Below are 72,089 nucleotides of genomic sequence, written 5' to 3'. Positions count from 1 at the left end.
GGGGGGGGGGGGGGGAGGAGGCTGGTGAAAAAAAAGGAAAAGGAAAAGGAAAAGGAAAAGGAAAAGGAAAAGGAAAAGGAAAAGGAAAAGGAAAAGGAAAAGGAAAAGGAAAAGGAAAAGGAAAAGGAAAAGGAAAAGGAAAAATAATAATAATTAAAAAAAAAAAAACACGAAAGCCTCAGCCTCGTGCTTACTCAGCCTACTCGAAACAGAGACCACAAAGCCCTGGGGAAATACAACCTTCAAATGGATTTTTCCCCTCCCCTCTCCCCCGTTCATCTTCTGCTACACTGCAAATTTTAATATCTCATCAAGTATATAGCAGCCATAAAGTACCGTCCCTTTTTATGTAGTTTCAGATGCAAGAAGAAGCACATTCTTTATAATGACCTAAACCTATTAAATGAAATAACGCTTTGGGATGATGAACTCTAAATTATGAGTGATTATTTCTAAATTCATTACAACTTTGTTTGACATTTTTATTGCCTTCTTAATTTCTTCCAGCCAAGCCACAGAAGTTATTACTCATGATTTAAATGGTGCACCAATTAGGAAAAAGGGTTTTCCAAAGGTTTACACTCTTCCTCTTTGGCTTCCAAAGTAAGATGACTGAACCAGTTCTGGGGATGTCATTGAAGCAAACATCAACATCAAAAGCATAAAAATAAAATGAAGTTTGTCATGTGTTTTGCACTCCAGAACTTAATGCATTTCTCAGACATTAAGCAATTAAAATGCACAACAAGCTGTTGATGGAGGTATTATTAGCTCCATTTTACAGATGGAAGCAAAATGTCAGGAACTGAGTCATGTCACAGAACAGACAGACCTTTCATACATTAGCAAGACATCAGTCTGTAGTGATAGCAAAGGTAGAGGTATTCAACAATGAGCAGCCAAGAGATTTGGGGGTGTTTTTATGAGATATAATTGGTTTGTATAATTGTGTACTATTCTGCAAAAATAAATAATGATTTATGTGAGGAGCTAAAGGGAAGAATGTTGTCTCACCTTGACTGAGGGCACAGTCAAAATGACAGACCGATCTCCATGCCTTGGTGGCATGCTTGGCTCAGTAACGAAAGCAGAGCATATCTGTCTTCATTTGCTGAATGAGAAATCTTGATCTTCTGCTCTGACATTTGCATCAGGTCCTAAGGTAGGATGATGTCTGAGCTTCACACTTCCCACTCATCTACACAGAAAAGAATATGTTTTACTGGTGGGAAAAGGATGACAGGAGAGTGCAGGGGTGTAGAATTGTACTCAAGTAAGCTAGGCTTCAAGGCATCAGTCTGTTGGGATCTCCTACATGACTGACTAAATGTTTTGAGGCTTTTTGGCCTCTCTGACAAATCAGGTATTGGACATTCCCTGAGGCAGGACATTCATCACATTTGGCTAATCCTGTGTTCCTCTGATCTCTCCCTCTGGTGGAGTTCGCAATTAAGAACCTACAAACAACTTTCAACCTGAAGCCAAGAAAAATTCAAGAATGTGATGAATGTTGAAAGGGACCAGTTTTGCTGAGAAAAGCATTACTGTAAATAGAGTCACAATAGCTAGTAGAGCTTATATAACACAAATGACCAGCATATATGAACTATTTGGCAGAGATTTCCCTTTCATCTAGTATATTCAATAAAGTGAGATCTGAGTTTTATTTTTTATTAAAAATGAGAATTTGGCAGACTAAATAATTAACAAGTATAGCATCACTAACTGCAGAAGTTTTTCTTTAAGAAATATATGTATATATATATTGGTCTTTCGTGGACTTGGTGGCAATATCAGCACTGAATAGTGTAGCTTCATCTTGTTTATTCAATATATTTCTGCCCAAAGCCTCCTGATTGCCTGGCTAAGAGAATGCTTCACAGGAACACAATATCCTGCCCTTGCTATAAAGTACAGAAAGGGCAGCCTTGGCTATGCCAGGCACACATTTACTCACTCATGCTGGTAGGGGCAGATGGTGCAACACCTTCCTATCTGAGTCAGTGTGACCCTTATGAGGCTTTTTTTTTGTTTGTTTGCATGAAAGCACTTCTAACAATAGCTTTGCCTGGGCGCTCTGTCTGGAAAGTTCAAGACATTGCTTGACAGCCTTACATGGTTACACATCTTGTCTCATGTGCCAGAGAAGAATATGGACAAGGAACTTCCCTACAGTACTCTCCAGGATCTGATTGGCAGTCCCATATCACTCATCCAGAAACACGAGGGTGGCAGAATAGGTGAGAGGCTGCATAACAAAAAGATAAAATGATGCTTGCAGCCCCTCTGCTCCGCAACGATATCTAACACTTTGAGAATAGGTAATGCCCAGCAGTATTACTGAGGGGTACTTGTGCACTGAAACTCACCTTCTGTCCTTTGGTATGAACTCACAATGTTTAGGAGAATGAGCACAAAGAAATTTTGTCTCCTGATTCTGAATTTCTGCGGGGAAAATGCTAATATGTGAGGTAACTCTCTTGTTGATTAAGTTCACCTTATGAAGTATCTGAGCGCCTGTGCATTTTTAGCATTTCATTTCATTACTTCCTAAATGTTTCCTAAAGAAACATTAAAGATTTTATGTGCACCAGCCAGCAGGTAAGGAATTAGCTGGACGGTTGCACTCAAGGTGTTGCAGTCCAAAACTTTAATTTCCAAGTGAAGATCAATGACGAGTGGTGTTCCTCAGGGGTCAGTATTGAGACCAGCACTGTTTAACATCTTTGTTGGTGATGTGGACAATGAGACTGAGTGTACCCTCAGCAAGTCTGTTGATGACACCAAGCTGTATGGTGTTGTCAATGTGCTGGAGGGAAGAGTTGCCATCCAGAGGCACATGGACAGGTTGGAGAGGTGGGTCCGGGTGAACCTGATGAGGTTTAACAAGGAGAACTGCAAGGGCCTGCATCAGGGCTGGGACAATCCCAAGCACAAATACAGGATGGGTGGAGAATGAATTGAAAGCAGCCATGATGAGAAGGACCTGGGGGTGTTGGTTGATGAGCCAGCCATGTGCGTTTGCGTCCCAGAAAGCCTACCATATTCTAGGTTGCAACAATAGAAGTGTGACCAACAGGTCGAGGGAGGTGATTCTACCCCTCTACTCTCCTCTCATAAGACCCCACCTGCAGTACTGTGTTCAAATCTGGGGCCCACAACTCAAGAAGGATATAGATGTATTAAAACAAGTCCAGAGGAGGGCCATGAAAATGATCAAAGGGCTGGAGAATCTCTCTTATGAAGACAGACTGAGGGAGTTGGGGTTGTTCAGCCTGGAGAAGAAAAGGCTCCAGGGAGACCTCGTAGCAACTTTCCAATACCTAAAGTGAGCCTATAGGAAAGTTGGAAAGAGACTCTTTGTCAGGGAGTGTGGGGATAAGACACGAGGGAATGGCTTTAAAATAAAAATTGAGGAGATTTAAATTAAATATTAGGAAGAAATATTTTACTATATGGGTGATAAGACACTGGGCACCCCATCTCTTAAAGTGTTTAAGATTATGTTGGAAAGAACTTTGAACAACCTGGTCTAGTGGTAGGTGTTCCTGCCCATAGAAGGGTGGTTGGAATTAGGCGATCTTTAAAGTCCCTTCCAAGCCAAACCATTCTACATTTCTATGATTCTATCCCAAAGAAACAATAGACTTCAAAAATGAAACACTTTCCAGGGTATGCTGTTGTTAATATTATTCTTTTCTGCAAATGTGAGCACCATAAGTTGGTCTCTTTTTGTTCACCTAAGGTAAAGCTAGACCCTATGATTAGGCAGAACACTTTTACCTGTAAAGAGACATGGTTTAAGAAAGGAGAGGAGAGAAAATCTTCTATCAAAAGACCTATACTTGGCCTTAAAAGCGGCCAGGAGCTCAATACTCTTGAAAAACTATTCAGAAATATATTCATGTCTCTAAATATTTATTTAGAAAAATTTTAAAAACATTTGGCAGTGACATTTCTATTAAACAACTGTTCTGTATCATTATTTTAGCTCTTAACATTTTTTTTTTTTTGTCCCACCTTAAGCAACAACTTTTTGTATTCAGATTACATTTTATCCTTTCCCTGGACACTGTACTTGTGGTGGGAATTCACTGTTATTAATATTGTATTACCAATTTCCTTAATCAAATGCAGTTTTTTTTATTCCCTGCTCAGGATGAGATTAACTGTAATGAAGTAGTGACCGTAACTGAGTTCCAAGTGTCTTTGAGTCTTTCAGGAAGAGGAAAGAAGTCATTCATAGGGCTATAAATATCTAGACAGGGAGTATTAGGAAATATTAAATCTCTTTTCAGTTACTTGAGGCAGACATTGCTTGATTTGATACATCACTGCTAGATTAGTTTCATCCTTAATGCTAAGCAGCTGTGTAAAGCTTTGTATGATCCTGCCACAAAAGTTGCAGCCAGATCTTTGTCTGATGAATGTATAATGACCCATCCTTTAGGACATGGATGGGCAAAAGGCTTGTAAGACTAGGAGTGGCAACACAGTAATCAGACAGCTTTATGCCTGTCCTTCCCTGCAGGGCAATTTTTCAAGGTGGTGGTGTCAAATATGCAGTGGCTTGATGATATACAGTCTCTTGGACAACCACTGCCTCGACCTGCTTACGGAGATTCAAACATCACCAAGTGTGATGGTGAATAACCATTCATAACTTTTGGGTTTATCTCAGTGTAAATATTTTGTAATAACATTTCAGAAAACAAACAAAATTAAAAAGACTGAGAACTTCGCGGGGCCTTCCTGGTAACAAATATCTCCCAAAACCCATCCCACCAGAAAGAAAAGTTTTATGTTCATACAGCATAAACAATTGACTGGATTTAAATGTGCTGGGAAAACTAATCTGTTGTGAAAGCACTTGGATCTAAACAACGAGACCTGCAGAGCCATTTAACCACGGCTTAGATAATTTACTGACATAATCATTGTAATAATGACTACAAAAACTGTAATTATTCTTGGTCCTAAATCATTTTAGGAAAAATGATTTCAGAATTCTATTATGATATCTTTTGTTAAGTCATAAACAACTCTAATTAAATTTGGAAACTCACTGGCAAACACTTAATTTTGCTTTGATCAAATACCTGAGAAAGTGTTAAAAAAAACTAAGGAAGAATCTAGCCTTCATTTTTTTAACGTCATTTTCATGTACTTGCCAATTCACAGTCAATTCTAGAAATCTTTACTGAAGTGTTGCAAGTTTTTATCTTTTTCAGACAAAAAATACTTTAAGGAATGGAGTTTAGATAACAAGATTTGGTGCAATAATAGCTCATTTTCTACAAGTTTTCCATGCATAAATATGAATTATCAGGTTCTCAAGTTTTCAGACTGAACAAAAATATGTATACTTTGCATGTGCGTGGAGCTGCAGGTCTTAATACACCTAAACAAATTGGACACATGCAAATGTGTGCACACATCTTTCCATGAATGCTTTGCAAACTTTGTCTCTTTAATGCAGAAAATTGGAACCAGACTGCTTGATGCTTGAAAGATATGAAAGAAAGTTTGCTTATTGTGCTTGTCCTTCATTTCACAAGTACAACATAATTTCTGCAGTATTTTTAGCCTCCATATTTCAGATGTTTAATATTGTGCATCTCTTCAAACAGATATGTTCTCCTTGCAACGGAAATCTCAGCTTGTGGTATGTGAAAATTTCCAAAGCACTACGCATAATAAATACAATTTACACAGAACATTCCACTTATTTGGAGTGGAAAATATTCCAAGGTAGGAAGCAGTGGAAGAAGACAGGAGCAGAGATGACAATTCCCTAGACAAATGCTTCCTAACTTGCATGAAACTGTTATTTTATTAAATTAAACTGATTTCGCTCTGGCTTCTGTGCCCAAAACTTACACAAAATAACTGCATTGTGGATAAAAGGTAAATAACCAGCTGCTTTTCCTCCCCTCTGAGGAACGACTTTGCATTCTGCAGCAAAGATTCAGCTCTAGTAGTAGTGATTAAGCAACACTATTACGCAGGCAGTCCATGGCTGACAACAGCATGTATCAGTGCAAAAGTGGCAGTAATAACCACATCATTTCATTGAGGAGGGAAGGCTGGTGTTGGCAGATAAGTGACATAAAGCTTTACTTTTTGCTTAAATGCTTTGAGTGAAAAGTCCAAAGAGCAAGACTGCAAATATGGAGTTTTAAGACAGCATTAGTGAAATAAAAATACACAATTCATATGTGCTCATGTATTGCTGCTTGCAATGGTTGGGGAGAGATCCCACAGATCCCTTTTATTCAAACTGCAATAAATATACTATCGAGGGACACATCTAAAGGGTGAGTTTATTAATCTTTTACATACTTTTTTCTGTTGCCTCTATAGGCTTGGGGATGATCCTTGGTAATAAGCATTACATCATTTTTTACACAAGCTACCCACAGTATCTTTACTTTGGCCAAGGCTCCCATAAGTACTGGCTGGAATAAGATTTGCCTGGTTCTCTGTTTCACTGGGTGGGCATGTTGGCAGACTGACAAAACCTCTGTGCACAACTTTCTTTTCGGATGATATATCAAGGTGGCAACAATACAGTTATTTTAAAAGGGAAAATGTCATAAAACTGCCATAACAGTTTCATATGCACCTGGTAGTCACAGAATGGAAGGCCATTCTTTCTGCTGCCCTGCAAAACAGCAAAAACAATGATAACTACAACAAAAATGTTTATATCAGCATTGTAGTGGAAAAAGGGCCAAATCCAGGCTTTCAATCTAAAGGCTCTACATCGTTTGTAGAATCTGCTATCCTTTAGAAGCTGCTATTTGTCTTCTGCTATTTCATTTCACATCTCTACTTCTAGTAATTGAATGATTCCCTAGAATATGTTAGGTTATATTTGATGGAGGAAGAGGACAGAGAAAAGGGATGTGATTGTGAATAGGGAAAAATAATATATAAATACTATAAAATTTGATAAATGTATTTTCCCAAAAATGTTAGCTAATAACATAACCGACAAAGGGAAAAGGTATAAAATCTAAAAGTAGATATACACTATTAACATTGTGCAGAAGACCTAAGTCTTTATCCTTATGTTATTCATAATGTTATTTATTTAACACTTTTATTTTTTACCTCATTCAGTTTTAGTTTGATTTAAAGCAAAATAAACTTTAATTTGGTTTGAAGAAGTCAAGCAAAGGGGACAGAAGACCTACATGGATAAGCAAGGAGCTCCTGGTAAAACTCTAACAGAAGAAGGAAGTATACAGTAAGTGGAAAGAAGGACAGGCTGTTTGGGAGGAATAAAGGAACACTGCCAGAGTGTGCAGGGATGCAATGATGAAGGTTAAGACCAATTTAGAATGAAATCTGGCAAAGGATGTCAAGGACAACATGAGAGCTTATTTAAATACAACAGAAGCAATAGGAAGACTAGTGAAAATGTGGGCCCACTGCTGAATGGGATGGGTGTTCTTGTGACAAAGGATATACAGAAGGCATAATAATTGGCTTCTTCTCTTCAGTCTTTCCTAGTAAGGCCAGCCCTCAGGATTTCCATACCCCAGGGACAAGAGAGAAAGTCTGGTGAAAGGTAGACTTTCTCTTGGTTGAGGAGGGTCAGGTTAGAGATCATTTAGGCAAACTTGATAAAAACAGGTCCATGGGCCTGGATGGCATGCATACACAAATGCTGAGGGAGCAGGTGGACATTATTGCTAAGTGACTCTCCATCACCTTTGAAAGGTCATGGAAAACAGGAGAGGTGCCTGAGGACTGGAATAAAGGCAATGTCACTCCAGTCTTCAAAAAGGGCAAGAAGGAGGGCCCAGGAAACTACAGGCCAGTCAGCCTCACTTACACCCCTGGAAAGGTGATGGAACAGCCCACCTGGATGTCATCTCTCGGCATTTGCAGGAAAAGAAGGTGGTCAGGAGTAGTCAGCATGGATTCACCAAAGGGAGATCATGCTTAACCAATCTGATAGCCTTCTGTGATGGGATGACTGGCTGGCTAGATGAGGGGAGAGCAGTGGATATTGTCTACCTTGACTTCAGCAAGGCTTTTGACGCTATCTCCCAGAACATCCTCATAAGTAAGCTCAGGAATTGTGGGTTAGGTGGTGGACAGAGAGGAGGATTGAGAACAGGCTGGATGGCAGAGCTCAGAGGGTTGTGCTCTGCTGTGCCATCTAGTCGGAAACCTGTAGCTAGCAGTGTTCCCCAGGGGTTAGTACTAGATCCAGTCTTGTTCTACTTATTCACCAAGGACTTGGATGATGGGATAGAGTGCCCCCTCAGCAAGTTTATTGATGATATTCCTGAATGCTGTGCTGCCATTCAGAGAGACCTCAACAGGCTGCAGAGTAGGGCAGAGAGGAACTTTGTGAAGTTCAACAAAGGCAAATGCAGGGTCCTGCACCAGTAAGGTTGGACGTTGATCTGCTGGAAAGCATCTCTGGAGAAGGACCTGGAAGTCCTGGTGGACATCAGGTTAGCCGTCAGCTAGCAACATGCCCTCAGCATGTTGAAGGCCAACAGTATTCTGGGGTGCGTTAGGAAGAGTGTTGAGAGCAGGTCAAGGAAGGTGATCCTCCCCCTCTACTCAACCCTCATGATGCCACACTTGGAGCGTTGTGTCCAATTCTGTGCTTTCCAGTACAAGAGGGGCATGGAGCTATCGGAGGGAGTCTAGAAAAGGGATACTAAAATAATTAAGCATCTCTCACATGAGGAAAAGCTGAAGGGAGCTGGGCCTGTTTAGTTTGGAGAAGAGAAGACTGAGAGGATATCTTATCAATGTGTATAAATCTCTTAAGGGAAGTTATCAGGACTGTAGGACCAAGCTCTTTTTGGTGGTGCCCAGCAACAGGACAAGAGGCAATGGGCACAAAGTAAAACACAGGATGTTCTGTCTGAAGACAAGGAAAAAGTTCTTTACTAAGAGTGTGACAGAGCACAGAACTAGGTTGCCCAGAGAGGTGTTGGAGTCTCCTGCTCTAGAGATAATCAAAACCCTCCTGGATGTGATCCTGTGTAACATGTTCTAGGTAACCCTGGTTGAGCAGAGGTATTGGACTATATGATCTCCAGAGATCCTTTCCAACCTCAACCATTCCGTCATTCCGTGGTTTTATCATCTTTGTATATGTCCAGCACTTCCCTTTTCCAAAACATTTTTTAACTTGGTTGTATGGTAGTATTAGAACACTTGTCTACTATTGCCAGAAGGTAAATATTTGTTGTCCATGAGTAATGAAACATATTTTTTTCCGAAATGAAACATGCAAAAAATATTTTATTGGGATGTAGATAGATACAGTCTTAATGGCATTTCAATTCTGCTGCAATTGTTCTAGTCAAAAGAAAACAATTAAGTTGAAAATGAATAAAACTCAACATTTCTCAGCTATGCAATCCTGCAGATAAACTTATTTCTGTCTATATCACATTTACTGAATGGCTTGAAACAGTTCTCTTTCTATATAAAACAATATAAACATAATCTGCATGCACAATATTAATGGAGAATATTGTTAATTTATACGTATTTTCTATTTGATATAAGTGTATTACTTACATGCGCTTTCAAGTTTTTGGTTTAGTTACTTGTAAATGTGAATATATTTACAATGCAAACTACATTTTTAAAATGCAAACTACATTTTTACAATGCAAACTACATGCAAACTACACAAACACTTTTTCTTGTGCTTCAAAAATAAAACAGTTTGACTCTTGAATTTTACTTTTCCACTTGCATTTTATTCCTTCCTGGGAAAAGAAAGAAGGTGAGCCAAGTGAGGCTGAGGGTAAATAAATAATCCGTGTCTTCTGGACTATATTTATTTGAATAGAACCGTCTAAGAATGGAAAGCTTAGTCATGGATTAAGAAAGTAATATTAAGACCTTTTATTTTATAGGCTGAATACTTTGAAGTTTAGGTGTAAGACTTTCAAGAATGGTGCACAGGTTTCAAACTCTGCATTAGTCATGACTGTGAATATTGTTATATATCTAGTAACAGTCAAGAAGACATGATTCATTATCCACATACTATATTTAACATCTACCTTTACTTAGCTCATATTGAAGACATTGCAAAGTCCTGCTCAGCTTTGTGCCTCAGATGCCTAACAATTTACACATGCAAGTACATGGCAAAGGCAATTACGCTTACAGATCTGGGTCCATAAGCTGTGCGTCACTTTCAGCAAAGCTGTCTCTTTTGAACTGTTCTAAGGTACCCAAGCCTAATTCAGGTAGTCAGCAAACTGCAGCACCTGCCAGCCAAGAAATATATATCTCTGCCTAATATACCTGCATCCACCATCTTCCTTTCAGATTTGATATCAGCTGAACACAAAGTTACCAAATGTCTGAAAGAGAAAAATGAAACCCTGAAAAAAGAGAAGTGGGGGAAATGCAAAATGGGATTGTGCACATTCTGATTAACACAGGTTCTCACCAACTGTTTAGTGGTATTTCAAAAAAAACAGACCCCAATGGCTCCTCCAATATTCATGAGATATGTGGTGGAAAATATAAACTTCTGCCTCTGCAATGGGGAAATTATAATAATTTCTATCTTAAGTGAGCCAAAGATCAGGTTATGATTTAAGAACCATCAAGTATGCCCTCAGAGCAGCCAACAGCACAATTATTTTACTCTAGATTCAGAAAGGATGTTGTGAACAATTGCTCAACAAGCTGGAAAATAACCTAGTGGTTATTATAAACTGCTTTTTAAAAATTCATTGCTGGGGTAAAATCCACAGATCTGAAAGTAACGTTAGCGGGAGAGTCACAGTGAAAAGCAAGTGAAACTGGAAATGATCCATGCAAACCTGAGTGCATCCCAAACTCAGGTTCAAATAGGATACATCTGCATCTCATGTAAAAATCATGTAAAATATTTTGGCTATTAAGATCTTAAGTGCATAAGACACTATCATACAGGATTTGTTGACAAAGATTCTTCGCTCAAATAGGGGTCCTGATTCCAATAAATGCAGAAGCCCTTTACACCAACGATTGTTACAAATTACACTGTCTGGCCAGCATGGTTCTTGCAATCTGTTTTCTCTAATAAGATCATTTAAGTTACCAAACAGTTATAAAGAGGCCTTTGTATAAATGAGGACTGTATGTTTCTTTTTATATACGCAGAAACATGCAAACAATTTTTCAGAAAAGTAAAGACCAAAAGTACAGGGTGGTAGTAGGTAAGTTGCCACCTTTTCCAGCCCCAGGTATCTCTGGGAGAGCTCTCTCGGAAGTTGCACATCCTGCAGCTCCCTCATAGGGTTCCTAATGTGTGCAGTGTACCTCTCCCCATCACTCAGAATCAGACACTGAGCAGTCAAAAGAGTCTGTGCACTCCATAGATTGTTAAAAACAGTGTTCTCATAGGAAAGAGTCTGGCTTTCCCAGAACTGTTGAGACACTTCTTGTCTGCTGAGCAATTTCTTCCTTGCCTCCACAGAGTGGTCACTCAGTGGTGATGAGTGTACATCCAGAAATGGGGTCAAGGGTTTGTTCCGCTAAACCTCCCCACTCCACCAAATACTTTAAGGCAGAAGAATCATGGGGAATATCCCATTGCAACACTATCAGCAAATAGATCCTTTTTTATTATTCATCTACTTGATTGAGGACCACAGAAGCCCATGATTGTTGCCTCAAGATAGCTATACTTCCACTTCTAATTTTGTCTTGTTCTGAAGTCAGGGTACTTTTAGAGTACCGCATTGCGGCTAAGTAGATAAACTGTTTTTGCATACTTCTGAACCATTTTAAACCTTTCTCTCTAGGCTTTTTAAAGCACTTATTACTAAGAGCGGTAATAAGCATGATCATGAAAGCCATTCATGTTTCCTCTTTTTCTGAACTTCTTTTTACTTAATTAATACATAGAGTTGTGTATTTTGGAGGACACAGACTCTGAAATATATGAGTGCGGATGTCTCTCAAATGTTACTTTTACACAGAGACATTTTTCTGCTCTCATGCATCATAGTCTAAATGTATAAGTGGAACAAGAAAAACTGTAAATACCTCAGTGGAGGTAGGGACTCAAACCAGAAGACCTTTCTCATGGATTTCTGTTTGTTAGTGTTTCCTGTTGCTGGTCATTCAGTCCATGCTGTCCTAGACTTTATACGTCAAAAGAGAACTAGAGGTAGAAGGTTTATAGGTTTATATTCTTAGAGAAAGACCAATCTGAAGGTAAAAGTCATTCTGCTGTTATAATCAGTCTAGTGAGCTGATAACATCCCCACAGCCCACCCCTGCTTACCCTCTCTTAGTCCATTTCTGTGTTCCTTGTGGAGAAGCTGACAAATATATCTTTAATATAACTCCTGGTGCTGCAGTAAAACATCCTGTGGGTTAATTTCTCTAATCCATTTAAGCAGCAGGAGGCTTAACAGCTGGAGCTCATCATGTCCTCCTTTTATGCTGATTCAATGGTCAGCAGAAAAGATGATGATTCCCAGATGTTCACACTTGATAGACACAACTGGCTTGAGAGGAATACAGGAGAAATTGGTGACAGATGTTTTTTTCCTGCCACCATAATGGGCACAAAGGAAAAGGACAACATAATTTTTAAGGAAAATGGTGTTTTGGGAGCTTCCAAATTATAGCAGAAGTTTTGTTCTCTGATGCTAATATGTAGAGATATGAAAATGTGACATTGCATATATTTAACACATAGCTGACAACATTTCTCTGTGTGTATTACAGCAGTTTTTACTTTGAATTGTTAATAAAATCCAAACCACCTTTTCAGTAATACTGGCAGTACAGTATTCTGGTCATAGCAAGCAATAAATATATTCAAACTGAAGTCTGAATGATAAAATTTTTCTGTTATAGACTGGCAGATATCACAGAACTGCGCATTGAAAATTGATGATAGCCAAATGAATCAGAGGACAGGGAAAATAAGCAGATTGTCTAAATACAGATGTGGTGTTATAATTGCTTGTGTCACTGGCTCTTGAAGTCAAAAATTAAAGGATGCAGCACTTCTGTGACTAAGAAGACATGCTGAATACTTGTTCATCTCTTCACAGGGTTTCCATATTCTGTGCATAACTAATTAATTGGAGAGAAGAGTCAAGGATTTCCCGTTCCAAAGTTAAGGAATTGTTTTTATTACAAAGTGGAACAGCTGAAGCAGGAGAGATGCCATGATCCTGGTAACATTGTCCATCTGATAGGTGTTTGGCAGGGATATAGAGGACTGCTCTGAATCAGGCTTAAGTGAGGACACAGATCTGAGCCAAGCATTCTAATGACATGGAAAGAAGCTATTTGGCAGCATATCCTCTCTTCTGAAAACAGTTGTTTTCTTTCAGCTCTCTCTTGGCTGGTCAGATGGTGTACTTGACTATGATATTCTTAGTAACTTGATTAGTCTCTTGCTTAGCTAGAGCCTAGGTGGCCAAGGTCAGAATTCTCCTGAATAATACTCTGCTTCAAAAATGATTGATCCCAGAGGAAGGCTCTACATCCCAGTTATGTCTCACATGCCTGTTGGTTTGGTTATCCTTTGTAAAATATCTGAATCAGGCAAAGTGCAGGTAGAAATTATAGTCGTTCCAGTGAGCACCAGACATTTGCACCACCAACTTGGCAATGAACTTTTCAATGCAGAATAAATAAGAGCACCCAAAGCCAACAAGTGATTTAAATATACGCTACAGAAAAAAAAAAAAATGGGATAATGAATCAAACTATGATTAGCAACCCACTTCCAAGACAAGTAAGTGAACCCATAATTCTCTAGGTTATCAGCTGAACTGGAGTCATGGTTATATCCTGTTTCAGCTTTCTTGTTGTAATTTGTTTTGATTTGTGTGGGTGGGATTGGTGTTTTGTTGTTGTTCATTGGATGGTTGGTTTGGATGGTTGTGGGTTTGGTTTTGTTTGTTTGGTTTTTTTGTTTTGTTTTTGGTTTTTGGTTTATTTTTTTGGACTGCATACAGAGTACTGCCAGACCTGCAGTGCTCATCCTGCCAAAGCCACTGAACTGCGAGTGTCTTATCTCCCTGGTGTGCCCTCCGTCTCCTCCTCCACAAATTATTAGTCACATAAAGTTGTTGTCATGTTGAGTCCTTCACAGCAGAGGATGGTGTCTTGGTGTGGGTGGATGAGTCAAGCTTGGTGGGTGAGCAGATAACTGTTAGTTCACACAGAGTAGGAACTCTCTCAACAAGGAAAGTTAGAAAAGCACACTGTCTTACAACAGCATGGTGGCTAAGTTTCAAAGCATTGTTTTTTCTAATTTCAAAAACATACTTAAAGCTCATCTTTTCCCCTGTTTTCTTTCTCTCTCCTTTCAGTTTCTTTTCTTGGAGTTAACTTCCCTGTGTGAAATGAGAATAGGAATAGGTATACTTAGCCAGTATTTAGGACACTATTGCAGGAAGAGTTTCCTTTTGTCCAAGGTAAATGCTGGATCTCTGGGATCCAGTTCCTACTGAACAGAATATTTTATATGTACAGAACAAACTACCCATGCACAGTGGATAGCTGTGACATCTTAACAAATGAGAAACAGTAAGGACCAGGGAGAAAGAGTTCATGTCAAGCACTGAACTTTGTCCTCCAGTAGATTATATAGCCAAAATCCATTGACTCTAGTCATAACTTCGGTGTAACTTCCAAGATCCAGTAAGGTATGATCAGAACTACATGCACGGAGTTTCCATTAAGATCAAGTAATTGTTCTCACTGCAATCCTTTTCTTTAGCAACAAGAGCACTATACCTGTGTGCCATTTCAAATGAAGCAATCCAATGAACTAGATCAACATAAAGGGCTAACATCCTCCATTTACAGAAAAGGACCAAGGACAACATAGACAAACTATGAAACAGATTGTGGACTATCTAGCCCATCAAAAATGAACTGAAAAACATTTCATCACACATCATGACCTACCCCACTCTCACGTTCTAATAGTGGAAGAATGGCCCTTTTCTTGCCATTCTGAAGAGAAGCTTTTGTGGTTCAAATGACCTAGACTTGCCTTTGAGTTTCAAACATTTCCTATTCCAGCTTGTACTTTTTTTTTTTTTTTTTGACATTTGCCCAGGGCTAGACACTAATTCTTTCAAATGTTCTGACCTTGTTTTTATTAGAATGTTTTTGGAGAGGTAATCTTCATTTCAAATTAGGACCATTTTCAAAGCTTGTGTTTCAAATGTGTTTCATTTGGCTTCCAAATTATGCTTTTTCTATTTCTGTGTGTGTTTTACTATCAGTAATGATAACTTTTAAACAAAGTGTGTTTCTGCTCTTTATTTTGTCCTTTGAAGAGAATTACTTATATAGCTATTATACATTGCTTGGCATTCATTCATTTGAACTCTGCTATGCAGTACATCCTTTTGTGCAGCTGTCACTGTGACACTAGCTCTCTGGGCCGTCTCCAGTAACTGGTTAGCATTACCTTTTCCTTTCAAGAGCTAAGTGGATATGCTGTATTTTGCTCTGACAGCTGGGGTATTTTGTTTGAGCCTTATTGGACTTGATAGTTACCTTTAGGGAATGTCTTTTTCAATTGTTTATTTCCAAAGTCTTCTGTCAGTTCAGACTGTGAAACACAAAGAGAATGCTGAAATTGTTGGTACTGATGTATTCACATGGGATAGCAAATGGTCAGGGCATCACTGTTCTTTGGACATTGCAGAAGGTTATTAGTATACTATTAGAGTTCCAAAGAAAAGAGGACACAGAAAAGCCATTTTCAGTTGGTCTTCCAGCTACAGAACTTTTAAAATTATTTTACTTTTATTCATATTAATATAAAATTATTAGTTTTTTTTTTTTTTTTTCCTAAATGGATTTTTGTCCCAGTGATGGCAATAATACACAGCCCACAAATGTTGCACAAACGTTATGCCCCTGCAGATAAGGAAATTAGTAGCCCAGGAAACCTTAAGTCAGTCAGTCATATACTATGTCTTTTGCCAGATATCATCTTTATCATACATTCTTTGGGATGATGTGCATCTCAAGCAACATGTTATATGTCTAACTGCATAAGAAAGACCTCTACATAGGAATAGTGGCTGCCCACAAGGGCAGGATCCTTTGTATCCAACCACAAAGAGACGCATTCTTACTTGAAACATCTTGGACATCTTGGACATCCCTATATGGGCATAACAAACCTGTATAAAGTTTTAAAATTAATCTGTAAATATAAATAAAAGGATGGTAACTCTATCAGCAGATACATTGATCTGAATTAACATATATGTATTAATTTTTTTGTGTATGAGAGTATGCTCAAAAAGTTCTCAGAGTCACCAGCCAGTGAGGGATTGAAACGGTCACTTTATTCTCAGGACAATTCCTGTAATATCCATTCAAAAATGGCAGAAAAAAATGCATCTCTAGGGGGAGGCAAAAATGACTTACCTTTCTAAAATATGGCAAACAGAGAAAGCTCTTCTCAAATTAAATAACAACAAAAAAAAATCAACTTATCATGTGGTTTTCCAAGGGTTATTTACAAGTAATATACACAATACATTCCAGAAAATTAGGAACTTACAAAAACTGATTCTGTGATTTTATTGTTTGCCAATGCTATTGCTTAGAAAATGTCAAGACAAAGAAGAGTGACTTTTTTTTTTTTTTTTACCTCAAGGACTACATTATTTTAATGCAAAGTATGAAAGACTACATGAAAGACGATAATAATTTTTATGCTGAGTCCAACCGAAAAGATCAGACAAGCTAAATCTAGATCTTACTACTTTTCCATACATTCTACAGTATTCTGAGTACATACAGCTCAAACTAGAATTCTGCACAACCCATTTTTTAGGAACGTTATGGTCCTCACAGAACTTAAGTCCGTTTCCTGTGGTTCATGGAAAATCACATGCCTCTGGCAATCTAACTGAATGGAAGACAGTAACCGATATCATCTGTGGAGGCATTCTCTGAGAATCAGATATGAAATTGCTAAATGTGCTTCAAAGTAGGTTAATAAAAAGAAATGTAGAAACAATTCAGAGTAATATAGAGTAATATAGAGACAAGAAAACTATAGTCTGAAAGTATTTCACCAAAGGGAAGTCCTCTGTGATGAAATGACTGTCCCAGTAGATCAGTGGAGAGCAGTGGATATGGTCTGCCTGGACTTCAGCAAGGTCTTTGACAATGTCACCCATAAAATCCTCACAGATAAGTGGTTGGTGCATAGGATGAATGGGCAGACAGTGAGGTGGACTGAGAACTTTCTGGAAGGTCAGACAAAGAGGGTGGTGATCATAAGTCTTCACTAGTACTAGTACTAGGGATGCTAGGGGCATCCCTACTGGAAGGATGTCTGGCAGACAAGAATCTGGGGTTCTGGTGGACACCCAGTTGAACATGAACCAGTAGCGTGCCCTTGCCTCTAAGGGTTAATGATATCCAAGAATGCCTTAGGCAAAATATTGCTGGTAGGTCAAAGGAGATAATCCTTCCTCTCTCTATTCAGAATTGGTGAGGCCACACCTGGAGTTCTTTGTCCTAGAGTTCTTTGGGGAGTCCTGGACTCCCCAGGACAAAGAGAGACATGGGCATATTGGAAAGAGTCTAACAAAGGCCCACTAAGATTATGAAAGGGCTGGAGTATCTCTCCTATGAAGAAAGACTGAGAGAGCTGGAACTGTTTAGCCTGGAGAAGAGGAGGCTTAGGGGGATCTTATCAATATAAATACCTGAAGGGAGAGTGCAAAGAGGACAGAGCCAAGCTCTTTCAGTGGTACCCAGTGCCAGGACAAGAGGCAATGGGCACAACCTGAAACAGAGAAGGTTCTGTCTGAATATCAGGAAATACTTCTCCACAGTAAGGGTGACCAAGCAAAAGTTACCTAGGGAGATTTTGGAGTCCACATCTTCGGAGTATGCTCCTGGTCTACCTTCTCTAGGTGTCCCTGCTTGAGCATGGGGGTTGGACCAAATGACCTCCAGAGATACTTTCCAACCTCAACCATTCTGTGATTCTGTTAGTCTGTGATATTGTTTGACTACTATTGTATGGGCCTTGAGTACATTTATTGGCTTTATTTGCCCTGATCAGCCTCGTGGATGAGCTCAGTTGACCCAAGTGCACACACAACCTGTGACTCCAGATGTCGATTAAGCTCAGGTCAGAGCATCCAAACATTGCCTGAAGTATGCTGTAGATAATCTGCCTGCAGCCCTGTCTCCTGGATAGCCTTTCATGCCACACTGTAGCCTTGTCTGCAGCCCTGTCTCTGGCTCCATTGCCTTTGGTTGTTGCTGGTTGGCCCATGGATTTGTTTCATTTCTTGCCTGGGATTACCAAGAGACCCATCATCTCCCAATACCGCACTTACCTTGTCCTGTCCAATTGCATATATACATACATATATGCATATATACATCAGTATGTACTTCCAGTGTCCTTCATGTTTCGTATTCTAAGTGGTTTTATAATCCCTTAGAATAACCACAAAAGCAATATTGTATTGAACAAAACAAGCTGTGGAAAACAAGTGAACCTTTACAGTATGGTTCAGTCATATATAACCCAGTACGATAACATTTAATAAAGCAGAGATTATGAAACAAAAGGGCAACACTGAGCAGTCAACAGATGGAGAGAGCAGCAGGAGAGGCAACATTAGCATTCTGCAAGTCAACTTGGCAACAGTAAGTTAATACCAGTAAGTCAATGGATCAACAGGCAACAGAAGGGCATTCAGCCTTTCAACAATACCTGACTGTACATTCAATTATTGAAGTTTAGAACTTTCTTTCTCCCTTTCATATATGTGTTAGTAATTAGCATTTCAAAATTTTAGGAATAATGACATTTCTCTCAGGTTAACAGCCCGTGGTGAGGTGTTTCAGAAACTTCCACAGAGAACTTTGTCTGTACATCTCAATCAGAATTCACAATGCATAAACCATTCTTGCTTATAAAATTTTGACGGTCAAATAACTTGTAGAAGTACAGGGGAAGATGGGATTTTTTTATGTGTTACCTGTATAACAACATATGCCAGGCAGGCCTTAAGAAAGCCCTGATTCTGTGGAGAGTCCTTTTGTAATTCTGTTAATCAACCTGATATGTCTTTGAATATATTACCCAGCTATTTGGGAAATTCATTATTTAGCTGTTGTGGTTTAATGCTTGTAGGCATCTAAGTAATATACAGCCACTCCCTCACTTTACCTCCTCAACAGGATGAGAAGAAATAATGAGATTGAGCGGAAAAAAACTTATGGGTTTGAGACAGGAGCAGTTTAATTAAAGAAAAAGCTAAAGCTGCATGGAAGAAAAAGGAGAAAGTATTATTCTCTGCTTCCTGTCAACAAGTGATGTTCAGACATTTTCTGGGAGGCAGGGCCTCAGACACATAGTGGTTGTTCAGGAAGACAAATGCTTTCATAAGAAGAATCTCTCCCTTCTCCTCTCCATTCCTCCCTCCACCTCTCTTCCCCCCAAGGTTTTATTGCTGGGCAAGACATTATATGTCATGCTATACCCCTTTGGCCTGTTGGGCTCACTTGTGCTGGCTGAGTTCCCTGCCCACCCCTTGCCCACCCCAGGCTACTGGCTTTGGCATGGGAGAGGTTGTAGATCCAACCTTGGTGCTCTTCCAGCACAGCTCAGAAAGATCCAAAGCACTGGTGTGATACCAACACCCTTCTAGTGGCAAGTGCAAAGCATAGCACTATGTGGGCTGCTGTGCGGAAAGTTACCCCCATCCCAGCCACATCCAGTACATTAGCCATCCTAATACCCATGCAGATGAAGAAAATAGAAAAAATGAAAAGTGATGAAATGAAAATGGGTGGTGGATGCATTTCTATCTTCCTCTTGACAGATAACCAGAACTGTACATTAGTGAAGGTAAACACTAGACTAAAAAGACAAGACTTCAGGAACACAATTTCCCTTCCTCTTTCTTACCAGATGATTGTGGAGGTCTTTTCCAACCTTTATGATTCTATGATTCTATGTATGGCAATGGAATTTGGACTGAGGACCATGTGAACAATGAACGCTCCAATAAATCTGAAGCTGTTAAGAAATACTCAGGTATTTTAGTGTACAGATTTCTAATGTGAAGTGTTTAAATCCTCTCCTAGGGACAGCTGGGAGCAATTCGAGGGGGAGGAGAGGAGCAGGATCAAAGCTAAGCACATCAGCTTCATTATAAACCACAGCTGGGGTCATGTAACTGTGACCAAACCCAATGAAAACTCTCTGAATTATCCACAAATTACTGATATGAAGCAGTGATGTAAAATAAATGCCAGTGTTTTCTTTTAGATGTTCTGTACCTCACTTTTTAGACTAAGAAGTTGTCTTTTAATTGATATTTTGTACACTGAAGTTAGAGTCATGATAGGTTTAATGTTCCTACCTACTAGTGTGTTGTGGTTTAGCCCGGCTGGCAGCCAAACACCACACAGCCGTTCGCTCACCCTCCCCCCTCCCTCTCCGGGATGGGGGAGAGAAACGGGAAAGTGAAGTCTGTGAGTTGAGATAAAGACAGTTTATTAAGACAGGGAAAAGAATAACAATAATAATAATAATAATAGTATTAATAGTAATAATGTGTACGAAATAAGTGATGCACAATGCAACTGCTCACCACCCGGTGACCGATGCCCAGCCTATCCCCGAGCAGCCGGCCCCACCTCCACCCCGGCTAGCCACCCCTATATATTGTTCAGCATGATGTCAGATGGTATGGAATACCCCTTTGGCCAGTTTGGGTCAGCTGTCCTGGGTCTGTCCCCTCCCAGCTCCTGCTGCATCCCTAGCCTGCTCGCTAGCAGGACAGAGCGAGAAGCTGAAAAGTCCTTGGCTTAGTGTAAGCACTGCTCTACAACAATTAAAACATCAGCATGTTATCAGCGCTCTTCTCATTCTAATCCCAAACATAGCACCCTGCCAGCTACTAGGAGGAAAATTAACTCTGTCCTACCTGAAACCAGGACATAGTGGTAGCTGGGGGAGGGAGATGTGCACACAACCCCACACCCAAAATCAGATAATTATACTGTAAAACTGAGAATGAAATCCAGGAAATGAAACAAGGCATAACTTCTTTAGAATCTGAATTTTGCTATGTTGGTTAACATATATTTGAAGAGCATTCACTTTATTTCTAAAAAGAGTAAAGATAAATTGTACCTTCTGAGAATATCCCATATCTGCCTTCTAAGACCAATCAACAAGCTTTTGTTTACCTGTTCATCTCTGACTCACAGTGAAAATGCAGGGGTAGGAAAGAATTTTTCACTAATTTTTATATCAATTATGAAGTGAAATGTAGGCATTCTGAGTGCAGTGCACTATTTTTACTTCACTACAGATAGAAAATACTGATTTATCTACTCATCTATGTGCTTATCAAAAGACAGATGTATTCTGTTTGTATGCATACCTGTATCATAAAATCATAAAGTCATAGAATGGTTAGATTTGGAAGGGACTTTTAGGACCATCTAGTTCCAGCTCCCTGCCATGGACAGGAACACCTTCTGTTAGATCTCCAAGGAGAACTGCCTGGAATATCCACAGCTTCTCTGGACAACCTGTTCCAGTATCTCGCCACACTCATAGTAGAGAATTTCTTCCAAATACCTAATCTAAATCTACCTTCTTTTAGCTTAAAGTCATTACCCCTTGTCCTATCATTAGATTCTTTGATGAAGAGCCCCTCCCCAGCTTTTATGTAGACCCCCTTTAAGTGCTGGAAGGCCTCTATTAAGACTTCCTGCAGCCTTCTCTTCTCCAAGCTGAACAACCCCGACTCTTTCATCCTGTGTTCAAAGGAGAGGTGCACTAGCCCCCTCACCATCCCTGCGGTCCCCCTCTGAACCCTCTCTAACAGGTCTATGTCTTCCTTGTGATGGGGTCCCCAGAGCTGAATGCAGTATTCCAGGTGGGTTCTTACAAGAGTGGAGCAGAGGGGGAGAATCACCTCTGTTGACCAGATGGTCATGCTTATTTAGATGCATCCCAGGATATGATCAGCTTTCTGGGCTGCAAGCACATGGGGACTGTTCATGACAAGATTTTGTCCACCAACATCCCTGAGTCTTTCTCTGCAAGTTGCTCTCAATCAACTTGTCACGCAGCCTGTATCTGTGCTTGGGATTGCCCTAACCCCGGTGCAGGACCTTGCACATGGCCATGTTGGACTTCATGAGGTTCACATGGGCTCACATCTCAAGCTCGTGAAGGTCTCTCTGGGTTAGCACAAAGACATGTCACTAGGTAAAGCAAAGACAGGTCACTAGGTAAAGCAAAAGCCACACAAACAAGCAAAGTAAAACAAGGAATTCATTTTCTTCCCATCAGCAGGCCACCATCAGTTCAGCCACTTCCAGGAAAGCACGGCTCATCACATGTAACAGTTTCTCAGGAAGACAAACACCATCACTCCAAATGTACAACTCTTCATCCTTCTACTCCACCTTTTATTACTGAACATGATATTGTATGGTATGGATTATCTCTTTGGACAGTTTAGGTCAGCTGTCCTGGCTGTGTCCCCTCCCAGCTTTTTGTGAACCCCTAGCCTCCTCACAAACAGGGTAACATGAGAAGTAGTTAAGTCCATGATTCTGTGTAGGCACTGCTCTGCAACAACTGAAAACACTGGTTTGTTATCACCACTCTTTTCATCAACAATCCAAACCATGGCAGCCATCAAAAATCTAAAACATGGCATGTGAGCCTCTATGAAGAAAATCAACTTTATCCCAACCTAAACCATAAGAGTCCCACCTGCAAACTTTCTGAGGGTGCACTTCTGTCCATGTCACTCACAAAAATGTTAAAGAGTATCCATCCCAAAACAGAACCCTGCTGGACACCACTCATCACTTTAACATCAAACTGTTGACCACAACTCTGAATGTGATCGAACAGCCAATTCCTTATCCACTGAATGGTCTGTGGATATGATCAGATCTGTGTCTGGATGTGAGTGGATATATCATCAAATCTATGTTTCTCGATTTTAGAGACATATATGTATGCATACTTATTCATATACACCAACATACATAACATAAATACAGTTGTGTTTATGTGCATATGTAGATTTACATGTACATGAACAAATGCATGTGTGTGTGAAATATTGTGTTTCTTATTAACTAGCACACCAAAATATTGTGATACTTTCTGAAACCTTTCCCAAGGTTTTTCTAGTGAACAATGCCATAGTAAAGAAGAGAGATGTACAGGAAGAAACACAATGTATTTAAATGCAGGAGAAGAATGTGATAGCAAGGAAAGTTGATGCTATTGTATTAGTAACAGGAAAACTGGAGTGGAAATGTGTGCCATGAAGGGTGAAGAATGATACTTATAGCATGTAACACATGATTACATGTCTCTCTAACTTTCTTGATAATAATCTAGAAGCTTATTTTTCAACCTATATATCTAAAGTGTGTCTTTTTTTCCAGTTTCTATTACAGCTTATTCAATAAATAGTTGTCTTATTATTACAAGATACAGCAACATTTAAAGTTAAACAGACAGTGTCTGGAATAACAAAACAAAAAAATCTTGAAAAGAAATACTTTATGACACAGTACAATGAAAATAAAACAGCCATGACAAACACATTATGTGAGTGGGGAAATATGATAATTCCATCCTCTTCACAGCATAGGGTATCTACATATGTGCATGTTAAACGTTGTATATAGCAAAATGTAGTCCTTTGGTCCAAAGGGAATTTGAATTTACAGACATCCTCACTTCTGTATAATGATACTTAATATTTTTACAATTTTTAAGTCCAAATCATTTGTATAACATATACTAGCATGTGGTTTTTGCTATATTAGCAGAAAAATACATGGTTTCATGTTAATTCTCAAGAAATAGATACTATCTCCACTTGGGACATTCGTAAATGACCCTTAGAGAAGTCAGTTGACTAAAGCAGAGTTATCTTTCAAGAGGAAACAAAGTAATTTTGATTGATCTCAGCTCTATTCATAAGTGATATTAGGATAAGGAGAGAAATGAAACAGTCTTTTATAACTTCGTACAAGTGGTGTGATGTGCATGTATTTGCTAGGGAAGTAAATATATCTTCACTTATTGTGTGAAGGAAATTGCTTATTTTCTTGAGGATCAAAATTGGCATTTTTTTCTGCTGAATAAGTGTGAAAGAGCAATGTAAAATGACAGTCAAAATTATGAAAAATCAAGGACGGGAATTTTACGAAATGATGTTGTATACAGAAGACACATCAGTGCTTCACTCTCTGTTGCCAGCAAGATATCATGAAAGATTTTTCATACAAAACAGGCTCATGTTGCAACAGGGTGTAAGCTACATTTCAAATACAGCCTCTTGTCACTTCTATAATCTATGCTCTTCTACTATTGTCATTATTATTTCATGTACACACCAGAACTTAATCACACATCCTGGGTTGCTTGTTTGGGATTTTGCAAATTCCAGTTTGCGTAGCCCTTGCTTGTTAGCACTGTCATACACTGTGAAACTGCTCCCAATTTATTTATTTATTTATTTAGACACTATTCATTCCTCTTTTTTTTTTTTTTTAGGGATGGACAATTTGGAGTTAAGACTTGCCATGAAACTACATAATGCATTTCTTTTGCCAGCAAAACCAGCCAAAATTTTTTTCCCATTTTTTATCATGGAGGAAAGTTGTTAGTCTATCAGCCATGCCATTGCATTTGCTTATTAAACTATGATATTAACCAGAACAATAAAATGATTCTAGTTAACAATAACTCCCTTTTTGGCAGGTATATCTGAACTAGTTTTCCTGCCAAGTCTGATGTGTCATATAACTAAACATGTAAAAGAACAAACCAGACATACCCTTATGGGAGACTTTTCCATTTTGCAAACAGCAATTAGACATCAAATTACCATTTAGCCATTCTGAAAACTGTTCTCTAATCACCCTTTTTCCTGTTTATATATCGGCAAGTATGCCAATTCATTTTTTTCACCCACTTTTTTGTAATGTGTATTTGGACTTACTGGCCATTAGATTGGACAACACATGTTTTGATGTTTTTGCAGGATTCTGAAACATCTCTGTCTTCTAGATTGGAAGGACCACACCATGCTGCAGACTGGTCTTGATCATGGCCCTTATGATATGAAGACTGTGTTCTTTTATGTTCAGCATTTAACATTAAGATATTTTTTTTCTTTTACTGTTTCTTTGAGGTTTCTCCTTTGTTTTGCTTTATTTTGTTTTGTTTTACTTGCCACGACTTCCATTACATGCAGACAATGATGAAAAGAGGAAGGAAAATGGAAAGAGCTTGGAAAATGAAAGCCTTTGTAACTCCAGGTGTGTTGTTGGTTGCAGTTCAGCTCCATTCACTGCTGTTTTTGTTTTTCATTGGTCCTCTAACAGGAACATGTAACTGAAAAAATACACAAAACAAAAATTAATAATTATTCAGGAGGGAAAAGAAAAGGAGAAAAGTTTTATTTTATGAGGGCTTTGGAGCTGGCAGCTTAAAACACCAGCTGCCAGTTTGTTTTATTATTATTTGGTTTAAATTTATACATGGGTGGGTGGGAGGAAAGACAACTTATAATATTTGCTTCTGTTATGCTCGTTATTTTATAACCTTGAGTTTTGTCCAAGCACAGTTGCTACTGGAAAAGTAAAGAATCATTGTTCCCCACATCACAAAAAGGAGGAGGCTGCTCTGTGTCTATTTCTATTCCTTATCTGGTAGCTATAAAATATTTCCTATAGTGGTGAGATCAGTATCCCATAGAAAAAATCTTATTTCTGTTACTGCTTAGCCATGTTTTGTGATAAGCTTAACAAAGTAGAACATTCAGATTTCAACATCTGCCCCCAAGAACTGCCAAAACCACACATTTTTAACCTCATTGTCCTAGTCATGCTCCCCAGGCTATACCTTTTCAATTGCAGGTTCTTCTGTTATGCTTATTTATTTTTGAGTCCAAGGCCAGAATGAATCCAAAGCCAGACCAACACCTTTTAGGACTTATCCAGGAAAACCGTAATATTATTTAAGATAAAAACATATGCTTCACACAACAAGCCCAAGTACAATTCTGCTTGTTTTCTGACTCTTTGTACACCAGCCTCCTGGTCTCACTCCATTTTCTACTCTCAGACCATTTATATACTTCTCTTGCCCTGAGACTCACATAACTTGGAATTTAGACCGACATGATTAATTCTTTGTGCAGGATGTTTGCAAATATCATTCATTGTAAATCCATGCAGTTTCTCCTTCATGTATTGCAACATATCACATATTTTGGCTTATTATGAACTACAAGCTTCCTTAATGAACAGCAGTCAGTGCTATATTCAATGTGCTTAATATTAGATGTGTTCAGCAGTGCCTATTTAGTAGCAGAGGACATTCTCCACAGGTTTTGAGTCAAATCATTCTACTTTTTTCAAGTGTTAGATGTGTTTTAACATTATATTTATGTTCTAGCAACACGAAACATTCACCACTTAGGTTTATAGATTAAAAATAATAATAATAATAAAATTATAAAGAACAACGAGAGTTTACTAAAGAACCACCTGATAGAATGTGCATGCTGTAACTGAATCCTTCTCATACAGCTGACCACCAAGAAATATATCTAGAGAGGTATACAGGAAAAAGAATAGGTAGAATGGATCATCAGATTATTAGAAAGGAATGGTTTAGAAAGTAATTCCAGCTTCCAGTAGTGAGGATAACTAGCTGAACCAGCTGGGAGTGGAGGTTTTGAATTTACCACTATGTAGTGAGGTCCTTCGGTCTGCTACGCAAGGTGCTGCATAAAATAAGGTACATTTGAAGTGCTTCTACACCAATGTACATAGCATAAGATACAAGCCAGAGGAGCTAGAAGTCTTGGCCCAGTCCCAGAGCTATGATATGATCGACTTAAGCGAAAACCTGGTAGGATGAGTCCTGTGACTGGTATATTGCAATAGACAGTTACAGGCTCTTCAGGAGGCACAGGCAGGGCAAGCAAGGCAGGGGGGCGGCACTGCATATAAAGGAGATTTTGGATTTTATGGAGCTTGCAGTTGGTGATGGCAAAGATGAGAGCCTCTGGGTAAGGATTAAGGGACAAATAAATAAAGAGAATGTTGTCATGGGAGTCTATTACAGACCACGCGGCCAGGAGGACAATAACGATGAATGATTTATTCTTTGAGGAAATAAGATATACCTCAAGATCAACTGTCCTTGTCCTTATGGGGGACTTCAGCTTGCCAGACATCACCTGGTATTACCATACAGCCGACATGAGCAGGTCCAGGAGGTTTCTAAAGCACCTCGATGAAAACTTCTTGGTGCAGGTGCTAAGGGAGTCAACTAGGAAAGGTGCCCTCCTAGATCTGTTGCTGGAGAACAAGAGAGGGTCTTGTGGGAAACATGGCAATTGGCGGCCATCTTGGTCATAGTGACCATGAAGTGGTTGAGTTTAAAATTTTTGGTGACAGTAGGAAAAGGGTTATGCTAAATGGGGTTGCATCAGGCTGGCGGCCAGTCACCAGTGGGGTCTCCCAGGACTCCATTTTAGAGCTAGTTCTTTTCCATGCTTTCATAAATGAGTTGGATGTAGGACAGAAGGTGTTCTGAGTAAATTCGTTGATGATACTAAACTGGAAGGAGTTGTTGATATGAGTTGGATGTAGGACTAGAAGGTGTTTTGAGTAAATTTGCTGACCATACTAAACTGGGAGGAGTTGTTGACTCCGTTGAGGGTGGAAAGGCCTTGCAGAGAGATCTGGATAAATTGGAGAGCTGGACAATCACCAGCTGCATGAAGTTTAACAAGAGCAAGTGCTGGGTCCTGAACCTGGGAAGGGGCAACCCTATACGTAGAGACTGAGCAATGAGACACTGGAGAGCAGCCCCACAGAGAGGGATCTGGGGGTTTTGTTTGATAGCAAGCTGAATATAAGCCAGCAGTGTGCCCTGGCAGCCAGGAGGGCCAACTGTGTCCTGGGGTGCATCAAGCGTGGCATTGTTAGTCAGTCGAGGGAAGTGATTGTCCTGCACTACTCTGTCCTGGTGTGGCCTCACCTCAAGTACTGTGTGCAGTTTTGGGCACCACAGTGCAAAAAGGACATGAAACTATTGGAGAGTGTCTAAAGAAGGGCTACAAGATCGTGAAGGGGCTAGAGGGGAAGACATATGAGGAGCAACTGAGGTCATTTGGTTTGTTCAGCCTGGAAAAGAGGAAGCTGAGGGGAGACCTCATCACGGTCTACAGCTTCCTCACGAAGTGGAGTGGAGGCACTGATCTATTCTCTCTGCTGACCAGTGATAGGACCCAAGGGAATGGAGTCAAGTTGCAACAGGGGAGGTTCAGGATGGATATCAGGAAAACGTTCTTCACCGAGAGGGTGGTCATTCACTGGAACATGCTCCCCAGAGATACAGTCACAGCACTAAACCTGTCAGAGTTTAAGAAGCGTTTGGACTGTGCTCTCAGTCATATGGTCTGAAGTTTTGGGTAGACCTGTTTGGAGCCAGAAGTTGTACTCGATGATGCTTGTGGGTCCCTTCCAACTCAGGATATTCTGTGAGCCTATGATGCTATGTAAATTCTATTCTGGGCCATAAAGATGATCAAAGCTCTGGAACACCTCTCCTACAAAGACAGGCTGAGAGAGGTGCAGCTGTTCTGCCTGGAGAAGAGAAGGCCCTGGGGAGACCTTGTAATAACTTTCCAATACTTGAAGGGAGCCTACAAGAAAGCTGGGGAGGGACCCTTTTTCAGGGTGTATAATGATAGAATGAGGAGTAATGGATTTAAACTAAAATAAGGCAAATTTGGATTATATATTCAGAAGAAATTCTTTATGCAGAGTGTGGTGAGGTAGTGGAACAGGTTGCCTGATAAGTTGTGGATGCCCTATCCCTGGAAGTACTAAAGGCCAGATTGGATGGGACTTTGAGCAACCTGATCTAGTGTGAGGTGTCCCTGCCCATGGCAGGGGAGTTGGAACTGGATGATCTTCAAGGTCCCTTCCAACCCAAACCATTCTATGATTCCATGATTCTATGATTCTATGATTCTATGATTCTATGACTCTATGTAGGTTCTCTTTCTGAAAAACATATACCTTAGGGAAAAACCTCACGTTATGGGAGATCAGATGACACTGTCATTGTGTCCTTTCTGCCCTTTAAGCCCCTGAGAAAAGCTGTAAGAGCTAAAAATGGTTCTATGGCCATGACTGTGAGCACGAGATGTGGGTGGTGGGCCCAAATCCCATTACACTCTTATTCTCCTAGACTAGACTCAATACCTCCATTGTACAGCCACACTGAGAAGAGTCTCAGAAGTTCCCTGCAGCTTCTGAATTCTTGAGAAGGCAACGTACTACTTAGCATTTTGTGCTGCTCCCCTACCCAAGTTTCAGTCATAAAAAGTCTTATAGAATGCAGAGTCTGAAAATGTGCAGGTGTGGTTCTCTCAAAAGCTGGCAGATTTGTTAACAGAAGTCACTTTACTAACTCAGGTACAGTATTTGGCATTTAATTAGCTCATTTTAGGGTATTTGAAAGGATATTCTAGGTCATTTCAGGGTATGACATTAGCATGTGCCTCTGCAAAAACTTTATTTTGATATCCCTTTGAATTCCAGACATTCTTCTTTCATTGCATTTTTAAAAGGCAAGAAGTACAAAGTAAAATTGGAGTTCTGTTCAAATAGTGGTTTTTAGTACTACAGCTGGGTATCTTTTTTACACACCTTTACAATGTATTACATTCTTCAGAAACAGCTGAAAAACTAAGATTAAGCCTGAAACCCTTCAGGATTAACAAATACCTTACTGGAATTGGTGATTCTGCCCTTTAAAAGCAGAACAATCGGGTGGTCTTTTCCAATTGAATGGGAAATGGCTTCCAAACCTCCAGCTATATCCTGTACTTTGACTTCTTTTTGACAACACACAACATAAACTCAGCTCAGGGAATGATTCCCTGAGTTCGTGCCAAATTACCAGGTCATTTAAATCAACTTTGTATGCTGTTGCACACTTAAAATTATTTACGCTACTTTTACACTAATTTCTTCAATCTGTTCTCTAACACTAACACAATGGATAACCATTTACTCCAGAATATCAGTGTATTTCCTTTATTTCTTTTTTCTGTAGAAAATATTCAGGCATCAAAGTAGCTGCAGTGAGGTTTCAGAGGATGTTTCATTTGCAATGCAAGCAGCTTGACTCTTTTTATTTTGAACACTATTTGTTCCTGTTAATTCCCTTCCTTTTCATTTTTCTCTTTTGGGTACTGCCCATACTGCTTTGTAACAAGCTTTCCAGGCTTCTGAGGCCTGAGCATTTAGTAGTTCACATTTGGGAACTGTGAATGCTCCATTTTGCTGGCTGAAGTACATAATGCTTTTAGCGGTACAGACAATTAGAATTGATCAAAATTAACTGGTTCATAAGCCTCAGCAAATGTCAATCAAAATGGCTTTGGTCACTTTAATATCGGTTAAGACAGTAGATAGATGGAAATAATTTTATCATCATTAACTTTGCATGGGAAATACAAGGGGAACGGCTTGAGGAGATAGCCTGAGAAGTTAAATGTGGAACTTTACTGCTTTTACTATGTTGTCTAATTGCTTAGCTTGATGCCATCTGTTCCTATTCCTTCCTCCAGGCAAAAGGGCATTACAGCAGAGCCAGGAGTGGAAAAGGGTAGAAACGGAATCCTATACATAGAGAAAATAACAAGAAAAACAATTGTAAATGTCAGCAATTGAACACAAATTTATTTTGGGTTGTAAATCATTGAAAGTAGAGATCTGCTTCCCTCAGCTCAAATACTTTTTATTCTGGGTGAAACACACACGGGCGATATTGTGGCCCCAGGTTCAGACTCCAACAGCTGCAAGGAAGTTCTGATGCTACAAAGTCAATGGTAAACCTTCCACTGAGTTCAAAAGGGTCCAAAGTTTATATTTGTCCTTTCTGAACAGTTCTCATGGGACGTGAAACTGATCATCTAAGTTCAGTAAAACTCTTTATCATCATGATATTTAAAAAATGAAAAATAAAGAGCTTGTAAAGCTTTCCTACCCTGAGTGTTTATTGGCAACTCTGTTCAGTAAGTGTTTGACAGTGCCTGAAGTCCTTACTTAAAGGGTACAAGGTCTCCTTTCTAAAGAATCTTTCATTCCCAAGTACTTTGGACATGTTAGCTTCACTTTTTGCCTCTCTGCCTCCACTGTTGCAGCCCCCAACCTTACCATCCCAGAGACCAGGAAAAAGTGACCAGATCAGTATAATACCCTTTTCTTTTTTCTTTTTTCTTTTTTTTTTAAAAAAAGCTTGAAATATGTAAAAATAAGTTCTAGTTTGTTTCCATAGATATGGAGGGATACTTCCACACAAATGTATACATACATGTGTCCATAAATAGTGTATACATATATATATATATATATATATATATATATTTGTATGTTCCCATTTACATTTCTTTTTAGGCACAGTACACAAAGCTGAATGAAGACAAATAAATGGGAATTCAAGAGCTGGAAGAATATAAATTTTATGAACAGTTTGTGTAATTCACTTAATGGCTTAACAGAAAGTTCCACAGATCTTATGCTCAGACAGGCTGATAGACCTTTGAGGTACAGATTACCTGGCTAAAGCTCAACATTGAAATAAACATCCTAACCTTTTCTTTTTCTCTTCATGTTGCCTGGTTTTCTTGAGTTGCTCAGTTCCTCTCATTCCCCCAGAGGCCTCCAGAGCTCTCCCTATGCCACCACTACATCTGGGAAGCTGGCAGGGAGTTACTATACCCTTGTACATTCACAGAAGACTCAGAATTGAATTGTTTCTATGTCCCAAATGTCAGTGAGATAATCTGCTCAGTTTTGCCACTTAATTTTTTCCTCTGGAGATTTTACAGGGAGTGTACAAAGCTGTAAAAAGTAAAAGTACTGCATTGTATGAGCTGATGTGAATATGACAAGAGGAACTCTTAGGGTGGTGCTGACATTTCAGTTCTGAGATCATCTGGAGATAACCTTCCAGAGAAGGTTAACAATTTACCAACTCCCTCTGTCTCCAGACTAAGAAAGCAAAATGAAAACAGTTACACTGTCGGTTTCTAAGGGTTTGGCATCACTGGGAGTTATCTTGTATTGGTACAACATAAGGATATATGAGCTGTCAGTGTGATCCTAGGATGGTTCCAAATGATGGCACTGTTCTTTGGTTGTTTGTTTTTGTTTTGTTTTACTTGGTTTGGTTTGGTTTGGTTTGGTTTGGATTGGATTGGATTGGATTGGATTGGATTGGATTGGATTGGTTTGGTTTGGTTTGGTTTGGTTTGGTTTGGTTTGGTTTGGTTTGGTTTGGTTTGGTTTGGTGTTGCTTTGCTTTGTTTTGCTTTATTTTGCCTTACAGACCCTTGTACTCCTCTGAAATCACAGAATGGTTGAGGTTGAAGGTAACCTCTGGAGGTCATCTGGTCCAGCCCCCTGTTCAAGCATGGCCACCTAGAGCAGGCTGCATAGGACCCTGTCAAGACAATTTATGAATGTCTCCAAAAGCAGAGGCTCCACAACATATCTAGGCAATTTGTTCAATTGCTCAGTTACCCTCTCAGTAGTGTTTCCTGGTGCTCAGATGGTAATTCCTGTGTTCCAGTTTGTTCCCATACCTCTGCTATCTGGCCTAGCTTTAAAGAGTCTGTACTGACATAGACTATGTGTACTAGTCTACTATGAATTTTACTATGACATCCAAAGCATATGTGTGTCTTCCGAGAATCTTTGAAATCATTATCAATGGATGATTTTGTTCATCCTCCTTCATTAGGATGTGGGTAACAGCATCTAGTTTACCCATCAGTCCTCCTTAGTTCACTGCCTTTATTTCTCCTCTTCTTCTTCATTACACCACCTGTGTAAAATTCACCCAGACTTTAAAACGTCCTTTCAAACCTTGAGTCTTGTGAGCTGCGAACTAAACATTTTTAGAATTCGAACTGCCCAGACGCAAATGTTGATTGAAGCTAATGGACTGTCTCATAATTTTCCAGGTTTTCCCCTATTCTGCTCACCCCACTGGGTGGTCTTTCTATGCAGCAGGAGCCTGGGCTTCACAGACACATTTACAGTACTGGGAAATCTGAAGAGCCATCTTAGTTACTTTACCCCTTAAGCATTGCACAATAAGTAGCTGAAAGTGACTACTTCTATTCTAGGAATATTGACACAAAAACTTTCTAAACATACCATATTGGTATGATATGAGTTATAAAATTAATGAAGTAATTACAAAACTGCTATGTAAGGGAACAACGGTACACTGGAGATTTTTCCCTGTTTCTCACATTTGAGAAGGAGGCATTTGATCCTGCCTTCTGGTTCATTCCTCTTTTCCATTTGCAGACTGTGACCCAGAGATCTGCAAATCAAAAAAACAAATTGCTGCTGAATATGAGTTAAAAAGTCCAAGGATACAATTCATCTCATCTAGCTGTATACATCCTCAATGTAGACAAACTTGTCTGAGCTGCTCTGCTGAACTTCCTTTTCTGTGAAAGTGAAGTTCACCTAGAAGTACCTTCATAGGCAGTTTACAAGGTTGATTTATTTGGCCTATTTCAGGCTTCTACTTTTGTGTGAGATTAGTCATGTCCTGGACACCACCAGCTATTTTGATTAGGTTGTCATAGATTAGATAGGAAATCCACAATGACTAACTCAGACTGGATATCTCCATTTAGTAAGATGATTCACATTACAAGAGGTGGAGAGGTTATTACCTCCATAAATAAGCTGTTCAGATAATTTTGTCCAATTCTTGTGTCTTACATAAGCTTCCTGTTACAAATGTCTTTTCTCTTTCATAGTTCTTCCATGTTAGATATTGTCTTCTAGAGAAGTTTTCTGAAGGCAGCAGACCACTTAAACCTCTGAACTGATATCACTTTTCAGACTAAATAACACGTATTCTTTTTCTTTCTGATGTATGCAGACATTTGTCAGATTGTGTTGTCCACATGAGTGTTTATTTCAACAAGTGTTCTGTGGCTCTTTGTGGCAAATTCTCTGAAATTACCAGTGAGTCTTAATGCACATATCTATCTTTATGACAGAGTTAATATAGGGAACTTATCATAGGCAAAAGAGAGCAAAAGAAATAGTTAGTGCTTTTAAGAAAATGAAGAAAAATGGTGTTTAGAGATATCACTAAAATAAACCCTAGGGATATTTGAGGATCTTTTTTAGTAGTTCATCTGTTTTCACCTTGTTATCTTGCTTTAACAAGGGTATAGACTCCCTGTATCGTAATAGGAAAACATGAGCTTAAGATTATGTCCGAGTTAAAAGTTTGATAAATGGGATGTTCAAGCAGATCTGTATATATCCAGAACATTGGAAATTGCTTCAGATTCAGAGGGACTTGGACAACCTGGAGAAACAGGCAGGCAGCAACCTCATGAAGTCCATCAAAAGCAAATGCAAAGCCTGGTGCCTGAACAAAATAAAGCTCTTCTGTGGGACAGTCGGGGGCTGACTGGATCAGGAGCATCTCAGCAGAAAAGGTCTCAAGGGTTTGGGGACACCAGGTTTGCCATAAGGCAGCAATATCCCTGGGCAGCAAAAAGGACCCCTCCACATCCTGGGCTGCACAAGCCACAGTGCAGCCAGTACATTGGTGGAGGTATCCAACCTGCTGTCCAGGACTTGTGCGATGCACCTGGAGTGTTGTGCCCAGCCATGAGGTTCCCATGTATGGAACAGGTATTAATGCACTTCTGAGTTGGAAGAAACCCACAAGGATCATCAAGTCCAACTCCTGGGTCCCCAAAGGACCATCCAAAAAAAAAAAAAAAAAAAGAGAAAGATCATGTGTCTGAGAGCATTGTCCAAATGCTTCTTCACATCCAGAAGGCTTAGTGCCATGCCCACTTCCCTGGGGAGCCTGTTGCAGGGCCCAACCTTCCTCTTGGTGAAAAACCTTTTCCTTATATCCAGCCTGACCCTTCCCTGTCAATGCTTAAAGCTGTTCTCTCAGGTTCTATTGTTAGTCACCAGAGAGAAGAGGTCAGTGCCTCCCCCTGCACTCCCCTTTGTGAGGAATTTGTAGGCTGTGATGAGGTTTCCCTTCAGTCTCTTCTTCTCCAGGCTGAACAATCCGAGTGACTTCAGCCACTCCTCATACATCTTCCCCTCTGGATCTTTTACCATCTTTGTTGCCCTCCTTTGGGCACTTTCTAACAGTTTTATATCTTTCTTATACTGTGGCACCCAAAATTGCACACAGTACTCAAGGTGAGGCTGCACCAGCATAGGACAGTCACTTCCCTTGACTGGCTAGCCATTCTTAATGCACCCAAGGATACTGTTGGTCTTCTTGGATGCCAAGGCACACTGCTAGCTTAAGTTCAGTTTGCTGTCAATCAAAACCCCCTGACCCCTTTCCGCAGGGCTGTTCTCCAGTATCTCGTCCCCCCTCTGTAAATATAGCCAGGGTTGCCCCTTCACAGGTGCAGAATCTAACACTTGCTCTTGTTAAACTTCATCTTGTTGATGATTGCCCAGCTCTCTAATTTGTTAAGATCTCTCTGCAAGGCCTCACCACCCTCGACAGAGTCAACAGCTCCATGCAATTTGCTATCATCAGTGAACTTGCTCAGAAAACCTTCAAGTCCTTCATCTAAATCTTGTCTGAAAACATCGAAGAGGACCGGTCCTAAAATGGAACCCCGTGGAAACCCACTAGTGACAGTTCGCTAGCCTGAGGTAACCTCATTTACAAGAATCTTCTTGGTTTGACCCATCAGCCAGTTGTTCACCCATCTTATTATGCTTTTATCTAACTGTATTTTGGTCATTTTGTACAGAAGGATACTGTGAGAGACAGTATCGAAAGCTTTACTGAAATCCAAAAAGTTTACATCAACTGTCTTCCTTTGATCAACTAGATGGGTGATCTTGTTTTAAAAGGAAATTAAGTTTGTTAGACATGACCTTCCCCTAGTGAAGCCATATTTGCTATGACCAATGACTACATTGTCCTTTAGATGTTTTTCAATAATTTCCAGAATAAAATTTTCCATAATTTTGCCAGGCACTGAAGTGAGACTGACAGGCCTGAAATTGCCAGGTTCTTCTTTCTTGACTTTTTTGAAAACTGGGACAACATTTGCCAGCTTCTAGTCAATTGGAACCTCTCCAGACTCCCAAGACCATTGAAAAGTAATTGAGAGAGGTCTTACAATAACATCAGACAACCCTCTGAGTACTCTGGGATGAATCCCATCAGGCTCAATGGACTTGTATGCATCCAGGCGGACCAGCAAATTCCACACAAGTTCGGGGTTTACTGTGAGTTTGTCATTCCTGCAGTCATGTTTTGGGTTGGGATAAAGTTAATTTTCTTCATAGAGGATCACATAATGCCATGACTTGGATTTTGATGAAAATAGTGGTGATAACAAACCAATGTTTTCAGTTGTTGCAGAGCAGTGCCTACACAGAATCATGGACTTAACTACTTCTCATGTTACCCTGTTTGTGAGGAGGCTAGGGGTTCACAAAAAGCTGGGAGGGGACACAGCCAGGACAGCTGACCTAAACTGTCCAAAGAGATAATCCATACCATGCAATATCATGTTCAGTAATAAAAGGTGGAGTAGAAGGATGAAGAGTTGTACATTTGGAGTGATGGTGTTTGTCTTCCTGAGAAACTTTACATGTGATGAGCCGTGCTTTCCTGGAAGTGGCTGAACTGATGGTGGCCTGCTGATGGGAAGAAAATGAATTCCTTGTTTTACTTTGCTTGTTTGTGTGGCTTCTGCTTTACCTAGTGACCTGTCTTTGTCTCAAGCCATGAGTTCTCACACTTTTCACTTTACATTTCTCTCTCCCGTCCAACCTGGGGAGGTTGAGTAAGCAGCTGTGTGGTACTTAGCTGCCTGCCAAGACTAAGCCACAACACCTGAGAAGGGACAAATTCAAGGAGGAAAGCTTATTGGTGTTCACAGATAACTGATAGGAGATCATAGAGCAGATGGAGTCAGGCTGTGCATGACTGACTGAGAGGCAAAGAACACTCTTTTCATCCCAGGAAATTCTGACAGAATATCAAGGTTTTTTGTTTTATTTCATTTTTCTATGAAGGTGGCCAAAAACTGGAACAGGTACCAGAGAATCTGTGGGATATCTATCCTTGCAAGTGTTCATGTCCTTACTGGAGCAATCTGATCTGATTTAGATCTGCTTTAGGCAGGGGACTGAACGACCTGTAGTGCTGTTTCACAACCTACATTATGCCTTGACTTAATAATTTTATGATTATCTTTTTCCCACTCTTTTAGTGAAAAAAAGTATATGATGTTAGAGTGAAGTTTTATTTCTTCATAAAGTAAAGAAATAAAAAGTTCATATATTTGACATACTGACTTTGCTTTGAGTAAAGGGCATGTTTTTTATTCAATATGCAGGCCTAAAGATCTGTGAGAAATCCATTTTCTTTTTCTTCCTTACACTATGTTAAACATAAATTATTGTAAGTTCTTCAAGCAAAACACAAGCTAAGAAAGTGCAAGTAGATAAAATAACAAAACATTTTAGTATATGACACCTGATTAGCTTAAGAACAGCTCAAGAATGACTATATTACACTTCGGCTGGAAAACTTGAGTGTATGCATGAACATGCATATGCTAGTTTTTGTAGAGACAATTAGGAAGCATAAGGACATCATCAGAAAGTATCATCTGGATCATAACACTGAAAGTACCTAACACAACTCTAAGGAGATGCATTTCTAACTGAATTTTCACTTTTTTCAAGGTGGTGTTCTGACTAGCATAGTAATTCTTAGTCAGAAGCCCAAATTTGCAGATCAGTTAGTCCCACAAATCTTCTCTGAAAGTCTGGCTGTATAGCTGGCTGTAATACAGTCTCAAACACTATCATTGTCTTTACTGATCAACCAACAGCACACAACTCCTTGGATCTTTGATACACATTTTAGTTTATTTTATTGCTGACCATAGCTTTTAATAAGGTAGTATAAATGCCTATTTCTAATTTCTGCAAATACAATTGCTGTGATTTCACAGAATCATAAAATCATAGAATATCTTAAGTTGAATGGAACCCACAAGGATCACTGAGTCCAACTCCTGGCTCCACACAGGAATACCTAAAGTCAGACCATATGTCTGAGAGCATTGTCCAAATGCTTCTTGAACTCCATAGGCCTGGTGCATTGACCACTTCCCTGGGGAACCTGTTCCAGGGCCTAACCACCCTGTCGGTGAAGAACCTTTTTCTAACATCCAGCCTGACCCTCCCCTGTAGCAGCTCCATGCCATTCCCTCAGGTCCTGTCACTGTCACCAGAAAGCAGAGCTCAGTGCCTGCCCCTCCGTCTCCCTCCTGAGGAAGCTGTAGGCTGCCACGTGGCCTCCCTTCAGTCTCTTCTTCTCTGGGCTAAATAAACCAAATGACCTCAACTGTTCCTCATATGTCTTGCCCTCTAGATCCTTCACCTTCTCTGTAGCCTTCCTTTGGATTCACTCTAATAGTTTTGTGTCTTTATATTTTGGCACCCAAAATTTCACACTGTACTCAATGTGAGGTTGCACCAGAACTTAGTAGAGAAGTAGAATCACTTCCCCTAACCAGCTAGCAATGCCCTGCTTGCTGCACCCACCCCAGGGTACATCTGACCCTTTTGGCTGCCAGGACACACTGCCAGCTCATGTTCAGCTTGCTGTCAATCAAAACCCCCAGATTCCTTTCCATGGGGCTGCTCTCCAGCCTCTCATCCTGCAGTTTGAATGTGTAACGAGGGTTTTTCTGTCCCAGGTTCTGAATCTGACTCTTGATCTTATTAAAGTTCATGCAGTTGGTGATTGCCCAGCTCTCTAATTTGTCAAAATTTCTCTGCAAGGCCTCTTTACCCCTGAGGGAGTTAACAGTTCTTCCCAATTCAGTGTCATCTGCAAACTTACTTAGTGTACATTCAAGTCCTGCATCCAGATCATTTATAAAAACATTGAAGAGAACTGGCCCTAAAATGGAGTCCTGTGGAGCCCCACTAGTGACTGGCTGCCAGTCTGATGTAACCCCATTAACCGTTTGAGTCCCACCTGTCAGCAAATTTTTCACCCATCATGTTATTTGCTTTTGTAGCTGTACGCTGGACATTTTTTGCAGAAGGATACTGTGAGAAATAATATCTAAAGCTTTGCTGAAATCCAAAAAGATCATGTTTATTGGCTTCCCTTGGTCAACTAGGTGGATAACCTTGTCATAAAAGGAAATTAAGTTCATTAAACAAGACTTTCCCCTCATGAACCCGTGTCGGCTGTGACCAATGACTGTTTTGTCTTTCAGATGTTTTTTTTTTCAATAACTCCCAGAATTATCTTCTCCATAATTTTACCAGGCACTGAAGTGAGACTGACAGATCTGTAATTTCTAGTGTGTTCTTTCTTGCATTTCCTGAAAACTGGAACAATGTTTGCTAGTTTCCAATCAACTAGGACTTCTCAAGATTGCCAAGAGTACTGAAAAATAATTGAGAGAGGTCTTGCAATAATATCAGACACCTCTTTCAGTACCGTGGGATGAATCCCATTAGTGCCCATAGACTTATGGATATCCATCTGGAGCAGCTAATCCTGCACAAGTTCAGAGTTGGCTGAGATCTTGCCATTCCTTCAGTCACAGTCCTACAACTCAGAGCCCATCATTTCTGTTGAAAGGCAGGGGCAAAGAAAGCCTTAAACTTATCTACTTTGTCTACATCCCTATTTGTGAGGTGACTATCCTCATCAAGTACCAGATCAATGCTTTCTCTGGTCCTCCTTTAGCTGTTGACATATTTTTAAAAGCTCTTTTTTTCGTCCCCCACAGTACTGGCCAGCTTCAAATCCAGTTGAGCTTTGGCCATGTGAATTACCTCTACTATGATGAACAGTCATCTCTGTAGTCCTCATATGTTGCCTTACCTCACTTCCAGTGGCTATATAATTTGTCTACCTAAGATCTGGGAGAAGATTTCTGCTCAGCTAAATTGGCCTTCTACTCCAAGGGGGGCACCTTTCCTAGTTGGCTGCCTTAGAAACTGTACCAAGAAGCTATTATCAAGGTGTTTTAGGAATCTCCTGCACCTGTTTCTATCAGCTGTGTAGTACTCACAGCTGACATCTGGCAAGTTGAAATCATCCATAAGGACAAAAGTGGCTGATCTAAATTCCCATCAGCATTATCATCCTGGCTGGGCCGCCTATAGTAGACTCCCACAACAAAATCCACTTCATGTGTTTGTCCTTTAATTCTTCCCAGCAGATAAGGATTAAACTATGTCATCATAGTTTATCATATCAACTATGTCATCATCAACTGCAAATTCCGTACATTTCAATCCCTCTGTTATATACATCACCACCTTCCTGCCTTGCCTGCCTTGCCTATCCCTTCTGAACAGCCTATAACAGCCCAATATAACACACAATCCACAGGACTCTTCTCACCAATTCTCACTTATGTCAATGATGTCATAGCTCTGGGACTGAGCCAAGGCTTCTATCGCCTCTTAACACAGAATCATAGAACAGCTTGGGTTGTAAGGGACCTTAAAGGTCATCTAGTTCTGTCCCCCCTAGATGGCATCCACTAGATGAGCTTGCCCAGGGCCTCATCTAACGTGGTCTTGAATGCCCCAGGGGATGGGGCATCTGGGCAATCTGTTCCAGTGCCTCACCACCCTCTGAGCAATCTCCTCTTAATATCTAATCTAAATCTCCCCTCTTTTAGTTTAAAACCATTCTTCCTTGTCCTATCATTACCTGACCAAGTAAAAAGTCATCCTCTTTCTATTTTATAAACCCCCTTTAAGTATTGAAAGGCTGCAATGAGGTTTCCCTGAAGCCCTCTCTTCTCCAGGCTGAACGTCCCCTATTTTCTCAGTCTTTCTTCATAGGAGTGGTGCTCTGATCATCTTTTTGACCCTCCTTTGGACCGACTTTAACAGTTGCACATCCTTCTTGTGCTTGGGGCCCCAGATGTGGTTGCAGTACTCTAAGTCAGACTTCAAAAAGGCAGATCAGAGAGGAACAATCCCATCCCTTGACCTGCTGGCCATGCCTTTGTTACTGCAGCCCAGGATGCAATCAGCTTTCTAAAATGCAAGCTGTTTGTCCAACAGAACCCCCAAGTCCTTCTCTGCAAGGCTGCTCTCAGTGAGTTCTTCTCCCAGTCTGTAGCCCTCTCTGGGATTGCCTCAACCCGCGTGCAGCACCTTGCACTTGGACTTGTTGAACCTTATCAGGTTCACATGGGCCCACTTCTCAAGCTTGTCCAGGTCCCTTTGGATGGCAAAGGACCATCCTCATGCTTATTCCTCATGCTGCGTTCATTGGTGTAGAAACATTTCAAACGTGCTTCATTATACCCAGCACCCTGAGGACCAGAATGAAGGATCTCTTTAGCACACAGTCCCTCAAATTCTGTTGTGCTATCTCATAGATTATCACTGATTAGCCTGTTTTTATCCCCTCCCCCCTTCAAATCTAGTTTAAAACTCTATCAACCATTCCTGCTAACTCCCATGCCAAAATCCTTTCTCCTCTCTGTGAAAGTTACACTCCACTGGCACCAGCAGGCCCCATGTTGCGTACACCATCCCATGATCAAGAAACCCAAAATTCTACCTTTGACACCAGCCTTGGAGCCATGTATTGATCAGCTAGTTCTGCTTGTTCCTTTCAATATTGTTTCCTGCTACTGGGGGGATAGAGGAAAGAACTGCCCATGCCCCTGATCCTTTAACCAATTGCCCCAAGGCCCTGAAGTCCCTTTTGATTGCCTGTGGACTTCTCTTTGCCATTTCATTTCTTCCAACATCAAAAAAAAAAAAAAAAAAAAAAAAAAAGTAAGAGATAATAATTACAGGGCTGTACCAGGCTAGTAAGTTTTCTAGTAACATCTCTTACCCAGAACCCACCAAGGTAGCAGATTGCCCTATGGTTTCAGTCTGGATGGCATATTGGGCCCTCTGTTCCCCTCAGAAGTGAGCCATCTATGATGAGAACCCTTCTTTTTTTTGTGACAGAGGTAGTGGCACTACAGAGGGTAGGCTGACTTGCCCCATATGACCCCTCCAACCTCAATGGATCTTCATCCACATCATTGTTTGCCTTTCTATCAAGTTTCAGAGCCTCATACCTGTTGTGTAGGGGTACCTGGGAAGATGACGTAGACAGAGAGGGAATTCACCTGCTGCCACCAGCAGAAACCTGCTTCCATTCCCCCTCTCTCTTAGGTCCCCTCCTTCTGCCTGGTGGCAAGAGCGTAGGGACTCTTCATTTCTTGTGTTGTGGCTGGCTGATGCATTTGTCTCATAGATGGAAGAGTATGATTCCACCAGTCAATCTGCTTCTCCAGTTCCTCAGCCTGCCCCCCTCCTACTAAAGCTCTTTCACCAGCCTGAGACGTTCTGCTTGGGCACACCTCCCACACGTGTATTCACTGCTGCCATCAGACACTGGCAGAAAACTAAGGCACATCCTGCAGCCTGAGACATGGATGACCACGTGTTCACTTGGGAGTTCTGTTTGGCTGGCTGTGCTGGTTCTCATGGCTGGAGAGGCCACAGCAGACACAGAGGGTCCAGCTTTCTGCCAGGTGGATACTGTGACTGGAACTCCTTGTGAGCAGGTTACAACCACCATTTCCAGTGGCAGAGTAACAGCACCATGTACAGCCATGGTACCTTTAAGTCTTGTAAATGCACATCATTATGGAAATCTCATCTATTGTTACTAGAATAGAAATAGCGTTTGCTCCTTATCCGGTTGCAGCCCATGGGAACTCAAACTTCAGCCTCATTGTAACATTTCTATAAAAGTTTATCTTGATGTTTTAACTAAGGACGGTGTGATCAGACTCCCCAGATTGTTTCGGTCAGTCTGATGGTTTAAATTGATAACAGTAACTAAACCTGATAACAGTAGTTTTATATATTCCTTGGGGCAATTCCTTATTGCTTTATTTTACTAATTTCTGTTAAAGTGATACATAGTGGAAATTTCTGTGAATTTGTCTGGATGATGATTGGGCAAGGTAGCGCAGGTGGCTGAAATGACGTCTTTCAAGAGTTTAGAGGGTTGGGTTACTTGCTTTTTTGCATCAATAGAAGCAAAAGACATTTACACACTCTTTTCCTGCACATTCTGCTTGTATTTTGCTGTGTTGTTATGAAGGTCTATGTCTCACAAACACCTCTTGCCCTTCCAGTGACACAACAGCTATTTGTCATGAGTGAAACAAGCAATTGTCTTTGAAGTGCCCAGTCTGATCTCATTTAGAAATATGTGAGGGGGAGACCACAGCAAAGTATGTCCTCTCTTCCTCCTCATCATGCCAAGTTTGCTTTCAAGTACCACGCACTATTCCTCAGAAAGATATTGGAGTACATTTTAAATAGTTCCATTAGTGTCAGAATGAATTACTATGCAATGCTCAGATTTCCACCATTCAGTGCCTGTGCTCAAAATTATATATATATATATATATATATATATATATATATAAAGTGATGATTCCATTACAATTCCTCATCCCAAATTCATTTCCTTTCATCACTTTTTATTTTCATTCATTTTTGGGTAATTTTTTGTTGTTTCATTTTATGAGTTTCTCCCATGTATTGTAACAGACTCCCCAGTTTTGCAGGTTGTGAGGACCATTTGAGGAGCTCCTTAGGGGAAAATGTACTGCCACTGCAAGTCTGTGGCAAACCTCATGTCTGTTCTGTACACTGAAAGTAAAAAGAAAGGAAGGGGAATGTGTCACTCAGATCTCTTAACTTCTTATCAACAGTAAGCATGTGAAAAGCAGGCTGGAAACACATGGGATGTGAGGGGAGTAAACGGTTAATTTTTTATGTTTTTTCCTTCCGCTTCACACTGAACACTGTTTTAGGAATACACATGGAAACTGGTGGAAAACTAAAGACATAAAACAATATCTAGTGTCCTGGTTTCAGCTGGGACAGAGTTAATTTTCTTCATAGTGGCTAGTATGGTGCCATGTTTGGGATTTAGGAGAAAAATAATGTTAATAACACACCTACGTTTTAGTTCTTGCTGAGCAGTGCTTACATTAAGTCAAGGATTTTTCAGTTTCTCATACTGCCCTGCAAGCAAGGAGGCTGAGGGTGCACAGGAATCTGGAAGGGGACAGAACCAGGACAGCTGACGCAAACTGAACCAAGGGGTATTCCATACCATATGATGTCATACTGAACAGTAAAACTGGGCAAGAAGTCGGCCAGGGGAGAGGATGGCTGCCACTGCTCAGGAACTGTCTGGGCTTTGGTTGGCAGGTGGTGACCAATTGCATTGTGCAACATTTGTTTTGTATATTCTGTTTGTCATTATTATCATTACTATTATTATTATTATCCCTTCTTGTTCTATCCTATTAAACAGTCTTTATATCAACCCATGAGTATTACCTTTTTCCGACTCCTCCCACCATGCTACTGAGGGGGAGTGAGCGAATGGCTGCATAGTGCATAGTTACTTGCCAGGTTAAACCACAGCATCTGAAGAGAGTTTACCTTTATTTAAGCTGCTCATCACCTCTGTGTCAGACAGATCCCTACAGCAGTAGTGTGCCCAAAGTACATCTGAATGCCCAAACTATTTCTGAAGCTCTGAAAAGTGTGGTGGGGGGACTACCACGAACCACAGAAACAGTGACTGTCCAAGGAATGCTCTTTACCTTCATTTCCAATAAGGGAAAGATGGTGCAGTGGTAGCTCTTGCATCCTCACTTACATTGAGCTGAGACTTTCTAGATGAAGTCACATACTCATTGAAGTTAATAATACTAATTAAATAAGGCTAAATTTCTCCCTTTTTTCATCTCTTAATACAACTGTGCAAGGCCAGACAGTGCTTTCAACCGAGAGCTTATTTTCTGGGAAATGACCAAGATACAGAGTAAAAAGAAACCTAAAACATTTTTTTCTCTTTTTCTCTTTTTGTGAGAGTGTGAATTGAGACTCTGTGATTAGAAGTATAACATAAGGCCACACTTATATTAAGCTCCCATTATAGAGTGGATCATATTGCCATAAACAGCAGCTATCAGGGCCTTAGGGAAGCGTTGCAGGAACATCTCATGTGACACACTAAAGAGGCAGTCTAGACAGGGGAAGAGACTGCTTTCCTTTGCTTGAGCTCCAGTAGGTTGCCACTCCCAAACAGAGAAATAAAATAAAAAATGAGATAAAATAAAATAAAATAAAATAAATAAATAAATAAAATAAAAATTAAATTAAATTAAATTAAATTAAAATTAAAATTAAATAAAATAAAATAAAAATAAAAGCAACTAAAAACAATTAAAAATAATAAAAACAATTAAAAACAATAAAAAACAGTAGATTTAAAACAGTATAAAGAAATGAAAAAGAATGGAGCAAACCAGTTACTGTTTTAAAACTGACAATATAAGAAAAGAGCTTGCCAGATATAAGGCAGGGTAAAATCTTGTTTTTTAGATAGATCAAACTAAGTCCAAATTAATTCCAGTGTTTTCTACAAGTTCTTTTAGACTTGCAGCAGTCTCAGGGACGGATGGAATAAGTCAGGCTTTAAATCAGTTGAACTGAAAGAAGAATCTGTCTTGGTATCATTGGAGCAAGGTGGGCTATATTTCAATACAAAGACTCTTATTAATATTTTTTACATGTTGTTTTTCCATACCTCCTTTCATACTAGTTTAAATTTGCTTTATTCACCCTCTTCTATACACTCCTTTAATTTAAGTAAGAGATGTTCTGAAACATGCTTCACTTTTTCCTCCGTCCCTTTTTAGATTTATTTTTTTCAATCCTCCTACCTTTGCTGTAAGACTTGTTACTAATATCCCACTACACCAGTATCTACTGCCTCCTATCGCTTGGGCACCCACTCCATCTTACCAAATCTCGTTCGTTTGTTTTGTCAAAAAATATGCTCTCCCACTATGATCAGCTGTAGTGCACAAGTTCTTCTCATACACTTTCATACACTTCTTAATGCAATAATAACCTCAGATTTTTTCAAGATGTTCCAGGCACAAGAGCAGAAGTTCACCAACAGCCCATAGTGAGGACCATGGTGGAACAGGCTGTCCTTCACCTGAAGCCTGTGGTGTACCACAGCAGAACAGATTTCCACACCGCAGCACTAAGAGGATCCCACAAAATCACAGAATGGCTGAGGTTGGAAGGGACCTCTGAAGATCACCTAGTCTAACCCCACTGCTAGGCAGGATCACTTACAGCACGTTGTACAGGATGGCAGCCAGGTGGGTTTTGAGTATCTCCAGAGGAGACTCCACAACCTCTCTGGGCAACCTGTGACAGTGCTCTGTCACCCCCACAGTAAAGTGCCCCCTCATATTCAGCCGGAACTTCCTGTGCTTCAGTTTGTGCCCATTGCCTCTTGTCCTCTTGCTGGGCACAACTGAAAAGAGACTGGCTCCATCCTCTTGACACCCTCCCCTCAGATACTTATATACATTGACGACTCCCCTCATCTTCTCTTTTCCAGGCTAATCAGGCCCAGCTCTCTCAGCCTGTCCTCATACAACAAGTGCTCTGGTCCCCTAATCATCTTCGTAGCCCTTCTCTGAACTCACTCCAGTAGCTCCATGTCCCTCTTGTACTGGGGAGCCCAGAACTGGACACAATACTCCAGGTGTGGTTGTACCAGGGCTGAGTAGAGGGGAAGATCACCTTCCTTGACCTACTGGCAACACTCTTCCTAAAGCACCCCAGGATAGCATTGGCCTTCTTGGCCACAAAGGCACATTGCTGGATCATGTTTAACCTGCTGTCCACCAGGACTCCCAGGTCCCTCTCTGCAGAGCTGCTCTCCAGCAGGTCAGCCCCCAGCCTGTACTAATGCTTGGGGTTACTCTTCCCTACGTGCAGGACCCTGCACTTTCCCTTGTTGAACTTGATGAGGTTCCTCTCGGCACAATCCTCCAACCTGTTGAGGTCCCTCTGAATGGCAGCACAGCCCTCTGGGGTATCAGCCACTCCTCCAAGTTTTGTGTCGTCAGCAAACTTGCTGAGGGTGCACTCTGTTTCATTCTGTCGTTGACGAATAAGTTGAACACTGGACCCAGTACAGACCCCTGGGGGACATCACTACAGGCTTCCAACTAGATTCTGCACCGCTGAGCACAACCCTCTGAGCTCTGCCGTCCAGCCAATTGCCAATCCACCTCACTGTCCACTCACCTAGGCCATACTTTCTGAGCTTGTCTATGAGGATGTTATGGGAGACAGAGTTAAAAGCCTTGCTGAAGTCAAGGTAGACCACATTCACTGCTCTCCCTTCATCCATCCAGCTAGTCATCTTATCATAAAAGGCTTTCAGATTGGTTAAGCATGATTTCCCCTTGGTGAATCAATGCTGATTACTCCTGATTACCTACTTATCCTCCACATGACTAGAGATGACCTCCAACGTGGAGGCTACAGTGGAGCAAGTGGATATGGCCTGAAGGAGGCTGCAGCCCATGGAGAGCCCCTGAAGTGGGGGTGAGCTGACACCAGGCTGGAACTGCAGCCCATGGAGAGTAGCCCTTGGTGGAGCAGGAGGTCTGGTGGGAGCTACCACCTCTGGGGGACCCATGCTGAAGCAGTTCTTTCCTGAATGACTGCAACCCATGCTATGGACCAAAGTTGGAGCAGTTCTTGAACAATTGCACCCTATGGAAAGCCCACCTAGGATCAGTTTGTGTAGGACTGTATTCTGTAGGAGGGACCCCACACTGGAGCATAGGAAGAAAGTTTCAAGGAAGGAGCAGCAGAGATAAAACATTAAGGACTGACTGCAGCTGCCATTCCCCATTCCCTTCCACCACTTCGGGGGAAGAATTAGAAGAAGGTAGATGAGGGGAAGGCTTTTTCAATTTGCTTTTAGTTTGCACTGATCTAGTCTGCTATCAATAGGCAATAAACTACCTTAATCTCCCTTACATAGAGTATATTTTGCCTATGACAGTAATTAGTTAGTGATCTTCCTGCTCTTATCTCAACCTGCAAACATTTTTTTCTTTGTATTTTGTCCCCCTGTCCCATTGAGGAGGAGGAGTTTGAGAGCAGTATGGTCATGCTTAGCTACCAATTTGTGTTAAACCATCACAATCTGTAACAGTTGCACCAATCAATTGAGAGGGAATTACACAGAATCGTAGAAGGGTTGAGGCTGGGAAAGACCTTTGGTGGTCATTTGGTCCAAATCCATTGCTCATGCAGAGACACCTAAAGCAGATTGCCCAGAACCATGACCAGATGACTTCTGAAGATCTCCAAGGAAGGAGACTCCACAAACTTTTCCAGTGTTCTGTCACTCACACAGTAAAAAAGTGCTTTATGATGTTTAGACAGAGCCTCTTGTGTTTCATTTTGTGCGTATTGCCGCTTGTCCTGACACTTGGCACTGAAATAGGCCATTTTCTTTGCACTCTCACTTCAGGCGTTTAAACTGTTCCTGTTCTCCAGGCTGAAGAGTGTGTTGGCTTTACCGTGATAGGCAGCTAAACTCCACCACAACAGCTCTCTCAATCCCCTTATTCCAAAGAAGAGGAGGAGAAGAAAGTATAATAAAGAAAAAAAAAAAAGAAAAAAAAAGAAAAAAAAAAGATTCACCAATTGAGATAAGAACAATAAGGACAATATAATTAAAGCAAGCAGGTGTGTTATCACAGAATAGGGTGCTGGCACAGTGTTGTGGCATGGTGTAAAATTATAAGGTGACTGCACTGTGTGCCCAGCTGAACCCCACGAAGACTTAGTTCAATGCAATGAATTCACCCAAATCTTTTGCCTGTCTTGTCATGAACAGATCTGGCAAGATCTTGTAGCAGATCCTCCCGGAAATTATGCTAAGGCATGTGGAAAATAAGGAGGTGATTGGTGATAGCCAACATTGCTTCACTAAAGGCAGATTGTGCCTGACAAATCTTATGGCCTTCTACAATGGGGTTACAGCATTGATGGATAGGAGATGAGCAACTGACGTCATCTACCTGGACTTGTGCAAATCATTTGACACCGTCCTCCATTGTCTCCTTGTCTCTAAATTGGAGAGATATGGATTTGACAGATGGACCACTCAGTGGGTAAGGAATTGGCTGGATGGTTGCACTCAAGGAGTTGTGGTCAATGGCTCAATATACAGATGGAGTTCAGTAATGAGGGGTGTTCCTCAGGAGTCAGTACCAGTACTATTTAACATCTTCGTCAGTGACGTGGAGAATGAGATCGAATGCACCCTCAGCAAGTTTGCCAGTGACACCAAGCTGTGTGGTGCAGTTGACATGCTGGATGGAAGGGATGCCATCCAGAGGGACATGGACAGGTTGGAGAGGTGGGCCTGTGCAGACTTCATGAAGTTCAATGTGGCCAAGTGCAAGGTCCTGCATCTGGGCTGGGACAGTCCCAAGGACAACTACAGGCTGGGCAGAGAATGGATTGAAATCAGCCATGATGAGAAACACCTGTGGGTGCTGGTTGATGAGAAGCTCAACACGAGCCGGCCATGTGCATTTGCAGTCCAGAAAGCCAGCCGTATTCTGGGTTGCATCAAAAGAAGCATGGCCAGCGTGTGGAGGGAGGTGATTCTCCTCCTCTACTCTTCTCTCGTGAGACCCCACCTGGAGTCCTACATTCAGCTCTGAGGCCTACAGTCCAGAGGAGGGACACAAAGATGAGCAAGGGGCTGGAGCACCCCTCATACAAAGACAGGCTGAGAGAGGTGGGTAGGGTTTTTCAGCCTGGAGAAGAGCAGACTCCAAGGAGACCTTGTAACAACTTTCTGATACCTACAGGAAAGATGGAGAGGGACTCTTTATCAGGGAGCGTAGTGATAGGACAAGGAGTAATGGCTTTAACCTAAAAGAAGGGAGATTTGGATTAGATATTCAGAAGAAATTATTTACTCAAAGGGTGTTGAGGCGCTGGAACAGGTTTCACAGAGAAGCTCTGGGTGCCCCATCCCTCAAAGTGTTTAAGGCCAGGTTGGATGGGACTGTGAGCAATCTGGTCTAGTGCGAGGTGTCCCTGCCCATGACAGTGGGGTTGGCGTGAGATGATCTTTAAGGTCTCTTCAAATCCAATTCATTCTATGGTTCTATGAATTTACACTACATAAGTAAATTGAAGTTTATTGAACAGGCCATGACTGGATGATTTTATATACTTTTATTTCTCAGTAAAGTCTGATCTTTTTAACTAATACTTGGTTAACTGTTTTTCCTGTGTGGTTTATTTTACCTGTGCTTAGATTTGGCCAAGAGAAAACATAGTGGTGATTCCTACAGGTGGTTCTCACAGTCTTTTTGTCCTGATTGGTCCCAGGGATCACTGCAAAGATAGTAAGGTCATTTGTGTGAGTTTTAAAACAAATTCTTCCTCTGAAACAGACACCCCTGTTTTGAAAAGCTGTTTAACCTAAGCTAAAACACTTAAGGGAGACTCCATTATCATGAATGAGAATATCTACATAACTGCTGTAGAAGTCAAGAAAGACAAGCATACTTTCTTCCAAGGAATCTTTTGCTCTATTTAACCAAATTTTAAGGAGATGTTCATATATTTGTTGATAACTACTTGCTCTGGAGTTCTAGGAAGTCCTGTCTTCTGGGATTTGCCTGAAATTGGGTCTGAAATTAATTTATGTAGAGAAAAAGTTTACTGAGGAACAGGAAACTTCTTAGATGTTTGACTTAGATAATGTTCCAAGAAACTAAACATTTAATAAACATGCTCTTGACAGAAAAGGCTGTGGAAAAACTGTGGAAGAACTGTCTTCTAAAAGCTCTAACATAATTTTGGAAACCACAAGCAGGGCAGAAAATTGAGGAGAGGCCACACTAACAACACTTTCCAGAAATACTCTTTACTCCAAGAGGATACTAACAAACAAAGTTGCTTCAGGCAACTGTATGTCAGGTAGAAGTTTCAGTATATGATAAAACCCTTAGTGCTAGCCACTCAATCAGCACACTAGTAGCTTCTCAGTTTTCTCAATTTGCCTGAAACACCTCATCTTATACACTGTATTCCCCATTATGAAACTTACAAGACTTCCAAGTTCCCTTGCAGTCAGTTTCCCTCATGTTACTGTGGGAAAAAAATAAAAAAAAAAAGAAGCCTTCTGCAAATGATTCTTACCCCTTTACTCATTTTCTTCATCTCACTCTCCCTTTTGTAATGTAGGAACAAAATGGGCTTCTTTTTTTTTTATATATATTTATTGTTGATAATGCAGCTGAAGCAATTAAAATGAACTTTGGAGAACTACAAATCTTTGTAACCTTTGAAAACACGAGGAAAGGCAGAAATTGTTATTTCCTATGTGACGTTATATGGATGGTGTATATTAATTGCCTCATTCTTACTCCAGTAAAAGACCTTATCTATGTTAGTAGAATCGTCTACACTTCAAAACAACCATCAATAAAAAGTTTTGCTGCACAATTTTAACATCAAACAAAGCTCAAGATAACCTCTGTTCAGTATGGCCACACAAGCATGTGTTGCATGTGATCAGCAGCAAGCAGAGTAATAGACTCATGGCTCACTTCTGGGCCCAGTTTTGATCTCAACCCCGCTAGGTTGTGCTTTCAGTCGTTATTCGTGATGGTATCCATGCTTAATTAGATGTCTGATTTAACAGCAAGATGGAAGAGCAGAACTGTCTGAGTGCTTCAATGAAATTCCAATTTCATGACCTGCACTTCTATGAAATTGAACCTCATTAAATCAAAGGTCCTTTTCTATGTTACATTGTTACGTATCCACTCTCTTCCCTGCAGACACTATCATTTGGTGTTACTTTCATTCCATTTTAATGCACTCTGAATGTCAGAGTAGGCCTGCCACCTGACATTATTTTTGACAAAGTTTCATTTTGTCATTTACAAATTCTTGGCATGTTAAAAATTTCCATTGATTAAACATCCCAAAGGGTAGGAGGCAGGTAAAAGTGAAGAGGGTGAGAAGATGAGATATGGAAATCCTGACACTTATGTTTATTTCACAGACTAATTATTGAAAGTAATTTGATTTCCAAGGCTTTATGAGGTCAGCTGTATTTTCTGCATTTCATTTAGAACATAGCTGCCAGACCTCAAACAGACACCATCCCTGCCTAACCTTCTTTTTTTTAATATGTCAAATATTTTGACACAAAATCCTGCAGTTTTTGTTTGTTTGTTTTGTTTGTTTGTTTGTTTATAGAGAGGGCATTATAGAGTTTTAGAGTTTTCCCCTGAGTACAGGGGAAGAATCACCTTCTTCACCCTGCTCACACTGCTGTGCTTAATGCAGCCTGTGATACCCTTGGCCTTTTGGGCCACAAAGGCTCTTTACTGGGTCATTGTCAACTAGGTATCCACCAAGACCACATGCTTTTCTGACAAGCTGCTTTCCAACTGGTTGACCCTATTGTCTCCTGAAGTGTGGCATTATTCTTTCCAAGGTATAGGGCTTTATACTTGCCTTGGTTAAAGTTCATGAGCTTGCTGTCAGCACATTTCTGCAGTTTGTCCAGGTGCCTTAGAGTGGTAGCACAACCTTCTGGCCTATCAATTACTCTTGTCAGATTTGAATCCCCCACAAACTTGCTGAAGGAACGCACCGTCCCATTCAAGTCATTAATGAAGATATTAAACAGTATTGATCCCCGTATTGATTCCTGGGTTGCATAACTACTAATTGGGCCCTAGATGAAATTTTTATCACTAATCACAATTTGAGAATGGCAGTTCTGCCAGTTTTCAGTCCACCTCATTGACAATATTAGAATCACAGGATCACAGAATTATTTGGGTTGGAAGCGACCTTAAAGTCCATCTGTTTCCAGCCCCAACTGATGTGGGTATCCACCTGCTGTCTCCTTTCTGTCTGCCTACCACCAATAAGAAACACTGAAAAACTTTTCATCCTTTCTGATTGTCCTGGTTTCAGGTAGGACAGAGTTAATTTTCCTCCTAGTAGCTGGCAGGGTGCTATGTTTTGGATTAGGATGAGAAGAGCGCTGATAACATGCTGATGTTTTAATTGTTGTAGAGCAGTGCTTACACCAAGCCAAGGACTTTTCAGCTTCTCGCTCTGTCCTGCTAGCGAGCAGGCTGGGGGTGCAGCAGGAGCTGGGAGGGGACAGACCCAGGACAGCTGACCCAAACTGGCCAAAGGGGTATTCCATACCATCTGACGTCATGCTGAACAATATATAGGGGTGGCTAGCCAGGGTGGGGGGGGGGCCGGCTGCTCGGGGATAGGCTGGGCATCGGTCAACGGGTGGTGAGCAATTGCATTGTGCATCACTTATTTTGTACACATTATTACTATTATTATTATTATTATTATTATTGTTATTGTTATTATTTTCCCTGTCTTAATAAACTGTCCTTATCTCAACTCACAGGCTTCACTTTCCCGTTTCTCTCCCCCATCCCGGAGAGGGAGGGGGGAGGGTGAGCGAACGGCTGTGTGGTGTTTGGCTGCCAGCCGGGCTAAACCACAACACTGATCTTAATGGAATTCATACTTAGAGAGTAAAACTTATTGTCCATGTATCTAGCTCATGTTTCATCAGTTTATTGGTGAGAATGAAATGAAAGAAAGACTTAAAGCCTTTCTAAAGACAAGATCAACAGTATCCAGTGTTCTACTCTTATCCACCAAGAGTCACCTCATTGTAGAAGGCTATAAGGTTGATCAGGTATGATTTCCACTTCTCAAATCCCCAATGACTACTCCCAGTCACCTTTTTATTTTTCTTGTGTTGGGAAATTCTTTCAAAGGGTATTTACCATATCTCTTGGATTGTTCATGCACTTTTATAATATCTTTCCAGCATGTATTGGAGTGGATCAAATTCCCCATGAAATTCAGGGCCCATGAACATGATTTTTCTTCCAGTTGTGTGAAGAAGCCCTCATCTACTTTTCCATGACTAATTGTCCATGAGGGTTTGAGTTACATATGAATTCTGGTCCTGCTCTTATATTCCTTGTATCTTGCATTGTGTTTTACATTGCTTCCTTTTAGTTTCTCATCTTTGGGGTGGGAAAAAAATGTATCTTCTGAAGTGGAAAATCAACATAGCAAAACTACTGATACCATCTCTTTACCATATAATAGTGAAGCAGTTTTCTTAACTGAGAGAAGAGTTTAATTTCAAGGCAATTTAAAACACACCAAGAGTCCTCCAAGTTTAAATAGCTGCATAATGCAGAAGGAATATACATTCACAAACAACACATACTGCACTGAGTATAAATGTCACACTAGAAAGAAATACAGAAATGAACTTGCAGTGGAGAATTCATAAGGCCTAAATGTTTGCTATCACTTATATTGCCCTTCCCAAATTATAAAGTCAGAAGACAAAAATTGTATTATACCTTTGAGGTATGATTCTAACTACATACAATACATCATCCAGAATAAATTATGAACATACATGATTTTATTCTATCTAATCCTTTGTATATTTGATATTACATTTTATAATTAATATGGTAGCCTAACATTTGAAAAAGAATAGGGAGAGACCAAGAAAGGAAGACATATAACAACTGAGAAAGTCTTGTTTGCAAAGAAATGTTATGATTCCATTTAAAATTAATAATTTGTAAACCTCAGAAAAAATACACCTATTTGCATGTCATGGTCTAGAATAAGTAACATCTGGAGATTCCACACAGCAGTGCAACACTGCAAATCAAAAATATTTATTCTGCACCACAATAGCTCTTCCAGTTGGCCCATCAAAATTGTACTCACATCAAGGAAGACACTCTTTTTCTCCCAATCTCAGCAAGAACCTTGAGAGTTCACAGAGGCCATTTTAAAGAATGGTTATAAGGGACCTTAAAAAAGCATATCCAGGAGAGAGGGGAACATCTAATGTGGCATAGTGGGTGGGTGATCTGTGAGATGGGTAGGAAATTGGCTAACCCTCAAAGGGTGCATCAATTATTTTTACTCAGGTTGGCAGCCTGTCACAAGTGGTGTCTGTCCTCCACGTATTGATACGGGACCCTACACTGTTCAATGTCTTCATAAGTGATTTGGATAATGGGATCGAAAGCACCCTTGCCAAGTTTGCTGTTGACACTCAACTGGATGGTGAGGTGGACGTCAGGTGCTAGAGCTATCTTATAGAGAATCTTGGACAAACTGGAAGAGTGAGCAAGCAAGAACAGCATGAAGTTTAACCAAGACAAATGGAAGGTCATGCACCTAGAATGACACAAGCAAAAAGCCCTGTATGGGCTAGGATCTGTGTGGCAAGGTGTCCTGGTTTCAGGTAGGACAGAGTTAATTTGCCTCCTAGTAGCTGGCAGGGTGCTATGTTTGGGATTAGAATGAGAAGAGCGCTGATAACATGCTAATGTTTTAATTGTTGTAGAGCAGTGCTTACACTAAGCCAAGGACTTTTCAGCTTCTCGCTCTGTCCTGCTAGCGAGCAGGCTAGGGATGCAGCAGGAGCTGGGAGGGGACAGACCCAGGACAGCTGACCCAAACTGGCCAAAGGGGTATTCCATACCATCTGACATCATGCTGAACAATATATAGGGGTGGCTAGCCGGGGTGGGGGGCCGGCTGCTCGGGAATAGGCTGGGCATCGGTCACCGGGTGGTGAGCAATTGCATTGTGTATCACTTATTTCGTACACATTATTACTATTAATACTATTATTATTATTATTATTATTATTATTGTTATTGTTATTCTTTTCCCTGTCTTAATAAACTGTCTTTATCTCAACTCACAGACTTCACTTTCCCGTTTCTCTCCCCCATCCCGGAGAGGGAGGGGGGAGGGTGAGCGAACGGCTGTGTGGTGTTTGGCTGCCAGCCGGGCTAAACCCCAACAGTCCATTTGGCGCCCAACGTGGGTTGGGCTGTGAGATCGTGCTCCATCTCCAATTGCTTTGTCAATGCTTGCATCTCTAGCAAGAGATCCCAACCGCTTGGCTTCCCTGCCCTCTAATTCCACACCATTGGCTCCAGTGTCCCCGCACCGGAGCAGCCAGGTGACAAGCTGTTCACCTATACAGCGACCAAAATCTTTTCGCACATCTCGTAGCTCATGCTGGTATAGGGTTCGGGTAGTTACTGTTGATTTTCTGACATCCTCATCCTCATCTTCATCCTCCTGCACATTTGATGGCCCAGCCTCGTCTTCTCTACACCCAGACTTAGCAGAGGACTTTCTGCGTTCTAAACGACCTGAGTCTCTATACCATTTTTTCACCTTTTCTACAGGGGCAACTTGCACTGCTACAGCTCGCCTCTCCGACCCAGCCACAGGGTCTGCCACAGGGGTTGGAATACCCTCTGCGGGGGCAACTTGCACTGCTGCAGTTCGTTTCTCCGACCCAGCCACAGGGTCTGCCATAGGGGTTGGAGTACCCTCTGCAGGGGCAACTTGCACTGCTACAGTTCGTTTCTCTGACCCAGCCACAGGAGTGGGAACGGCTGCGGGAGCTGGAGCCGGGATGGCTGCGGGAGCTGGAGCCGGAACGGCTGCAGGAGCTGGAGCTGGAACGGGTGCGGGAGCTGGAGCTGGAACAGCTGCGGGAGCTGGAACCAGGACGGCTGCGGGAGCCGGGACTGGGTTGCATGTTCAAAGGAAGGGTCCCCTCTACACATCATGCAACTGATGCTACATGGAGCAAGTGGGTTGCACTGATTACTCAGCGGGCTCGAATAGGAAACCCCAGTCGCCCAGGAATCCTGGAAGTGATTATGGACTGGCCAGAAGGCAAGTACTTTGGGATATCATCAGAGGAGGAGGTGGTCCGTGCTGAAGAAGCCCCACTGTACAACAAGCTACCAGAAAATGAGAAGAAATATGCCCTGTTCACTGATGGGTCCTGTCGTATTGTGGGAAAGCATCGGAGATGGAAAGCTGCTGTATGGAGTCCTACACGACAAGTTGCAGAAGCTGCTGAGGGAGAAGGTGAATCGAGTCAGTTTGCAGAAGTGAAAGCCGTTCAGCTGGGAGAGGTTTCGTCTTGATATAAGAAACAAAGTTTTTACAGTGAGAAAAATTGATTCTTGTAGCAACCTCATCAGGGATGTAGTGGAGTACCCATCACTGGAAATTTTCAAGATGTGATTGGACAGGTGCCAGATATCACCTAGATTCTTTACCCATGGAAGGTTGGAACTGATGATATTTCAGAAAGCTAACTGAGCTGTTCTAAGATTCTACAGCTCAGAAAAGACTCTCAGAATGGTACCAGCTCTTGTCTAAGGGAACGTATGTACAGTTTAATGTAGTACATTCATTAATGAGCTGTGTCCCCCTTACATCAATTCCAGTTTCAGAGGCAGCTAGATTATTCAGGATGTAATGGAGAAAGATAGGTTAGCTGCAATATATCTAGCACATCTCTGCTACTTCCTGTACCCATATTAGCTGGGCTGTCTGTAAGGCATGAAAAGTAACAGTTAGATACCTAAGCCTAATGCTGTCTTTGGCTTTGAAGCTACAAGCAGAAAGAAGTGGTGTAAGGTCAGACGGGGATGTTTTCCAAAACCCTGGGGATCTGCTCATGTTCACAATTTCTAGGGAAGGATGGGGGGCAGCAGATTAAGCACATTGCCCCTACAGCAGTTCTTCACAGTACAGGGAGCCTTTTCAGCCCTTAGCAGAAAATGAGAAGTTTGAATGAGTTTGAACGAGAAGATGAGGGCAAAGAAAGCAGCTGCGAGAACTGAGCCCAAAGGCAGAAGGTCTGCTAGTGACAGAAGGTAGTGACCAAAAACACTGCTGGAAGGAGAGAACATATGCTTTTTTTTCTTTTTCTTTTTTTTTTTTTGAGGCTTAACAGCTACTGTGTGTGCTTCTAATAAACTTCTGACCAAGGTTCTTTTGGCTATGGTTTTAATGATGTCTACCCAGCTACACACTTTCAGTATTATATTGACTCTGGTATATGGAAATCCTCCTTAGTTAAAGCCATTGAATATTATCTTGTGTCCAATTCGGTGAAAGCAAATTATTTTATTATTTCTAGCAATACAATAGAAATGCCCTAAGCTCTGAATCTCTGGAAAGGGGTCAGTTGATTACTAAAAAGAGTAACATGAGTGTTGCTTCTTTTCCCATTATTGTATAAATTGCACATTGTACATATTGTGTAAGAAATGAAAATTCTTACACAATAGCCATTCTTCTCCTGAGAGCAGGTATTTAAAGTGCCAATATGCCATACCTAACATGCACACTATTTTTTGGCTTAGTTCTATACTGTTTTCTTGCTTTTGTAATCTATCTTTCAATTACCTTCTTTCCTGTGAGGAGTTTGAAACCAACATTACTAAGAAGAATAAGAAAAAGGTAATTGCTGGATTGGTAGACTTTGAGAAAATAATATTGCTACCTCAGGAAATAATGAGAGTATTTCATCTTTAAATTATTCCTTCTCCTCCAATGCTCACTGGAGATAGATTTACTTACAGGTCCAAATCCAGAAATGCTGTATCTAAGTGGTGGACATGGCAACCATTTAAAGCATGCAAACTCAACAGGAGTTCTCAGTGGGAATTCAGAATAGCTTTGCAATTCAAATGACAGGTATATTTCACAATGGCAAAATGTAATTTCACTCTGGAATTTGGCCAAGATATCAGGTCATGCTCTTATCCTTACAAAAAAGAGTCTTGGGATGTTTAATCATCTCAAGCGGTTGGGAGCTTGGTTTTATTCCTGAATTAAATTTAAGCACTTCCCTCAGGACCCTGAGACAATGCTGAAGCACCTGTTCAGTAAAGGCTCAGGTGAACAAGCATGTCATCTGTTTCTAACACTACCTTCACTTCCTGAATTTATATGCATGATGCCATTTCCTTTCCAAGTCATTACGAGGTGTAGCCATGTATGTATCTCTGTGTACGAGATCTAATGGCAGCAGCCCTGCATATCTGTATGCAGAAGAAGTACAAGTTGGTGATTTCACTGCCTTTAACAACTATCTAAACATTCCTTTCAGACTGAGAAAACATTATTAGCAAGATTAAAAAATAAAAATAAAAATAAAAATAAAAATAAAAATAAAAATAAAAATAAAAATAAAATAAAAAAGCTCTCGACTTCCAATTTGGCTAATCAGTAGTAGCATAAACAAAGTAACAGTGCAGTCAGGCAGAGCAGAAACAAGAAAGCACATGCAGTTTAATGTTGACAAATAGCACAGCATATCTTAGGGCAAAGAATAAAAAGAGGAAATATTTGTCAAATGGAGAGGATCTTCAGCATACTGAACAAGAGCCCTTTTGCAGTACTATGAGGAAAGGCCCCCAAGTCATCAGCACAATGTGCAGCTGTAAGATGAAGGGAAACAGAAGGGTGGGTTGTACTGCTGGAGGAATATGTTATCAATCAAAGCAAGGGCAAATTCAGGACACCTTCTGGGGAAGTACAAGTAGAGAGAAAATTCTCCTCCCTTTCCTCAAGCTTCCCACCTACTTCACTCACAAAGTCGTTTATTAAAACCTCCATTTTTGGCCAGTTCTTTCTTTCTAGTAGGAATGGAGGTCAACTCATAGTTAACACCCAACTTCACCTCTGCTGCTAACCATAGAGAGAGATCTGGATTTTAGGGTGTCCATTGCTAAACCTGTGTGGTATTGGTGAAGGGATGGAAAACATTTTCATCTGGTTTTAAAATATATTAAACTAAGCCAGTTTCAAAATCAGCCTAGTTCCATGCCATTACCTTTGAGTAAAGGGATTGGGGAGGTGGAAACAAAAGTGATTGTTGGCACTTCTTAACTTAGCTATATAGCTGCGTGAGTGATTGAAGAGGCAGCCGGCCTTCATCTGCCAATGTGGGAAAAGAAACTCTTTGATCATAACTTGAAGGAAATGGGAATGTGTAGTAAGGGAAAATTGTTGAACAGATTTTTCTCAGGAGTCAGGAGATGGCAACTTCACTGAGTAAAGATAGGCAGGAAGGAACAAATTAGTCCAGTTTAGTTCAAACATTTTGTCTGATCTATCAAAAAGGCACCTCCTTGCTGGTGTACATTAGATCCATTATGATAGGCACGTAGATATTCAGCTCCCTGGCATCCTCTTAGCCTCCCAAAAGCAAAGAGAGTAAGAAGATGTATTACTTATTTTAGACTTTAAAGAGCAAATGAAGAGTAAACACATGTATGTTGATCAACTGAGTCCCCACAGTAAGTCCCAGAAGAAAAGGAAAAGAGTTGAAATGGGAAGAAGAAAAGGGCACCAGTGAGGAAAAAATACATTGTACAGCATGCTTAGACTGATGTCCTAAATCTTGGGCACCTAATACATTAGAGCAAAGCTACTCAGTAACCTGATCTACTTTGGGCTCAGAGATTACTCTGCAAAACGTGAAGTTAATAGAAGTCTTGATAGGAGGCAACTCCCATATTATAATGGTCAACAGAACCTTACTGGAGTGATCTTGCACTTCAGTGATGCATCAAAATAAACATTTATACAGTAGTAGCAAATATAAATATAAGCTATACATGGATATATGCAATAGATAGATGGAGAGATGGATGGATAGATAGTATTTGTACTGTGCATATAACGTGACATTATGCATATGTATGCATTCATCAGGATCAAAGAAGGAGAAATGCAACACTGTCTCCAGATTTTTTTTTCTTATTTTATTTATTTATTTATTTATTTATTATTACAGGAAAAACGGGCAAAGAACCCTAGAATAATAACATGGACAGATGAATTTTTAAGGTCTCATCCAACCCAAACCAATCTATGATTCTATGAATATTTCTGCCCACTGGCTGAAAGGACACTGCTGGGAAGGTGGCCCAGCTGTAAGATAGTAGATATTTCCTATTATGCCAAACAACCAAGTAAATTACTCAAAGTACTTCTGAGGAGCTCAGCAGTCTGAGAATTACCATTAGAGAAGAAATTAATGAACTCCAAATAATGGTATTGACTATTTTTATTGTTTTTGTTGCTACAAACATCTTTATGAAAGTCACATCAGTGAAGATAGAAAGATTAAAATTGATGGCATACCTACTTCCCTTTAGATGAGCAAACAGGACAAATCCCAACCTTTTTTTTTGCCCCAATTTTGTTTTTTTTTGGAAGCCTGGGAGAATGAATGAATGAATGAATGAATGAAGGGTAACAGTTCTAGTCTAGTGCTTGTGGAAGAAATTGTAGTCATGTTCAGGCAGGTCTCATGGGTCTTCAGTGGACTGCAGAAGATGGAGCCACCACATTATGTCCTTCCTTGAAGAATACAACCATTCAGCAGGACATTTTGAGAACAGAAGTGATAACAGGTAGTGCAGACCTATCCCCACAGAAAAGTGTAGGAGCCTTCTTAGAATATTATCCTCTGCCTAGTTTCTCAGCAATTTTTCAGGTAGGGATGTCATCTGGTATGCCCTCACTCGTGTTGCAATGGAACGGACTCAATAGGAAGGACAGGGTGGGAAGACAAGGAAGGGAATATTCCCATTGTGTAAGAGAGCATCTGGAATACGTGGAGCTCTAACTGGGAATGCATCAGGAGCCAACTGAGAGTTTATGGGTTAGGGATTAAAGGGAGTACAGGAAAAGGTGACATTGTAGCGGGTATCTGCTAGAGGAGGAAAGCCTAAGTAGAAAAAGGAGATGAGACCCTTTACCAAGGGTCTGCTATGTATAGTAGCAGTATAGCAGTAGTATACTGCTACGTATAGTAGCAGTCTCAACTTCACATGCCCTGGTCCTCATGAACAACTTCAACCACCCTAATATCTGTTGAGGGACAACACAGCAGAGCACAGGCAATCCACAAGATTTCTGGAATGTGTTGATGATACATTCCTTATTCAAAAGATAGAGGAGTCAATGAGGAGAGGTACTACGCTGGACCTCATTCTCTACAGCCAGAAGGGGCTTGTGAAGAATGAGAATATCAAAGGCAGCCTTGGCTGCAGTGACCATGCAACTGTGGGATTAAAGATCCTTGGGGCAGCTAGGAGGGAACACGGGCAAGCTCACAACCCTGGATTTCAGGAAAGCAGATTTGGTCTTTTCAAGGATCTGCCTGGTAGAGTGCCATGAGATAAAAACTCTGGGGAAAGAAGCACCCAAGAAAGCTGTTTAACATTCAATGACCTGAGCTGGCGGAAGGGGATGGGGAGCAGGATGTGGCCTTCGCTATTCATGAGGAAATGGTTGGCGACCTGCTAAGGAGCTTGGATGTGCGCAAGTCGATGGGGCCGGATGGGATGCACCCGAGGGTACTGAAAGAACTGGCGGAGGAGCTGGCCGAGCCGCTTTCCATCATTTATCGGCAGTCCTGGCTATCGGGGGAGGTCCCAGTTGACTGGCGGCTAGCCAATGTGACGCCCATCTATAAGAAGGGCCGGAGGGCAGACCCGGGTAACTATAGGCCTGTCAGTTTGACCTCAGTGCCAGGAAAGCTCATGGAACAGATTATCTTGAGGGTCGTCACGCGGCACTTGCAGGGCGAGCAGGCGATCAGGCCCAGTCAGCATGGGTTTATGAAAGGCAGGTCCTGTTTGACGAACCTGATCTCCTTCTATGACAAAGTGACGCGCTTGGTGGATGAGGGAAGGGCTGTGGATGTGGTTTACCTTGACCTCAGTAAGGCTTTTGACACCGTTCCCCACAACATTCTCCTCAAGAAACTGGCTGCTCGGGGCTTGGACTGGCGTACGCTTCGCTGGGTTAGAAACTGGCTGGATAGCCGGGCCCAGAGAGTTGTGGTGAATGGAGTCAAATCTGGTTGGAGGCTGGTCACAAGTGGTGTCCCCCAGGGCTCAGTACTGGGGCCGGTCCTCTTTAATATCTTTATCGATGACCTGGATGAGGGCGTCCAGTGCACCCTCAGTAAGTTTGCAGATGACACCAAGCTAAGTGCGTGTGTCGATCTGCTCGAGGGCAGGAAGGCTCTGCAGGAGGATCTGGATAGGCTGGAGCGATGGGCTGAGGTCAACTGTATGAAGTTCAACAAGGCCAAGTGCCGGGTCCTGCACCTGGGGCGCAACAACCCCAAGCAGAGCTACAGGCTGGGAGATGAGTGGTTGGAAAGCTGCCTGGCCGAGAAGGACCTGGGAGTATTGGTTGATAGTCGGCTGAATATGAGCCAGCAGTGTGCTCAGGTGGCCAAGAAGGCCAACAGCATCCTGGCCTGTATAAGAAGCAGTGTGGCCAGCAGGTCTAGGGAGGTGATTGTGCCCCTGTACTCGGCTCTGGTGAGGCCGCACCTCGAGTACTGTGTTCAGTTTTGGGCCCCTCGCTACAGGAAGGACATGGACGTGCTTGAGCGAGTCCAGAGAAGGGCGACCAAGCTGGTGAGGGGTCTGGAGAACAAGTCTTACGAGGAGCGGCTGAGGGAGCTGGGCTTGTTCAGCCTGGAGAAGAGGAGGCTCAGGGGCGACCTTATCGCTCTCTACAGTTACCTTAAAGGAAGCTGTAGTGAGGTGGGGGTTGGTCTGTTCTCCCACGTGCCTGGTGACAGGACGAGGGGGAATGGGCGAAAGTTGCGCCAGGGGAGTTTTAGGTTGGATGTTAGGAAGTACTTCTTTACCGAAAGGGTTATTAAGCATTGGAACGGGCTGCCCAGGGAGGTGGTGGAGTCGCCATCCCTGGAGGTCTTTAAAAGACGTTTAGATGTAGAGCTTAGTGATATGGTTTAGTGGAGTACTTAGTGTTAGGTCGGAGGTTGGACTCGATGATCTTGAGGTCTCTTCCAACCTAGAAATCTGTGTCTGTGTGTCTGACCACATCTTCCAAGCTCAGGAGCAATGCACCACAAAAAGAGGAAATTAGGAAAAAATGTCAGGAGGCCTGCATGAATTAACAAGATGCTCCTGGGCAAAGTCAAACACAAAAAGGAAGCCTGCAGATGGTGTAGAAAGGACAGACAACTGGGAGGAATTCAGAGACAGTGTCTGAGCAGCCAGGGATCAAGATAGGAAAGCTAAAGCTCAGGAAAAAAAAAATAGAATCTTGCCAGGAACATCAAGGGAAATAAGAAGAGTTTCTACAAGTACATCAGTGATTGTACAAGTTCTGCACAAGGTTGGGAACAACCCCAGGCACCAGTGCAGGCTGGGGGCCACCCAGCTGGAGAGCAGCCTGGCAGAAAATGACTTGAGGGTTCTGGTGGACACTCAGTCGAACACAAACCAGCAGTGTGCCCTTGCCACTAAGAAAGCTAATGATATTCTTGGCTGATTTAGGAAAGGTATTGCCATCGGACAAGAGAGATGAACCTTCTCCTCTCTGTTCAGCACGGATGAGGCCACACCTGGAGTTCTCTGCCCAGGTCTGGGCTCCCTAGGACATGAGAGACACGGACATACAAGGGGCCACTCAGAGGACCAAGGGACTAGAGCAACTCTCCTATGAGAAAACGTTGATAGAGAGGGGACTGTTCACTGTGGAGAAGAGGGGGCTCAGGGGGCATGGTGTTTTCACACCGATGGCCAGCCAAGCTCTGCCACAGCACTCTCTCACTTCCCTTTCTCAAAGGAAAAGAGAGGGGAGAAACTAAGATGGAAAATAAATAAATACAGGCTAACATGTTGAGATGAGGATAACCTAATTAAAGGAAAAATATAGAGACAAACGATCAAAAGGTGTGTGGAAGCAAAGAGAGTAAAGACATTTATTTTCTACTTGTCATTGCCATTTCTTATGAAGCACGGCCTCAGTGTATGCATAGCAGTTGTTCAGGAGGACAGAGGTTTTCATAACAGGAGCCCCCCCCCACCTTCCCCTTTCCCAGCTTTTATTACTCAGTGTGACATCATATGGGATCACTGCCCTGGCAATGACCCCTCCCCACTTCTTGCCCACCTCCAGCCTACTAGCCCTGGGGGACTTTAAAGAGAGTCTTGATGCTGTGCCAGCACTGCTCAGCAATAGACAAAACATCAGTGTGATATCAGGGCTGTTCTAGCTACAGGTGCAGAGCACAACACCATAAGGACTGCTTGGGGAAAGGTGACTCCATCCCAGCCACATGCAGTACAGGGCGATCTCATCAATGTGTATAAATACCTGAAGGGAGGGTACAAAGAAGATGGAGACAGTTTCAGTGTTATCCAGTGCCAGGAAAAGAGGCAATGGGAACAAATTAGAAGAGGTTCAGGTTCCATCTGATCATCAGGCAGCACTTGTTTGCTGTGAGGGTGACTGAGCACTGGCACAGGTTGCCATGGTAGATTTCAAGTCTCCCTCCTTGGAGACCGTCAAAAGCCATCTGGATGTGATCCTGGGCAACCTGCTCTGGGTGTTCCTGCTTGAGTTGGGGGATGGACAAGATGACCTCCAGAGGCACCCTGCCAACCTAAATCGTCCTGTGATTTGTTTCCTCATTTTGACCAGCTTCCTGCAAAGGTCTCTAAGTAGTTGTATGCCAGGCCATAACACGGTTTGGCACTTGAGTACATGTGGTCTATCACTATTGTAGAACTAATCATGAGAAGCTCACTTGTATTAGTGAATATAACATTGTGTATAATTCCACGTGAGTTACTCATTTGTCTTCCTGGTTGGCATCTTTGAAATTCTTTGTGCCATGCATTTTTCGTGTATCCAGGTAGTCCTGCATATAAACAGAAGCTTCTTTGTTAAAAATACACATGTACGCATACACACCCATCCCCACACACACACACCTAAACACAAAAAATATTGACATGCACACACACACATACACATGCAGAGAAGGGAAAAAAAAAAAAAAAAAGGAAGAAAAAAAAAGGTGGCATTGCTTATTTTTCACTCCTGTAAATGGTTATTTTTTGCCTTCAGACCCAATAATGGACTCCAAGCTGCTGCCCACTTCATGATCCATTCATGAATCAAAGGAAGGAAGCAGGCAAGTACAGGCAAGTACAAAAACACCACACTCCCTTGGCAGACTTTGCTATTTAACAGCTTTTCTTTTTTTTTTTTTTTTTTTTTTTTTTTTCTCAGAGGGAAACAATATGCCCAGGAATGGACTGATGTCTTCTCTTTCTTTTAATATCTCCACAGGCTCTTCTTTTCACAGTATCAAACATGCATTGTCCACTTCCTGCTCAGTAATTCTCAGTCTTGTACTACCTTACTGATAGGAGGTATGTGTATCAGTAGATCATATCTCATCCAGCCTTGTCCACATCTCACCCTTACTTTACAGGTACTACATTTTGAAATAAACATTTGCAGGCTTTTTTTTTCAGGCTGTTCCTCACATTCAGGAGGACTTTTTCCATAAACTTTCATAATGTTGTTTCCTCATCACATTTCAGCCATGCTCAGCCACATGGCCTTGAAACTTCATTGTCTTTTCCCACCCATCAGAACAACAGCAACAACACAATATTAAAAAAGCATTTTGCACTGCAGATCTGCTGTGACCATTGCCACTCATCTTCATTGTTTTATTAGTTCCTTGTGTTCCTCTTATCTTTTTATATTTATCCAGAATATTTTTTTTTGAGGCAGAAACTGTCCGTTTGGTTTTGCTTGTACAGTGTCTGAAATAGTTGGGCTTTAGTCAGTGACAGTAGGATAACATAATGAAGCAAATAAATAATGACAATTTAAGAGATGTGTAAATCACTTTGTCATGTGGTTGTATGTGCTCTACTGTTCTATGGGTAACACAAGAAGAAAGAGTGTCAGAGAGAGAGAGAGAAAAATGTCAAAATTGATTTTTTTTTCTTCTGTTTTTATGGTGGATAGTGTATGTTTCATTGCTCTTCCTTTCTGTTGTGTTCCCTGCAACCCCAGAAGGCTGAAGGTAGTGTGGAAAGATAACTTGGAATGCCTAGAGGGAAATAATAATTTTTATCGAAAGCTGCCATTTTAGCATAGCCACTTTTCAGAACAGATCTGCACATGACTGAAAACACTAGTTTTATATTTTGACCCATTTATCTCCTTTAGGACATAACAGATATACAAACAACTGCTGAATCTGAAGGCAAGAAAGAGTAATCTCTGCTACAGGTATTATAATATGGTTTAAGAATGCACTTCCACAAATTTCAAATTAAAAATTAGTTAGCTATATATGGTAATTTCACTTTCTTAATCATTGTCAATATTTGGAAACTTCTTTTATAGATCTCTGATTAACTTCTAATTATAAACTAATTACACTGTTCATTGTAATAGAGGATCCTGTGCGTTGACAGAGAATCTATAAATGACGCCCAGGAGACAGCAGCGGATATAATATATTCCAGTCTTGCAATCTCTGTTTACTAACCAAGAATGCCTCAAGACACCTAGTGCTGGATCCTGGGAGCTATTCTTGCCACCATTAAGAAACAGAAAGAATTTCAGCTGCCAGCAAATGACATAGGTGAACTTTCTGCTTCCTTCAAGTTTAAGCAAGGCAATAAGAGAGGAAAGAAATAGGGGGAGGGGGGAGGGAACACGACTACAATGTCACACAGGAGCAAGCAGCAGCACAAATGAATTGCTGCATTATGTGGTGGGGAATGAACTCAGCGTGTCTGCCTCAAGAAAGTCATCATTCACCCTGCCTATTTCCTAAGAAAATAAAGCTGAAAGTTCAAAGGAACTTGGGGTGACATTATCTCTAGAAAGGGTGGCATTCAATCATAGATTTCATGCATTTCTTTTTCTACTTCTTCCTTGCTATTTCACTCATTTTTATACACTGATAAATTCCCTTTTATTTTGTAACTATTTCCATCTACTGCTGTTTACTCATTTCCCTAGAAAGCTTTGCTATCCCTAAAACTGATATTTTACTTTGTTTTAGTTAGATTAACTATAAAAACTGCAGTATTTTGCTGCTTTCATTGGATCAGAGCACAAAATTACTGTCCTGCAGTAATTTACAGGCCATTTACCTTTCTGAACTATGCAACTGGTTTTGTTAATCTCCTATGTTTGCAAAATGCTGGTGTGATTACAGTCTTCTTCAGTCTGAGAAGTAGTAGTATGTAGTAGATGGTCAAAGAGAAGAGGCAGCAAAGAACACTAGAGATAATCTCTAGTGATCTCTAGGAGGGGAAGACCCAAAAGATATGCAATATGTTCCTAACAAACTCTGAGGAAGCTTCATGCTGATTAGGTAATAACTATTCACCATCTGTAATTACAGCTTCTGTGAAATAGCATGCACACATCCTGGGAAAGAGATAAGGAATATATGGAAATTAAAAATTTGGAAGTTATGTCCACAGTCTAAGGAAATAAAGGACAATGTGACTACTGGAAAAAAAAATATATATATATATGGAGAGTTCCTACTCTCCATAGCCTGCTCTACAAATAATATACTTCCCACATGATAAGCTGTAGTGACATTCAGTGACATAATTAGATGCACACGATGTGTTTCTGACTCAGTTATCCTACTTGTTCTGGAGATGTAGCAAGACTCCATCTCTGTGCAACTTGCTCATCCCAATTTAGATCAGGGCTGTTCCTTGGACGCAGATTTAAAGCAAAGGGTACACATATTGTGGGGGTCGTGTTTTCAGCCTAGCACTTCATCTGTGAGATTTGAAAGAAATCCCAAATGCCTAATGGTCTCATTGTACTGAGACTCTTACACTTGGCTTATTGCTATGGTATAAAGAACAAATGCCTTGCTCTTAATTGACAGGGGAAAATGTAGTAAGAATAGTCTTGGTTCAGACATCAACAGATCTACTAACATTTGAGTGAGCAGAAATATTTCTGATTCCCATTCTTCTTTCCTCTGTGTTTTCATGACCAACAGAGAATTTCACTCCTCTGAGATATAATATTTTGACCTCTTTAAAAAAAGAAACTAAATGCTGTTTATCACTCACATTTAATTTAGATTAGTACTACAACTTCTTTTTCTCCAGCTGTCAAGATGAACAGTTAAACCTTTTTAAGGAAAAAACAAAAAGTTTTAGCTCTGGAAGACTGGTTCAAACATATGAGACAATGCTTGATTGTGCCTGTGAGAGAAAGTAGACTGTGAACACCTTCGGTTCAAATGCTTCAATTCTTTAAGTGTATCTAACAGTCATATTTGTCAAGCCTCTTGGACTTCACGGTCCCAGAGGATTCTTGGATGTTGCAGTCCAACTGCTGTACACTTCTGAGCTCACTTTGGCAATTCAGAGAGTGAGATCATGAGAAGGCAGACACTGAGATGTGTGATTTCCCTAGCCCCAACTCTGTTGGCTATTATTGTCACTGTCACAGTTCTCTGAAATGAAGACTATTGACTATTCAGGAAGAAGCTGAAATGCAAGCAGGGGGACAGAACGAGATGTATGTGGAGAAGCAGAAGGAAATAAAAAAAAAAAAAAGCTTTTTAACTGAAAAGGACACTATGGATATTTACTTTGGCTAAAGGGAGTAGTAAAACAGCTGGAATTAAAACTAATTCTGATGAGGGCAGTCCTTGATTTTTCATCTACTTTGTAATGACCTTCTGCTGTTTAAAATGGAACAATATTTAAAAGGCTTATAAATGCAGACAGATAATGTCACAGAGGAATTTGGGCCAGGAAAAGGTTTCAGAGGCATAAAATCTAAAATTTATTTTCTAAGCCACAGGGGTATAGACAGCCAATTGTGATTTCTATTCTGTCACTCAAAGATAGACACAGATGCATGTTCTGTTCAGATCCCAGTCACCTATTGATATCACTAGCTCCACCATAGCCAACATAACATAGGGCAGCCAATGCCTGACACTGATCACCCAGTGCAACCAAGCCTGGGTGTGCAACCTGGCTTCCACATGCCTTCAAACTTATGATCAGCCTTCGTGGTGCATGGCACCCATTTCACTGAAGCACCACTGTTTCTATTTCTTTCCATTACCAACATACATTATTTCTAATTTAGATGGTCTGCATGAGCCACTGATGGCCTCATAGATCACATTGTCCCAAGCCACTCTCTTTGACTTTCCACATTACTTAAGTGAATTAGTTGTTGCTACTTTCATCATTAATTTTTCTAAGGACGTCACTTCTCACTAGGACGTAAAGTTGTCAGTGTTCAACTGTACCTCTTTGTTTCTCCTCAGGTTATACCTAACTATTACAAGAAGGCAAGTGTAGTCCAGAGGTTTTAGGTGAGCCTTCCCCATGAAAGCATTTGCTTGTTTTCTCTGCATGTACTAGAATCATACGATGAGTTAGCATGCTACAGCTGGGCAGATGTTATCAAGGTCTCACTTATCTGAGCAGAGCTTTTGGATAGGCTTTGTGTTGGGACAGGTACATGCAGATTTTTAAAAACTGTCATCACACATTTCTACTGATACCTCACTTTGGTACTTTCTGTCTCCTCATACTCTGAGATCATTTTTTTGCCATGCCAGTAGTCATGAAAATTACTACTATTTAGAGGGGTGATGAACTGGCAGTTGGCACTTGCCCATACTGTTGATTTGCCAGAGCTGAGAAAGACAAGATGGGATCTGATTCGTACTACAGATACCCATTCAAATTGAGTGTTGCACCTGTGACTTGAGTTAATGTGTGAGGGTAAACCTGGAGAGTAATTAAAGCATAAATCTAATCTAAACATATCTCCAAAGCTAGATAGTCTGCTAATTTGAAGTAACAAAGTATTGGAGAGCACAAGCACCAGTTGGCATTGCACACTTATGCAAAAAACATTTCAACACTCTTAATTCATATTCTTTCAAAGTCTGAAAAATATCTATGCTGCTTCTAACAAGATATTCAGAATATACATTTATTATCCATCTGTAACTTCTAAAGCAGCAGAACTTCGGCTTTCAGTAATCACTGGTATTATATCTAAGAGAATATATTGGTCTATGCTTCCTTAGGGACCAACTCCCTCAGTCCTAAGAAACCTGGCATTTAGAATTGTCCATCTTTTGAATAATGTCCATCTTTTGAATAATCTTTCTCAATCTAGAGAAAGAGCTTCAGAAATCCTGAAGATATGCATGTTCCTTGTGACCATGGAAGACACTGAAAGATTTGTGCTTACCTGATGGCTTCCTTTCTTTGACAGTTTGCTTTTGTAAGTCTTATCTGCCTAGGAAGCTTCACTGCAATGTGTAAACACAGATCTTACTGACAACTATTTGAAGAGCTTTTTTCAAAATGGATCATAATGTACTTGTCAACATATACCCACTATGGAAGGAGGGACACTTTGGTTTTCAAATATTTTGTTCTGGGATCTATTTTTGTCAAGGACATATTTAAGCCTCAGATGCATAGGATAGCTCTGTAATCTGATGTATTATATATTACAGAGGGGAATAGAGAGGCACAGGTGGTTAAAGTAAAAATAATAATAATAATAATAATTAAAAAATGAAAGAGAGATATTTTCATCTCTAATCACTTTTCTTTTTTCTGTGAATATTCTTTTAAAATTAAAGAAGTCTGGGGAAGAGGTTGCAATATCTGATCACAAGTGGTCCATTTACTTATAATTGGATATTGCACTTGACATTAGAATCAGCAATAATAAATGAACTGGGAATTAGTGGAACAAAAATACGTACACTATATTAATGAAGAGTAGAAGTGATGTTTTGAATATGTTAAAAACATATATTAAAGGAAAATACCATAAAGGGTTAACTAAGAAAAATCCAATTTAGAGCATGATAAAAACTAGCCAAAGGAGAAGCCTATGTTGAAATGAGTAAATCTGGATATCATAAAAAAAAAAAAAAAAAAAAAAAAAAAAAGCCAGTGAGAGCTATACTTTCAGGTTCCACAAACAAAGATCATACTTCAGACAAAAGAATTAATTGCAAAAAGTATTGTTTCTGACACCAGGTAGTATCAAAATCTTAGACAAATCAACACAAATGGAATATATAGTAACTGTGTTACAGTAACACTACCCATTGTAAGGCTGGTCTGTAACAGAGAATTTTAGGCAGATACCATGGTGCTTGACTTTTTCATCCTTGAGTTTGTCTAAATGTGTTCAGAACCTGCAGAGTTCTGAACAACCTAAACATCCTG

The sequence above is a fragment of the Cygnus atratus genome, chromosome Z (genome assembly GCF_013377495.2).
Source record: "Cygnus atratus isolate AKBS03 ecotype Queensland, Australia chromosome Z, CAtr_DNAZoo_HiC_assembly, whole genome shotgun sequence".
Classification (NCBI taxonomy): domain Eukaryota; kingdom Metazoa; phylum Chordata; class Aves; order Anseriformes; family Anatidae; genus Cygnus; species Cygnus atratus.
Note: the sequence above shows the minus strand (reverse complement) of the source record.